The following is a 70,408-nucleotide window of genomic DNA, read 5'->3' as shown; positions in this document are numbered from 1 at the left end:
TTCACAACCCGCAACAAATTTTCACAATCATAAAAATAATATTTTTAAAATGAAAAAAAAATACAACGTAGTGAGAATTAGGAAAAAAAAACTACCTGGCTGGGAGCCCCCATCCTCAACTTTGGATGATGAGGAAGTGTGAACAGAAGGCTCCAAATCGCAGCGGTGCCGGTGAGGCCGCCGTGCACTGAGCGACTGAACCGACACTGATGACGTCGATGATACAGGCACCTGGGATGCCGTAGCAGTAGCCTCAGTAAGGGGTGTAGGCTCCCCAATCAATGGAGCACTCACGGATGGAGCAGTAAATGCTGATAATGCGGGAGGCGCATTGGTCACACTCTTACGACGAGTGATCAACTGCGACATCTATACATTTTTTGAAGAAAGCATTCAACTCAACATCATTTCAAAGACAAACTTATCAGTAAGAAATTTAACAAAAGAATGGAAAACAAAAGGCGAAAGCATAAATCTTTTCTCGCTAAAAAGAAGGTAAAAGGCTTAAAAGCATGCCACACAAAATGCTGAAAGAATACCTTTTCAGCTTTTATAATATTTGCTTAATGGAATATAGGATTTCAAGGTTCAACCACCAAGTTCTTGATGAGAAATACGTAACAAAAAGAAATTGTGCAAAGGTCTAATTAAACCAATGTCATAACAATGGAACGAAAAGTTTCACATGCCGAAACTGAAACACACACTACACTGCCACAGCCTATGAGGCAATTACTTAAAAGGTTTTGCTAATGATATGATGATCCCAACTATTATTGTTTCTTGCAACAAAGTGACAAACTTTTCAGGAACAAGAAAAAAAGCTACTAGATTAGGGAGTCTGGTAGTTTCTTAAACAAAGGAGTTGTTAGATTTCCAAAATGTTAATTAGCTTTCTTAATGTTATGGACTAAGCTTAATTAGTACTTTAGTTTGATTATCTGGAAGTTGATGTTGAAATTATAAAATATGGATGTCAAAACTAGTAATACAGTTGTTTATTTGGACATCATCGATTAGAATATTGGTTTTTTGTATGTAATTGGATCCATTAGCGATAATGACGACCCATTGCATCCACTGATGACGATCCATTGCATCCACTAATATATTGATTACTAAAATGTCACTAATTTAGTGACGCAATACCAGACGTTTATTTTTTTTTTCTTCCAATTGGACATGAGATTGAGAAACTACGGCAAATACTCAGACGGTAGTTGTTATAATGCCAATTATCTAAAGTTAGTCAATTCTACTTCACATGGCATTGGACAATAACTCAATTTTTTCCGACTAATGACAAGTTCGCTTCTAAATGCAATTGGTTTTCTCAAATCATCTTAAACCCAAATGCTCAATGGCTATACAATCACAAATTATGATTCAAAATAATTGAAATTGTGCTAAATGGCTATACAATGGCTGTATAAGACAATAAGGTCTTAATCACATTGATCTAGTACAATCGAAAAGGCCTCCGTGCATGTTTTTCCAGATATACCCAGGTTACAGAAATACCTTGTTCAGCTGGTAATGAACTTTGATTCCCTGTAGTATCCTTTTGGAGATGTTCCACCATACCCAGGTCACCGATAAGATTCCCAGAGGGAACACACTCTTTCCAACCCCAAGTGTAAACTTCACCAATCTCTGTAGAATGTAGGTTGACCAATAATCCCAATTAGTTCACATTCTGGTCCTGTAGAAATTCATTACAAATAAATTGTTTATGTATGAAAAAGAACAAAATTGCATCCCTTACTCTGAAAAGAGCCCTGCATTTCCTATGGATTTTCTCCATAACTACAACCACAAAAGCTCGAAAGCAAGCACTGGAAAACACAAAAAATGAACAACACGATTTCTTCTCAAAGCATCTCACTGTCTAAGACCAAAAACAACACCTGGAATACATATTTCCTACAGAACTCCATGCGAAGGGAAATCCTAACAATACAATGCCCAAGGCTTGAAGAAAAGAATGCCAAATAAAAAGCTAAAAACATGGAAAGTAAATTAATGAAATTGCATCTCTTTTGAAGAAAATAGCCTTGCATTTCCTATGGATTTTCTACATAACTACAACCACAAAAGCTCGAAAGCAAGCACTGGAAAACACAAAAAATGAACAGCACGATTTCTTCTCAAAGCACCTCGCTGTCTGAGACCAAAAACAACACCTGGAATACATATTTCCTACAGAACTCCATGCGAAGGGAAATCCTAACAATATAACTACCAAATGCCCAAGGCTTGAAGAAAAGAATGCCAAATAAAAAGCTAAAAATATGGAAATGTTCATTCACTCTCAAAATCACTTAACGAACAATTAAACCAAAGTACTAAGATTGTAAAACAAAGTTAAAGGAACAAGCTTGAGCTACAGAAGAAACATGAAGCCCGTGTTTATTCATCCAGAAAGCACAGGAAAAACAAATTAAAAACACCAAATTTCCACTTTTAAATCTTCTTTTTTTTCCTATGATGTCAAATAACAACAATGATTCAAATAACAATAATCATTACTAAAAAATTCGATTCAAATAACAATAAACATTTGAGCACAAATTCAATTCAATAGGGCAGGGGACTGAACAGGGGTGTGCGGGTGGTGGTAAATGGGGACAAGTCGTTCCCCCCTTAAATAAATTTGTTTTTCAATCACAAAACGAAACAACTCTGGGCTCTCTAGTTTTCAAAGTACTCAGAAATCAACATGCAATTTCACCCTAATCCCTAAATAACAAAAACCCATCGAAAATCACAAACCCTTACATTGATTTTGGGACTTGATTCCCGTCGGCTTCGAGATTCGTGTGGCTACCCGTTGTTTAGAACGAGAAGGAAGAGAGAAGTCTATGGGAAAGAGAGAGGGAAGACAAGTCTGGGTTCAAGATTTGGGGATCAAGGTTGCGAAGAGGAGAGATGAGCAAGAGGGAAGAGATAGAGGAGACGCAGGACTTTTCTCCTGCAATTTGATTTGCAATTTGAGCGAGAAGAAAAGAGGTCTGCAATTTAAGCAAGAGGAAAAGAGGTCTGCAATTTGAGGAAAAGAGGTCTACGGAAAGAAAAACCGAGAGGAAAAGAGGATAGGGTATATGGTTGCGAAACTTGGAAAAATTGAAAAAAAGCGCCTATTTTTCGCTATGGACCGCCAATATTATCAATTGGCGTCACGTAGGTATACAATTTGACGTCGCGCTTTTTTTTTTTTTTTTTTTAAATTATTAAAAAAATTACCAAAAATGTGACTTTACTCCTTTCAAGTTCAATTTTTATTTCACATAAACCCCACAATAATATATTATTCTAAAAAAAACCCATAATAATTTTTTTTACTTATATATCATTCAATTTCTTAAGTGTTATAAGTACAAAATAAATAAATTAAAATTTACTTAGTAAATACATATACCATTGCACTTGATGGGAAACACATTGTACGAAACTAGTTTCAACGATCCAACAGTCAAACTTGTTTGTATATGCTTCGAGATCGCATACGCCAAAAATAGAAAAAAAAAACATTTAGAGGTCAAGTAACGCGACAAAACTTTTCGACGGTTATAAATGAAAAATAACGATTTAACGGTAGTTTTAACTCCGATTTGGAATGATTTTTTACAGCTACACTCCTTGACCCTATATGAATACAATGAACTAATTCGATCGTCATTTTAAAGTATTTACACAAGTGGATACCACAAAATCTTATGTTATACTTAATGAAAGTATTAATAAACTCTAAGTGTTAGTAAATCTACCATTTTGATGGGAAACACATTGTACGAAACTAGTTTCAACGATCCAACCGTCAAACTTGTTTGTATATGCTTCGAGATCGCATACGCCAAAAATAGCAAAAAAAAAAAACATTTAGAGATCAAGTAACGCGACAAAACTTTTCGACGGTTATAAATGAAAAATAACGATTTAATGGTAGTTTTAACTCCGATTTTGATACTTTTTTACAGCTACACTCCTTGACCCTATATGAATACAATGAACTAATTCGATCGTCATTTTAAAGTATTTACACAAGTGGATACCACAAAATCTTATGTTATACTTAATGAAAGTATTAATAAACTCTAAGTGTTAGTAAATCTACCATTTTGATGGGAAACACATTGTACGAAACTAGTTTCAACGATCCAACCGTCAAACTTGTTTGTATATGCTTCGAGATCGCATACGCCAAAAATAGAAAAAAAAAAACATTTAGAGGTCAAGTAACGCGACAAAACTTTTCGACGGTTATAAATGAAAAATAACGATTTAACGGTAGTTTTAACTCCGATTTGGAATGATTTTTTACAGCTACACTCCTTGACCCTATATGAATACAATGAACTAATTCGATCGTCATTTTAAAGTATTTACACAAGTGGATACCACAAAATCTTATGTTATACTTAATGAAAGTATTAATAAACTCTAAGTGTTAGTAAATCTACCATTTTGATGGGAAACACATTGTACGAAACTAGTTTCAACAATCCAACCGTCAAACTTGTTTGTATATGCTTCGAGATCGCATACGCCAAAAATAGCAAAAACAAAAAACATTTAGAGATCAAGTAACGCGACAAAACTTTTCGACGGTTATAAATGAAAAATAACGATTTAATGGTAGTTTTAACTCCGATTTTGATACTTTTTTACAGCTACACTCCTTGACCCTATATGAATACAATGAACTAATTCGATCGTCATTTTAAAGTATTTACACAAGTGGATACCACAAAATCTTATGTTATACTTAATGAAAGTATTAATAAACTCTAAGTGTTAGTAAATCTACCATTTTGATGGGAAACACATTGTACGAAACTAGTTTCAACGATCCAACCGTCAAACTTGTTTGTATATGCTTCGAGATCGCATACGCCAAAAATAGAAAAAAAAAAAACATTTAGAGATCAAGTAACGCGACAAAACTTTTCGACGGTTATAAATGAAAAATAACGATTTAACGGTAGTTTTAACTCCGATTTTGATGATTTTTTACAGCTACACTCCTTGACTCTATATGAATACAATGAACTAATTCGATCGTCATTTTAAAGTATTTATATTGAGAACACTTTGCGTGACGCACATGACGTCACGCAAAGACAATTTGCGTGACACACGTCTCTCGACGTCGCGCAAAGATACTTTGCGTGACGCATTCAGACGTCGCGCAAAGACACTTGGCGTGACCTATGGAACTTCTTCGTCGCGCAAACGCTTTTTTTTTTTTTTTTTGAGAAAAATATTTTTGGTTTATGTTTTAATACATATTGTAATTAAATTCTAAAAAATAAATAATAAAGCAAGAAAAAGTATTTAATTATAAACTATATGAATGTACGTGCAAAATGTCTGAAAAAAAAGAGAAAAAACTCAAACATCCTTTGCATGACGCATTGGCTCACTCTGGCGTTGCGCAAAGTTATATTTAAAAAAACTCAAAAGGTCGAACCAAAACTCAAAAGAAAACAATAGCCAAGTTGAATTGGTCAACAACAAAGCACTCCTACTTCAACTACTTGGTGACTAAATATGATAAATGGAAAGTAATTGAATCCTGAAATCCATAAAATCTCCAAAATCCACTAAAAAATTAACGAAAAAAAAATCAAGAATATAATGTCTAATTGAAACACAATTTGTTCAAAGTTCAACCACTTCATATCATATATTAATAAACTAGATCATACACTTCAAAGTTAAACATGATTGTAATTACTTTAGTATAAAGAAGGAGGCGAAATTGCACTGTAAAATTGATGATTTTACCTTGTTAGCTTGTGTGTGGGACCCACAAATCCAATGAAATGGTGACACGTGGATTACACAAAATAAGGTTTTTATCACAAATGGTTCCTAACATTGATCCAACTCCTCACTTTGGTCTCAGAGTATCAAAAATCGATAAATTTGGTTTCTAACTTTCAATACTGCACATCAATTAACCCTTCTGTTAAAGTTTCGTCAATATCTTTTGTCACACTAATTCAATCATATGGTGTTACATGGATTAACTATAAAAAACTATTTTTTAAGTTATAAAACTAAAACTAAAAGTGAAATAAGAAACTAAAAACCAAAACTAAGAGAAAGAAAAGTCATCGTCATCTTCATCAGGGTATGCTCAAAAAGAAAAGGAAGGCACCATGACACCATGAAAGATTTGGTCTCCTGAACTCACTCCTCATTCTCTCTAGTTGGTTATAATCTTATCAAATTCGAATTGAATTTGAATTTGATTTTATCGAATTTCGATTGAATTTTTTCTTGATTAGGGTTGTGGGATGTAAGGACAATGTCAGCGCAGAATACTCGTCTGTTGGTTCACTCTTAAAAAAAAAGTTTCTTATAGTTAATCCATGTGGAGCCATATGATTGGATTTGTGGAACCACATCAACACATAAATGAGAAATATTAACGGAAGGGCTAAATTGATGTGTGATAGTGATAGTTAGAGACCAAATTTATCGATTTTTGAAACTCATGGACCAAAATGAGGAGTTGGATCAATGTCAGTGACCATTTACGATAAAAACTCTTATTTGTGTAAATCCACGTGTCACCATTTATTTGGATTTATGGGTCTCACATACAAACTAATATAATAGTTGACGAAATCTTTATGGAATGACCAAATTGACGTAGGATAGTGAATGTCAGGGACGACATTGATTGATTTTGAAAATGAGATACCAAAATGATGAGTTTGATCAATCTTAGGGACTATTTATGATAAAAATCCTAGAATAAAAACTAAATCAATTTTAATAGTTAATGTAACTATGAGGCCCAATATAATAATAAAATTAATATTTGATGTATGTATTGAAAAAGAAGATTTGATATTTGTATTCAATTGGCTACATTAGCCATCAGATAAAATTTTGATATATTATATTTGACATCTCTTTTAAAGATGCTCTAAGACCGAATCTCTCTCCTTGTTAGAATAACATATGGGCCATGTCAAGTTTCCTTTTGGTTTAGGCCTCCAGCTACTCATTCAACCATTGTAGTCCGTCATAATAATTTAGCACTATCATTATTGAGTGTTGAACAACTCAAATTTAATTCTCACTTTTATAAGATGAACATAAATATCAGGAGACAGTAGTATTACTAGTGGCAAGGATCTTGCGGACTTTGAATTCCCCGTTGATTCCTATGGGATATGATGCAACAAATGTGGGCACTACTTGGTACAAAAGATGAAGCCGTTGTGCTTAAGAGAGAGTAACTTCAAATGTTTCGTTTTGCCGTGGAGAAACGAGCAGAAAATATGAAGTCGAAGAGAAGTTTAAAGCAGTAATAAAATCTTTACGAAGTTTGGATTAAGTACACAGAATACAGGACCAAATAAATACATTGTTTCTTATACAAATTTGTCGCACTCTTAGACCCTAAGCAATGTTAATTAGAAACTAATTAATTATCAAAAAAGGAAAAACCACATCAGAAATGCCAGCAGCTTCTTCAACCCACGCAAGGTTCAGAGCCAGTTTACCCTCGGCCGACCACTCGAAAGCCACTTCAGCACCATTCAAATAACATTTCTTTGGAGACTCACTTGAGTAGGCCAAGAAATTGCCTCCACCTTTGACCTTCACCATGGCACTAACCTCAGCCGCACTACTCTTGTACTCCAACTCTTGGAGGGCACCTCCACTGTTGAACATGTTTGTAAGTCCAATTGGTGCAAATTTGATGTTGTGTCCGAGCTTTTTAATTGGCACGAAGCTGAAAAGCTCGAACGAAGATGGCTGGATAATAACTTGAATTGCATCACATTTCAGGGTCATTAGGCGGAGTTCATCAGCCTGGTTGAGATAGACTACGTACTCTTCAGCCTTGCCCATATGTGTTGCTTCTATCTTTTGGTCCCATTCAATTTCGGAAACATGCAGTGAACAAGATTTCGGGTTATAGCACTCTGAGTATCCTCTGATCCTTTGCTCTTTGGGGTCCCAACCAGCCCCTTGGCAGTTGAAAGCTCTAATCACACCACCATACTGTGTAACAATAACAAATTTAGTAGATACGTTTAGCGTCTAAATTGTTACAAACTACAAAAGCACTTGAGACTAAGGAACATATGCATACCTTGTTGAAGTTCCAAATTTTAAGAACAGTTTTGTTGTCAAATAAAGGGTTTTTGAAGAGGCAGTCCCTAGTGGGGAGGGCAAAATGCTGGCACTTGGGAATGGTACCATCCGGGTAAACAAGCTTCTTAATGAGATCAAAATCATGGCCAGAGACTGAGTCACTTACATACACCAGACCTCCACAGATAACTCTAGATCCTGCATGAAATTTGGCACACAGATGGTCTGATTGGAACATATCCCAATCGGGATGTATGATCTGACCCATCCACATGCTGTTGTAGGCACAATGGATCATATGAACACCTTGTAACCAATAAACTCCCATCGGATCTCCGTTTGGATCCTGGAACCAAAAATCATCACCTGCAACACAAGCATAACATCCAAAGGAAAACAAATCATGTAGCACATGAATTCGTAGATTGGGTGGCACAGAGAGATAACTACGGAAAAGATACAAGATAATTCTTACCTGCAGAGAAGATGATTAGGTTGCCCTTCAATTCTACAGCACCAATCAAAATATTCAACAAATTACCAACTGAAAAACATAAAAGAAAAAAAATCAACCACCAAAATTTCACATCACTTGATTGGGATTCATTGCAACCAATCAAGACCCAACATAAATCACAGAGTAATGCCAATGGGAACAAAATTTAAAAAGGGAAAAGCTTTAGCTGGAACGGGGGAACAGAAATATAACATGTCCACTTAAATGATAGTGTTATCAATTACATCATTTATGATCATAACAAACAAACCTTTAGGAGGAGAGTGTGGAAAGTCCCTGGACAATAACAACTTCATGCGGAAAACACCATTCTCATAAGGAGTGCCAGCTGCAAGGCCAAGATCGTAGCTCAGTAAATATCTCAAAAATATTCAAACAATAGGAGCGAAAGACTAAATTACAGCTTATGCCAAAAAATAAACATGCCTGGCCCTTCAATATCAGCATATACGATTGAAAATCATCATCGTTAATCCTAACTTGAATGCCTTCAGTTCCAAGAAGCACAAAAGCTAGATCAGAACGAATCAACTGATGTGACACAAAAGGAAGACAGAAGAAAAGTGCCAATGACGAAAAACAGTGAATATGCCCAGTTCAATTGCACTATGGTTGGATTTTGAATCGCTCCCACATTGAAGCGCATGCATTGCCACATCCCTCAACACAATATTGTACCTTTCGCGATAATACTATACTACTGAATTTCTACTTTGATCTTCTAGAGTGAACCTAAAACGCAAACATGGATGATAAGTTATGAACATTTTGTTGCCATGGAACACCGTCATAACCCAATTTCATTTTGTTTTCATTTTTACTCTTTATGATGTATGATATTGCAAATTCAATCAAAATAGTTAAACGAAAGTAGATAATGAGCGTGAAAATTCCTGTTCTACATTTCAAGCGAATCAAGTGCCATAACAACGTATATACATATAAACAAGATATAAGCATAAACATAACGTAAAGATTATAAGACTCACATCAGCTTGCCAGGGGTTCCACCGAGACCCCTGTGATTGTATAAGACCTATCCTCAGGATGAGAAAGTGCTACCTTCACCCCCTTTAAGGCCTTTTTAACTTGTAAGTAACCGAATGCCAATCAGTTTCCAGGACAAATATCTTTAAAAGTAACCATTTGTGAACAAACATAAGTAAATACATAGAACTCTGAATAATTTAGCCTATGTGGACATATACACCTGATCCAAATGAAGTGAATCCAAAATGAACAGGTCAATTCATAATAAAAGCAAATGATTACATGCTAAAACAAAATGCAGCTTCAAAACCGAATAAGCATGAATACTAGCATATTTGCATAAATAGAACCTATAACAAGTGTAAATAACTTCTACTTCGTTGTTCAGACTGGTAAAAAATAATTACAAACTATCAACATTGTATTTTATTTATATAGCTTAACTTTTAGATAAGTTGCCTATCAAAACTGCATGAAACAAATCGAAGTAAAAATGGAGAATACCTTCAAACGATCACGATCAGATTCTTCCCGTGCCTTTTTTTAGTTTGACTTTGCCTCTCCTCAATCTCCTGGTTTTTCCTTTACAAGTTTATATTAATCCTCATCTGAACTACAATAATAACTCTCGTTATCCTCACTACTATCATTTTCGGATTTCCATTCATCCTCATCTTCATTTGCCTCTTCCGGTGCATTGTATCGTGGTAGATCACCAAGGTCAATTGAAATTGACTCTATTGGTATTTCGAATTCGGGAACTCCAGCTACTTCAAACGGTTCTTGGACAACATTAGTATCTCAGAGTGTTTCTTCACCAATTTTTATCAAACATGATAACTGTTGGTCAGCGATGTTGTCGTCGTTGTTATCTTGATTTAGTTCCGGAATATCATATAGCCCTCTTCGATCAATCTTCTGAACAACTTTCCAACCATTGCCAGCTTTAGGGTCGTCTAGTAAGAATATTTGTTTTGCCATAGTTGCCAAAATGTATGGGTCTTCATCGTACCAACGTCTGGTAGTGTTTACTGATAGTAAACCATGGTCTCGCTTAACACTCGTTCGGTTATGTGGGTTTGTATCAAACCAAAGACACTTAAACAGTATCACTTGACACCTGTCTTTGTAAAGCAATTGTACTACACTAGTTAGTTTACCATAAAAATCAATGTCTTCACTGTCGCCCGCACCCGGGACGTGGACACCACTATTTTGAGTAGACGACTTGTCATCACGTGTTGCCCCCAAGAACTTGATCCCGTTGACATGACAACCTGAGAACAATTCAACGTGAAGCGGTCCTCTTGCCAAGTTATATAATTCTTCATCGTAAGAGGGTGAATTCAATTCCTTCAATTTGTTCATCTAATATAACATATACAAAAAGTTAACCTGTTAGTGTAACCAAATTTGAAGACGGGCATGAACAAGTTGGAAAATATGCTGAATTCAAAACACATGCAACTTACATGTTCGTGAAACCACGAAGGAAACAAGGCATATAAATGTGAAGGATGTTCCCGCTTCATCAACCGTTCATGCTCTTCAAGGTATGGCAAAACCTCATCACAATTGTTGAGTATGAACCAATGCGCTACCTCCATGTCTTTTTTGGTAAACGATTCGCCTTTTACAGGATCGCCGAATGGTCGCGCAATTTGGGCAAAAACATATAGTTTCTCTTTTCTGACACCACCGTCATTATTGCGTTGAGGACGATTGAAAGCTGTCTCAACATCTTGAAGATACATTGCACAAAAAGTAAGTGACTCATATGCGACCCATGCCTCCACAAGTGATCCTTCGGGCTTTGCCCTATTTCGGACACACTTTTTCAACTCACCAAGATATCTACACAAATAAAAGGTATGCTACAAATTATTCAAAGCGATTGTTGATCATTAATCTGTTATATATATATATATATATATATATATATATATATACGCTTAATTAAGTACCTTTCTATTGGATACATCCATCGGCAATTGACTAGTCCAGCAAGCAATGCCTCATCTGGCAAGTGAATCATCACGTGAATCATACTTGTAAAGAAAGCTGGAGGAAATATCTGTTCGAACTTCCATAAGACGTTCACAATGTCGTCCTGCAATTGTTTAACATCCGACTTCCGCAAACACCTTGCAGTCAATTGTGAAAAAAATCTAGACAACAACACGATTGGTTTCACCATATCAAGAGGCAATAAGTGTCGAATACCAACCGGTAGAAGGCGTTGGAGTATCACATGACAATCATGACTCTTCATGTTTGAAAATTTACACCCTCTCACATTCACGCAACGCGAGATATTGGAAGCATACCCATCTGGAAACTTTACAGAAGAAATAAAGTTGAAAAACTTTTTTTTCCCATTCGGATTAACTGTAAAAAAAGGATGGCCTTTCTTCAAAGCACCACCAACTTTCTTCATCCACAAGGATGGCCTAATGCCCATTCGTTCCAAATCAAGGCGAGCTTCGACCGTGTCTTTCGTTTTTCCTTCAATGTCTAGAATTGTCCCGACCAAAGTATCAAACACATTTTTCTCAATATGCATAACATCAAGGTTGTGTCTCAATTTTAACTTTGACCAGTATGGGAGCTCAAATAACATACTCTTGTGTGTCCAGTTCAGATCTGTAGTTGGTCTGGGCTTACTGACCCCTTTGCCAAAATGACCAAATTCCAAACGGTTTAATTGATCCAAAATCTCATCTCCAGACCATTCTCTTGGTCTTGGTCGAGTCTCTTTTGTGCCGTGGAAGGCTTTATCGTTCTGACGCCACTCGTTGTCCTAAGGGAGCCATCTACGATGACCAAGATAACAAACTTTTCTCGCATGCCAAGACGATGTTACGTTCTCCTTGCATATTGGACATGCCAAATAACCCTTAGTCATCCACCCAGAAACCATTGCATACGCGGGAAAATCGTTTACTGTCCATATCACTGCTGCTCTCATGGTGAACATTTGCCCAGTATACTTATCATATGTACGAACACCGTTTTCCCATAAATCTTTTAGCTCATCTACCAACGGCCGCAAATAAACATCAATGGACTTTCCTGGATCTTCAGTAATTAATAGAGTCAACATCATGTATTCTTTTTTCATGCATTTCCAAGGCAGCAGATTATAAGGAAACACGACGACCGGCCAAGTGCTGTGGATTTGGTTTAGAACCCCAAACGGATTAAATTCGTCGGTGGCAAGTCCCAATCTGACGTTTCGCGGGTCAGCTGCAAAATCAGGGTACATTCGATCGAATTCTTTCCATGCTTCTCCATCTGCAGGATGCCTCATAACATCGTCATTTACTCGTCCTTCTTTATGCCATCTCATATCGGTAGCGGTGTGCATCGACATGTACAATCGTTGCAACCTAGGCTTCAATGGAAGATAACGCATTACTTTTTGTGGAATCTTGGTCTTTCTATTTTGTGATGTCATTTTAAACCTTGGCTCATTGCATACAGGGCATTTATCCAACTGTATGTTCTCCTTATAGAACAATATACAATTATTTACACATACATGAATTTTTTCATACCCCAATCCAAGACCCTTCAACACTTTTTGGGCACTTTTATGATCTTCAGGTAAACAATTGTCCTTTGGAAGCATCCTCTTGATAACTCCTAAAAAGTAATCAAAACACTTGTTTGACAAACGAAACTTGATCTTGCCATGCATCAACTCCACAATTGTTGTGAGCATCAAAAAGTTTTCACACCCCGGATATAATTCTTGCTTGGCATTTTTCAATAGTTTTTCATAGGTTTTGAATGCCTCACTATCCATGGTTAGACGATCGTCATCTCCCCCTTCCTGATTGGTGTTGGTTGTAACATATGGATAAACATCATTTAGAATATCCATAACTTGTTCATTAGGATCCACATTACATTCAACAGTCTCCACTCGTGTCATGTATGAAGACGAAGCTTGGTCTAATCGTTCTCCATGATGATACCAAGTAGTATAGGTCTCCATCATCCCATTTCTTACTAAATGAAATCGAACATTTTCGAATGTTTCCCTCATTGAGTTGTTACACTTCCTACAGGGACATCGAATATGAGTTGAACCTCGGTTGTGTCTAGTTGCGAATTGAATGAAATCATTTATTCCATCCACGTACTCGATGGCGCATCTATTATGATTCTGTATCCACTGTTTGTCCATTTTGCCTGCAATCCCAATAAAAGTACAACAACTTCAACTATTGTCTTCTCACCTTATTCCTCCGGTAAGGGCCTATCCCATTCAAAAATACACAGTTATGTGCCGTAATTTACGATTCCAATGGATTAAATTTCGCCATGGGCAAATTTCAACAGCATCTCCTTACAATTCTTCAAGTGCACGCAGTAGATACATAATATCCACTATCTACTCGAAGAACATCAGGAAATGTTACCAAAATTTCCACTATCGAAACCTAATCTATGAACCGTAAACTACAACACATAACTATGCATTCCCAAACTGTCCAAAAAATGGGACAATTCAATAATTAAATGGACCGCAGGTATGCTTTTGCATCCATGCACAAAATCCAACTAACTCTCAAACGGGAAACTAAGCTTTTCTTGAAAAAAAAAGTGTACGAAGTTAAGTTGTATTAACTTCGTAAACACAAAACAATTTTGTAATTGATGTACAAAAATATGTGCATACAAATAAATTAAATCACAATAATTAGTGAAACTAAATAAAATAGATACAAAATATTAATCCTTGTAAACTATAATGTTGATGGCCTTAGTTTTTATTTGTTTATACTAATTATATCATAGAATATACATATTCTAGTTAGTTACACTCGAGTAATTTTGGTGGTGAGCTAAATGTACTGTTAGAATATGAACACAAGTGTAAGCGTATTTTGGCTAGATATTGGTTTTAAAAAATCTTATTGAAAGATGTTTTGGTTGTCTTCAAGTTTACAAAGGATTGAGACTAAAAATGAATCCTAAATTACTTACTTGTATTAAAATTGGAAGATGATATTGAGTTTCTACAAGGATTTAATAAGAGAATCATAGCCATTGTTTATCTACATAAGTATGGCATATACTCCCAAAAATCAACCCGCTCATTATTGAACTAAAACCTATTGTCTTAGCATTGAGAATTTAATAGTGATGATAAGATTAGCTTTGAAGATCATGGCTTTTGTAGGTTTTCTATATAATTCTTAGTTGCAGCACATTGCATTTACCCTCAATTCAACCGTATAGCACAAATTAAGGAAATTTCAAGGGGAAACCAACATTTCTTACAATTTCTTCTATGTAAATATATAAGTTAACCTCGATAAAGTATTCAAATGAAGCCCAAACAAGTCTTCAACAATATATCTACAATCTCACTCCTTTTAATAGGTAAAATTAATAAAGATTACTTCAAAATTCAATCTCACAAAACTCCACCATTACCAAAAAAGGGCATAGCAAGTAAGCAAAGGTACATATACAAAAATCCCATATGCAATATGAAAAAAATACCTTCAAATTCGTTCTTCAATGATAATTGTATACAAAAATCCTGTACAAAACAAGTTTAGTAGTTTTAGTTTGAATTCTCAATTCAAAGTTACATATACAAAATCAAATTGCTTACCGGATACAAATAGATTAAGGAATGGAGAGAATTGGAGAACGTTTAGAAGAGAGATGGGGGAGGGAGGTAGCTGCTGCAACTAGATTGCAGTTTCTACCACCCAAACTAATTAAGTAAAGGAAAAAAAAGTCGTTGACTTTGCGTGACGCCAAATACGTCACGCAAAGATGTTTTGCGCGACATAAGTGCACGTGCGTCGCGCAAAGCTATTTTGCGCGACTCATGTATCCCTGCGTCACGCAAAGTCAACAAAAAAAGCGGTAAAACTTTCTTGGTTTAGCGCCAAAATCTTGCGTGACAGTAAACAAAAAACGTCGCGCAAAGGCCATTTGCGCAACGTTTTTTGTTTACTGTCACGCAAACATACTTTGCGCGACGCATTTAGCTGCGTCGCGCAAGTTTTCGTCGCGCAAACATGTTTTTGTACTAGTATAGGAACCTCAACTTTTTCATGATATCAGAGCAGGTTGTCCCATTAAAACTAATTATATGTATATGTTGTGCATTAGTCAAAAACTAAGTAATAAATGATGAACAAATGAATACTTTGATTGATGTGTTCTTTTGTAGACTATTGCTAAAACGACTTGACAATGTATTCCGGGAGGAAACTGGAAAATATGAAACTGAATTAAGGCAATGAAAGTTCGTCCTGCGCATGCATGTATCCAGAAATCATTAACAAAACTGGGGATTGAGAATTTGAGAGTTTACCTTCATCTAGGTTCTGAGCTCTTACTTGCATGATCATATGAAGACGAGTACTACGACGGCTCTTGATCGTAGATGGCTGTACAAGATTACACGGCTCTTACTTGCATGCTGCTTCTATTTATCTATCATCTCATGATGTGTTATATAATTACAAATAAATATTAAAAGAAAAACAACAAAGGAATATAAGAAAGAAAAAAGGCTCCTGATCTCCCCTTTCACTATTCGGAGATTAATCACCCTTTATTCTCTTTCTTTGGAGATCGATCTCTGAAGAATTTTGTGATTTAGGAGATGCGTTTTCACTCTTCGGATTTTGATTTCCCTTTTCTCTCTCTCTTCGAGATCGATCACCGAAGAGTCCTGTGATTTAGGATATATATGATATAACTCGATTAGGCTGTTCTAAATATCCAATGACAATGTGAATTAATTAAGTATACGTAGAGCGGCATCATTGACAAATTTGTAAGGAATATTTGTGTTTTTTTTTTTTTTTAAATTTTTTATAGAAAGGGAATATTGTTTAATCATGCTTGTATTATTATTTGAATATGTGAATTAATTAACACATGTTTTTTTTCTTTATAGATAGAGAATATTGTGAATTAAGTAACACATGTTTTTTGTTTTTAAATTCCAGCACTAGAGTCTAGCGAGATTTCTTTTTTTAAGTGTGATGTTTTATATTCAACTCTTGAGAATTGCGACCTTGATACGAAGATGGATATTTTACATCTATCCATCTGAGAGTTTTCTGGTCAACCAAAAATGTAAAATAAACATTTCACAACATTTACATCTTCCCTTAGATATGCTCTAAAGAATATTTTTCCTTATGGTTTGCTTGTTAGACTATGAAATTAATAAGGCATCAAATTATTTTCAAAGGGAAAAATAGGGCATCAAATTAATCAACATACATTGAGAAATAATAATTTGCGACTTGTCTGGGGGATGCTTCAAGAGTCAAGACTGGTAGCCAGCTCTTCATTCGTGGTCCATGAAGGTTATATGAACCATACTAACATGGAGTTGGGTACAGTACGTGGTCCAGAAAAACAGAAAATGCTGCATGCAGCGGCAGATAATATCATTAATAAACTTTACTGGCCGTATAAAGTTTGATGATATTTATTCTCAAAATTAAATCCCACATTTTGTATAGGTCATCAAGGGTCCGTATGAATCCTGCATTAGTTTTGGTCTCAAGGATTAGATTGATATGTATAAGTCCCTGATTTAAAGGTATGCTGAGGAGAGAAATATAAAAAATATGTCCATTCAGAAGGTGGAAGATGAATTACTGATGAAGGAAACACATTCATTTCAATCAAAAGAAATACGTTGAATATTTGTTACTTTATTCATCTTCCAGAGTTTACAATATATAGACACATATGCCTTATTCTACTACGAAAGTAATTACAAAAGATAAGGAACTAAATACAAAGGAATACAATCAATTACATATCTTAATCCTACCAAATACAGGACTCCTAGAATAATTACAATTTAAGACCCACTTCAACACTCCTCAAGTTGGTACATAGATATTATACATGCCCAATTTGGCGAGTGAATCAGCCAGTTACTCCCTTGAATTCACAAACGATATAGACACAATCTTCCTTTCGAGATTCTCCTTGACAAAGTGTTTGTCAACCTCCACATGCTCTGTTCAATCATGTTGTACCAGATTATCTGCTATTTTCCATGTAGACTTGTCGCCATAATATAATTTCATAGTTTCTTTTGGTTTGAAACCTAGATATCTTAACAGTTTACATGACCAGAGAAGCTCACATATTCCTTGTGCCATACCCCTATACTCAGCCTTGGTAGAAGACCTTGACACTATTTTCTGTTTCTTACTAAGCCACGTAACCAAGTTATCTCCAACAAACGTAAAATACCCAGATTTAGAATGCTAGTTGATAGGAGCATATTCATGCGACTTAAATGGCTTGTTCTCGTGCATTTACGTTATGTTTCTTTAGTTATTTTAGTACTTTAAGCTATTTTCGTGTGTTTATAGGTCCAAAGGGCTAAAGGAGCAAAAAGATGCATTTTGGAGATTTTTGGAGCACTTTTGGGCTAAGGATGGATAGCTTATGCTTGGAGCCAAAGTGTTGGACGAAATTGAAGACCTAATTGAAGACCAAAGTGTTGGAACCTTGTTCTCTTTAGTTTTAGGACATTTAAAACCTTTCCTAATCCCAATCATGCCATGCATAACACACATCCATTCTAACACATTGTCATTGCACATGCATTTCCTTCATTAGTTAATTCACATGCTCCATACTTATCATCACCACTCATTACTTATCACATATCATCACCACTTATCACTTATCATTCACCACTTATCATATCATACATTCATTTATCACTTATCATAATCATTCACTTATCACTTAACATATCATACACTTATCACTTATCACTCATAATCACCTACAACATCCACCTACTTCACCTACAACATCCACCTACTCACCTACAACATCCACCTACTTCACCTACAACATCCACCTACTCACCTACAACATCCACCTACTTCACCTACAACATCCACCTACTTCACCTACAAATGACATAGCCATATGTTCCCTCCACTACTCCTATAAATACCCTTGCATTCATTCATTCAATTCACATCTCATTTTTCATACACAACACACCACAAACACTTCCATTCCTTCCCTAGCCGTGAGTTTCTTTCCATTTTCTATCTTTCCTCATCCATTTTCCAAACCACTCCTCATCCATTTCCATAATCCCCCAAACCTCACCTTAGACCTTGTGCTACAACAACGAGGAAGAAAAGAGTGCCTAAACGTTCATACAATTCAAGTTTGAGTTGTTGGAATGTTTAGGTGTTTCTTTGATTTCAATGTTTAATTTCAATTCTCTTTGTTTTGTAATCATGAGGAACTAAACCCCCCTTTAGCTAGGGGGTGATTCGAAATATATGTTTATACTTGCAATATAATTTGATTACTTCTAATTGCGTTTCATAAGTTGTGGATTCAATTTGTTTAACCGTTTGATTGATAACTTATTTATGTATGTTTATTGAGAATGCGCGCTTAATTTTCATGCATAAATATGACGCTAGAATATAAGTGAGTTTCACCTAATAGTTACGAACTTATATTCACAAGTAGTGGAGGTTGCTTATAAACAATCGCGTTAAATGAATTCTTGGCACTAGTTTCATGCGTATTCCATAGTAACGAATGCCTCGTCAACACTTATAGTTTTCATGATGCTTAATGATCTTTGATTGTATCTTTATTGTGCTTTTCACGTAAAGGACTTTTGGAGAATGTTGTGAATTGCGTTGCGCTAACCCATCCAATTCATTAACTTAAGGAAAACTTGACGGTTAATTTAAGCGGACCTAATTGACCCAGGGCGTTGAGAATTAATGATTTGTTGAAACGCAATTGGAAATCTTTTTATTATGCAAGTGTAACATGTGTGGAGATGAACCCCTTGGCTAGCATCCATTCATTCTATTTTCATCATATTCATATTTACATTCTGCTTTAATTACAATTTGTTCATTTAGTTTAATTTCGTTCAAAACTCAATCCCCCTTTACTTTCTTATTCTTTAGTGCTTAGAATCTGTTTAGTTTATGTTTTAAAGCATTTTGAGTTTTTGGTTTGTCTTAGTGTTTTAAACTTTAGTTTTGCATTCTTTGAGTCTAGGATAGCGTTTTATATTGTTTTTACGTTTTTGTGTCAGTTTCCAAGAGATTTGCAAACCCTCCTAATCCCCGGTCCAGAACGATCCCTACTTGCATACTTACTACAATTGACAAAAAGAGGGTTTAATTTGTGTGCGTATAAATCACGCATCAAATTTTGGCGCCGTTGCCGGGGATTAGCAACTTTGCTAATCTCTTGGATTGTTTTATTTTCGTTTGTGTATATATATATTTTTAGTTTTATTTTAGACGCAAGACATGGCACTTGATAGTGTTTCTCTTTTGTCACAGCTTATGGAAGAGTACCAAACGCAAAGAGTTGGTACATTTGATCATAATCAATCAAGGAACGACGTGTTTTCCAATACTTACAATTCCGATTGGAGTGATCATTCAAACTCTATATGGTGGGAACCTCAACATATTCAACAAGAAGGATATTGGCAGCCTTATGAGGAGTTCTATTCAACGTCTATGCATCCACCACAACCTCATATTCAATATGCCCAACCAAACTCAAGTTCGTCAATAGATTATAATCAAAAGCTTGATGAATTAATTTGTTTGGTGCAGGGCTCACAAAACCAAGTCGAGGAAACTCAACAAGGAGAATATTGGCAACCATATGAGGAGTTCTATTCAAGACCTATGCACCCACCACAACCTCATATTCAATATGCCCAACCAAATTTAAGTTCGTCAATAGATTATAATCAAAAGCTTGATGAATTAATTTGTTTGGTGCAGGGCTTACAAAATCAAGACAATGAGGCTCAACAAGAAGGATATTGGCAGCCGTATGAGGAGTTCTATTCAACGCCTATGCAGCCACCACAACCTGCCCAAAGTAATATAGCGGAGTTCGAAGGACAATTTTGCGACCAAGGCGAACTCCCTAGTTCAACCATTGCAAATCAGAAGGGAGAATTTGAAACCACCAATGCTATCATGTTGAGAAGTGACAAGGAGGTTGGAACGGACCCTCAACCATCAAAATCAAATCACAAGGAAGAGGAATACACCCAACCCACGGAAAGGGTGGAAACACCTTTACCGGAGGCACCTATTGCTCCTATGCCATCTAATACAGGTATGGTTGTTCCAAATTTCATTATTTTTAATCCCGTTCCAACAAGTATCCCTATTCCTTGCAGATTCATGACTTCCAAGGAAGAAGAAGGTGAGAAAGACATCTTGGAAGTCCTCCCAAAGGTGACAAGTAAGGAATGTCATGAATTCATCAAAGAGGACATTCTTGAAACCAAAAAATCCAAAGAAGTTAAATTTGATGACATTGGACAAGTCATAACCATCATTTGCAATCTGGCCAAGTCCAATATCCCTGAAACTTTCAAAGGAGTGGTGTTTGTCATTGAGTTCTTGTCGGACAAAACAAGTAAGTCATATTTTCCAAATTCCATTACATTTTATACTAACTTGCTGTTTTTTATGAATCAGGCACCTACACTAGAATTCAAACCAATGCCGGTTCACTTCAAGTATCACCTTCCATTCAAGGACAAATTCCATGCCGTTTGATTTGATTTTAAAAAAAAAAAAAAAAAAAAAAAAAGATACTAAACATGGAGAAAGATGGTGTCTTCACAAAGGTTGTTTACGTGAAGCCCCACTACGAGGCGTCGGAGCGGAAGGCATAGGAGCGGAAGGCATAGAAGCGGAAGGCATAGGAGCGGAAGGCATAGAAGCGGAAGGCGTCGGAGCGGAAGGCATCGGAGCTAGAGCATTCCAAGCCTCAATACTTGGCCAAGCGCTGGATGACCCAGGAAAAATATGCCTCTGGAAGTAAGCCGCAAGCCTTTGACGGTCACTTTGACGGTCACTTTGCATACGACCATTGGATTCTTGCAGCTCATCAAGCTTCCTCTTCATGCCCGTCGAATAGTTGTTTGCAAGCACATGCAAACTTCTATTCTCGTACTTAAGCAGTTTGATCTCCTGCTTGAGACTTTCCACCTCTGCCATCAATGATTCCACCTGACGGGAGCGGGCAAGCAGGCGTTGGCCCATGTTGGACACAGAACTCGCACACTGAACACTAAGTGCGAGGGACTCTTGAACGGCCAACTCATCGGACCGTCCTGACAGCAGCCTACTATCTTTTGGTGTGAGGAGGTTCCTAGCTACTATTGTAGCTGTTGTGGCGTCCTGCATCACAGAGTCTTCACCTGAAAGAGGACCGTTAGAAGAAAAAAAAGAAGGGCGCCATACATTACCTTGACGGGGCGCAACCGGATCGCTGCTGAGACTCAAATCTAAGCTAAGGTTCGATGAGTTTGCCATTTTTTTCAAAAGTGTTCAAAGAGAATGGGTGGATGGAGTTAAATTTCGAAGGGCCGGAGACGATGTTCAAGAATGGGAATTCTTCAGAGTGTGTTTTTTGTGGTGATCGATAGCTCAATAAAAAAGCCAAGGCGACGCGTCCACCAATTCAAAAAGCCGGAATTTCCGGCGTAATTTAGGCGACGCTTTCTCAGCTTTTCAGAAGACGTGTTCAACTTTGTCAAAAGAGTTCTTCTTTTCAGACAACACGTGGAGGCCATCATCGCAACTACACATCTTTAGCCGACAAGCGCAAAGTTCGGCGACGCTTTCTCAGCTTTTCAGAAGACGCGTGCAGCTTTGTCAAAAGGAGCCGCATCTGCACTACCACGTGTCGTCCAGAAAGCGAAGGGGCGTCGTTCAGAAATCGAAGGGGCGCCTGCTCAGAAATCGAAGAGGCGTGTTCAGAGATCGAAGAGGCGCCATTATTTCAAAAAGCCGGATTTGCGGAATCAAAACGTTTGTCGACAAAGGTAAAAAGTACCACCACTTGATATTATCTCTATATATGTCGACCTTCGTCTTTTATGGCAGGGCAAACCTGAAGAAAATGCCCAACTCTCCCTCACCTCTGAGGGCGCACTCCCAGCAAAGCCTTTCGAATTACTCAATTTTTTCTTCTTCCCCAAAGATGATACCAGATGTCTGGAGTACATATGACCCAGGAGGAAACAGCACAACAAATACATGTGCTGATTCATTCACCGCTTCTTCAAAAGCAAAGGTATCTCATATCATCAAGGTCAAAAGCAAAAGTATCTCATATCATGCTTTTTCCCTGTCTTTTTCTTTGTCCTTGTTCTTACTCGCATGGCAAGGTAAAAGAAGCAATCAGTCGGCACTTGGAACCAGTCTTCCGATCTGGAGCCAACTGCCTGGAATCTATTCCTGATTGCTTACCTAGCGTTGCTCTCGAGTAGTCATCTTCAACGGTTGATACACTTCCAGAGAAGGGACCACTCCTGCAAAGATTGAACAAAGAAACAGATAAAAGGGGAAAGCTCAGACCTCCGGGGGAGACCAAAAGAATCCTGCTGCCCAGTTCAAGAGTAGCACAAAGGAAAATCAACGATGGGAGGAACCCCTGTGGAATCAACAACATCAAGCCTCAATGAAATCAACAAGGAGAAGATGGAATTTACATTCCACAACCAGATTTGCGTCTCTAAACTCTTCTCTTTGTTATTTACATTCTGCCATGTTTAGTATGTTTAGTTGCTGTTTTTATATTTACTTTTGTTTGGTGTGATTTTAAGCTTAAAACATTGAGGACAATGTTTGATTTAAGTGTGGGGGGGGTAACTAATGTTGTTGATACAAATTCGTGAGATTTTATCACCCATAACTTCAAATGTTGTTCCTTACTGTTTTAAGGCGTTTTTAAGTTGTTTTAGAGTATTTTAGTATGTTTTGTTTTTATAACTCCGAAAATACCATAAAAATTTGAAAAAAAAATTGTTTTGAAAAGCCTAAAAAGAGTGTTTTGAGTCGTTTTTGTGTGTTTGTGTCTTAGGATACCTTCCAACACAATGACAAGGATTTGGTTTATAATTGCATGACGGTTAGAAAGAGTTATAAACATAGAGAAAAGTATGATTTACTCTTGGTATATGCTTGGTTATGGTTATAATGTATGACTTCACATGCAATCATAAAAGAAGAAAAAAATTCGTTTTTGTAACATGCTTGAAGGAAGGAACTCAAACAAACGCTACAACCCTGAGAGACTTGAGCCTATAACGTTCTTTGGAGAGTTTAATCTGTGATTTCTTGTTTTCTAAAGTCGTTGCATGATCTCATTATTCTTTGCTTGGTTACTACTTAGAAGGCGTTTCATCATATAGTTCCAAATGCTAGAACTCATGCCCATTTCATTCAAAGCATGTTATTGATTTGCATAACACATATTCAAGAAGAAGTTGTGTAGTGACCACCACCATAGCCAAATAGCCTTACTTCCCATACTTCGTATATGTTGTAAGTTTTAACCCCGTTGAGCCTTGTTTAGCCTTTATTCTTTGTTTACCCACATTTTCCTCACCTAGCCTAGTTTAGGACAATCCCCACCCTTGTTCTTAAAAGATAGTGAGCATGACTTAATTGAATTCCTTTTGAGTTACATTATGAAAGAAAATAAGTGTGGGGGAGAGAATGTTTAAGTGTTGATGTTTTGAGATTCAAAAGAAAAAAAAAAAAAAAAAAAAAAAAAAAAAAAAAAGAGAAAAGAAAAAAATGAAAGAATAAGTGATTGAAGAAAGGTTCCAAAACACCAATTCTGGGTGTAAATTGTCTAAACTCTCCCTTTTTGTTCAAAAGTTGAGTTTTCATTCAAAAGTGAATTCTAAGTTGATTCAAATGCTTTGCTCACTATTTCTTTAAAAACCTTTGTTTTCCATATCCCTTCTTTGTTATCCACATACCCCAAGCCCCGTTACAACCCTTGACTTCTATCTTGAGTGTTGTGTATTTCAATTTGTGGAGTTTGAACTTGGTATGGGCTTATGGTGTCACTGGTTCTCGCGTCTAAGTAGTAGCATTCCATTCATGAGATCATATCTAAACATGCTTATTAACTCCAGAAAATGCTTTCCTTATTATAACATATGTGAGTGTTCGTCTACATGTTTACATCACATATACCTAGTGTAGGGTGTGTAGTCAGAAAATCTGTGTGAAAAACGAGAGTACATCTAGTAAGAAATTGAGGGAATTCTCTAAGGCATGTTACTACATTCAAAACATGGTTTTAAATGCTTAATTGTGAACTAGTATGTGGTGACTATGAGTAAGAATGTACTTAAGTGTAAAGATGGCTCAAATCTGTGAGAATAATGATTTTTAATTTGTCATGTGCATTGGAAGTCCCTGATACGATTGTTGGAAGGTGTAGGTTGTGTTTTATTCGTTTTGTCTAGTTTCGTGTTCTTTTGTTGTTTTGTTTTGCTCGAGGACTAGCAAAAGATAAGTGTGGGGGTATTTGATAGGAGCATATTCATGCGACTTAAATGGCTTGTTCTCGTGCATTTACGTTATGTTTCTTTAGTTATTTTAGTACTTTAAGCTATTTTCGTGTGTTTATAGGTCCAAAGGGCTAAAGGAGCAAAAAGATGCATTTTGGAGATTTTTGGAGCACTTTTGGGCTAAGGATGGATAGCTTATGCTTGGAGCCAAAGTGTTGGACGAAATTGAAGACCTAATTGAAGACCAAAGTGTTGGAACCTTGTTCTCTTTAGTTTTAGGACATTTAAAACCTTTCCTAATCCCAATCATGCCATGCATAACACACATCCATTCTAACACATTGTCATTGCACATGCATTTCCTTCATTAGTTAATTCACATGCTCCATACTTATCATCACCACTCATTACTTATCACATATCATCACCACTTATCACTTATCATTCACCACTTATCATATCATACATTCATTTATCACTTATCATAATCATTCACTTATCACTTAACATATCATACACTTATCACTTATCACTCATAATCACCTACAACATCCACCTACTTCACCTACAACATCCACCTACTCACCTACAACATCCACCTACTTCACCTACAACATCCACCTACTCACCTACAACATCCACCTACTTCACCTACAACATCCACCTACTTCACCTACAAATGACATAGCCATATGTTCCCTCCACTACTCCTATAAATACCCTTGCATTCATTCATTCAATTCACATCTCATTTTTCATACACAACACACCACAAACACTTCCATTCCTTCCCTAGCCGTGAGTTTCTTTCCATTTTCTATCTTTCCTCATCCATTTTCCAAACCACTCCTCATCCATTTCCATAATCCCCCAAACCTCACCTTAGACCTTGTGCTACAACAACGAGGAAGAAAAGAGTGCCTAAACGTTCATACAATTCAAGTTTGAGTTGTTGGAATGTTTAGGTGTTTCTTTGATTTCAAAGTTTAAATTTAATTCTCTTTGTTTTGTACGTATAAGAGTGGAAGAGAAGAGTGCCTAAACGTTCATACAATTCACGTTTGAGTTGTTGGAATGTTTAGGGGTTTCTTTGATTTCAAACTTATGAGGAACTAAACCCCCTTTAGCTAGGGGGTGATTCGAAACTATGTTTATATTTGCAATATGAATTGATTACTTTTGGTTGGAATTTCATAAGTTGTGGATTCAATTCGTTTAACTGTTTGATTGATAACGTATTTATGTATGTTCATTGAGATTGCAAGCTTAATTTTCATGCATGAATATGACGCTTATAAACAATCGCGTTAAACGAATTCTTGGCATAAGTTTCATGCGTATTCCATAGTAACGAATGCCTCGTCAATGTTTATGATTTCCGTTGGACTTAATGATCTTTGTTGAATGTCTCTATCATGCGTATTCCATAGTTAGGGACTTTGATTAAGAATAATTTGGTTGTAATGCGTATTCCATTCAATCCAATGAATCTAGGGAAATCTGAGAGTTAATTTAAGCGAACCTAATTAACTTGGAGCATTGAGTTTCATAATTTATCGAAAGACCAACCGAAAATCAATCTTGTATTGCAAGTGTAACATGTGTGGAAAAGAACCCCTTGGCTATTCCATCATCCATATTTTCATCACATTCATATTTACGTTTATTCGTTTTACAATTTGCTTAGTTTATTAACTTGTTTTGTTATTTCAATTTTCGTCAAATCAAACTTCCCCCCCCCCCCTTATTTTGTTAAGTCTTAATCATTTGATTTGTCTTATTTTATGTTTTTAAAGTATTTGGAGTCTTTTGAACTTGTTTTGAGTCTTTTAAGTTTGTCTTAGTGTTTTAAAAGTTAGTTTTATTTATTTAAGTCAAGTGTTTAGCATCCCTAGTTAATCCCCGGTTAGAACGATCCCTACTTACATCATTACTACAATTGTCACAAATAGGGTTTAATTTGTATGCGTATAAGTCTCGCATCACTAGTCAGTAACATTGCCAGCCAAACTGCATCTATTAATCCCTCAACTTTTAGGTGTTCATTTCTTACATACAGTATTCCCTTACCTGGTGCAAACTTTAGATATGCCAAAATTCCCATTACAGCAGCCTTATGATCTTCACTGGGTGACTGCATAAACTAACTCGCAACATTTACAGCAGTCAATTTGCCATGCATACGCTTAAGAGACAAGGTATGATCTAAAAGACTATGGTGATACCCATAGTTCTTCATTGCTTGAGTAAACCAATCAAGCCAAGCATAGGGTGATTGCTTATGTAAAAAGACTTACGCAATATGCACACCTCAGTATTACCACTCGCATCATAACCTGGTGAAAAGACCATGTACACTTCCTCTTCCAAGCTCCCACGAAGGAACGCAATCTTCACATCAAACTGTTTAAGAGGCCAATCCATATTTGCAGCTAAGGAAATCAAAACATGTATTGTATTAATCTTTGCTAAAACAAAAAAAAAAAAAAAAAAAAAAAAAAAAAACCTTTTCTTAGTAATCTCCACCATATGTTTAAGTGTACCTCTTAGCCACCAACCTAACTTTGTACCTATCAACTGACCCATCAGCCTTGTAATTGATCCATATTTGTAGCTAAGGAAATCAAAGCACGTACTGTATTCATCTTTGCTACCGAAAAAAAAAAGTTTCTTGGTAATCTCCACCATATGTTTGAGCGTACCTCTTAGCCACCAACCTAGCTTTGATATGCCTCGATCCCGTTGTCTTTTCGGACAACGGGATGGCCACATACTGGCCGACACCCGAGGGTGACGCAAGCCATTTTTATGAATGCATATGCTGAGAACATGGAAAACATTCATATAAATTTTACGTATAGCAATGCAATATAGTAATCCAGTACAAACCTTAATAAAATATAATATCCAACTGCTAACAATGTAAAAGTGATAATGCATGACATGTTCATAGCATACAACTAATTAGAAGTACAAGCAGAAGGAATAAAAGAAACTGTTATTACAAGAGATGTCCTACGTAAAAAGGAGGACACAAATTCACTGATATGGGAATGCCTCGTAGCTCGAGTCGTATGCCTAAGGGGTCACAAAAAAAAACATGAGTGGACCAATTTTATATATAAGTAATACTAAAACAATTATTCTTCAACGTACTAACCCCCAGTTTAGAAAACCCATATAACATAATAAGTAATAGGTTTTCCGAAAACCCTAGCATGCCATAAAAACCTTCGTAAAACATATATCATATATAGTGTGCTTAGTAGTGGTATCACAATCGCCCAAAGGCACTACATCACCCGACCAAAGCCATATATAAATATCTCCGAAGACACTACATCGCCCAAACAAAGCCATATATAAATATCATTCGCCTGTAGGCACTACATCGCCCGATCGAAGCCATATATAAGTATCATTCGCCTATAGGCACATAGTATGAATAACCACTAAGTAAGCACAGAAAATCATGAACATAATCTTTTCAAAATATATCTTATCGAAACTCAATAGCTCAAACATCATAGCATACATCATAAGCATAAATATCTCAGTAAGCATAAATTTGGTAAACCATGATATTTCGTAAAGCATAAATCCGATTTACTCATAAACGTTTCATAATACGCAATCATAAAATCATGTTTTTCATGTATGCATTTCTGGTAATTAAATCATGCATTTTGGAAAGGGTCCACTCACAGATACTCCGTCCCCGAAGAGCCATTCGAATTGGGGAGGACGGAAACGCCACTAACAAACGTACCTAAGCACATAAAGGGACCAATTAATAAAACTCTACTAAAACGATTAAATTTGGGAAAATGGACGTCGTAAATGGATTCAAGACGTTGAAAAACCTCAGGAAGGACCTTGGGTTCCTCTATACGCCGAGATTGGTCATTGGAAAAGTTACCGCCATGGACAGCGATGGAGTACAGTACCTCTGGTGGAGGCGCATGTTTCCACGCTTTGGCCATGGTAGGCGCCCACACGCAACCTATGGAAAAATTGGAAATTGGGTCCAAGTCGGGTCAGATCTGGTTTTGGGTTACTCAGTTGGACTGGGTTATTAGGTTGGGCCTAGTTTGTTGGATTGGGTCGGGTTTTGGGCTGGATCCAGTTTTAGGGTTGTAAGTTGGGTCAACCCGGTTTCAGGCCATGGGTCGATTAAAATCTGGGCAGGGGTTCTAGAGCTCCATTCGAGCTCATTTCTTCACCATTTTCGACTTTCTAGCTATAGAAATGAAGCTTATGATGAAAGGTAAAGGTTCGTACCAATTTGGAGACGTGTCGTGGTCAGAGTTGATTGGAAAATGGCCTATAAGGCTCGGGTTCTTGCCAAAGCTTCCCACGAGCTGTTTCTGCGTCCAACAAGTGTATACAGATTAAAACATGCCTTGATCTAACCTTAAAACATAACCCAAAGGTTTCAAGGAACTTACTCACGTCGGAAAAGTCACAAAATCCGTCAAAGTTCGTAGGGGGAGACGATAGACGGTGCCTCTCTCATTGTCAAAGCACCATGATTTTTGGCACGAGGTTTTGAGGTCACGACATTCAGGTTTTAGACATTGTTGCTGTGTAAGTAAAGCTCAGAGAGAAAGAGAAGGGTCGTAGGGAAGAGGGGATCGGGAAAGCTAAGGGAAAGAGGGAGAGAGAGCTGAGAGATATTTTAAAATAAAAGGGGGGACTCACGGATAGGGAGGGGGAAAAAAGGACAAGAATCCCAAGTCGGTCCCATTGGCTCACAATTTAAGATCACTAAAATCTTCGTTATAACTCCAAATTCAAATCTGTTTGTGCCCACGTGTTCGTGGTGATGAGTACGATAAAAATAAACTAAAAAAGGTAATCATATGTGTTTCGACGAGACGGTCAACAAAAGTCAACATTCATGCTTCAAGGGCAATTTGGTTATTTCATACGTTCAATACAATAAAATAGTACAAATTTAGGATGGGGCATCACAAGCTTTGTACGTATCAACTAGTCCATCAGCCTTGTAATTGACTGTAAACACCGAACGACAACCAACAAGTTTCTTCCCGTGAGATAACGGTACTATCTCCCAGGTTTTATATTTTTTTTGTAACTCAGACATTTCTTCATCCATAGCTTGTATTCACTTAGGGTCCAATTTAGCTTCTTCCACCCTAAGTTGGAATCTTGATATACTCCATATGATTTACCAATGCTTTTCATATAGGTGAAATGCATTCACAAGATACATAATTTGCAATTGGATATCTCATATTTTCTTCTTAAGAGAACCTATCAGGTGGCCCACTTCAATTCTGCCTCAGAGGCAAATTATATGTACTCACAACAATATTAGGATTAGTTGAATTATCAATTAAAATGCTCACCTATGAGATATTCAGTGAAGATGGAAAAAGCCCTAAAGGATCAAAGAGAAAGGGTCTAAAATGGAAGACGAATTAATAGAGTCGTGCCATACTAGATCAAACATTTACTGTTGTTAAAAAACGTTGGGTTGTTCGATAAAAGCATGCTGAAATGGACTAGTATGTTTGGTAAAAGCCTGCGGAACTGGGCTCCTTATTTGGTAGAGGCCTGCTAAAAAGAGCTAGATTCTTCGATAAGGTCAACCAAACTGAGCTAGGATGTTCAGTAGGGTTATGCCGACCAAGGTTAGGATGTTCGGTAGGGTCCTATCAAACAAGGCTGGAGTCTTCGATAGTGTCATGCCGAACTATGTTCAGAATTTCGGTAAGGACCTACCCAACTGGGTCATGCTGGCCTATTGGAATGATATTAGCAGTGAACTGTTTGTGTAGTTGGACTATTACATTCTCTCTTTCTCCCCATGAAGTATAATCTAACCAACGTAGACCATCCAAACCATCATTCCCCTACTAGTTATCAAAGTTAGATAGAGAAGAAGCATAAAACCATACGGACTCGAAAAATGTAACATCCATTATGACATACATGGTAGGGTAATAACACTTGAATTTCTGCTGAGTTGCGAAACCAAAAAACACACCAAAGTGCACACAAATCAAGTTTGCTACAATGAAATTTTTGAATGTGAATAATAAACCACACCACCAATGATCCGAGGTGACAATTTTTTTTTTTTTAACCACTAGAGCATGTTAAGTGAGCTCCTAAAGTGGCATTCAAAAATTCAAGACCCGAGAGGGCAAGTTCATAACATAGACCACATATACAACTGTTTTAAGCCAGAAGCATTTGGGAGTAGATTGATGTGATAAATAATTAAGAGGGCAAGTTCATAACATAGACCACATATACAACTGTTTTAAGCCAGAAGCATTTGGGAGTAGATTGATGTGATAAATAATAGCACTCAAATTAAACCCTCTTTTTGACAATTGTAGTATAGATATAAGTAGGGATCATTCTAGGCCGGGGATTAGGAGGGATTGCTAATCTAATGAAAACTGACTCAAAGATACAAAAATATGCTTAAAAACACTTAAACAAACTCAAAGACTCTTAACTAAACTTACATGACTCAAAACAAACTTAAAAGACTCAATACAATGCAAAACAATAAAAAATACTCAATTTAGAATCTAGGACTTAATTTGGACGAAAATAGAATTGGTTTTGACCCAAAAGACTCAAAAACACACTTTAGGACATATTTGAAACAAGTAAGTAAAGGGGATTGGGTTTTGGACGAATTTAAGAGAAAAACAAGTAACTAAAAGACTTAGAAGAGATTTGGACGAATTTGGGAAAACCAATGGATGATTAGATAGCTAGAGGATACTTTTTCACACATGATATATTCAAACACAAATTGATTTCCAGTTGCTTTTCCGATAAACCATGAACCTCAACACCCCAGATTAACCGTGACATCACTAATTAACCCTCAGATTTTCCTTAAGTTATTGGATTGGATGACATCATACGACAACCCAAAGCATTCTTTAAAAGTTCCCTACATGACATCATAATAGAGATACAATCAAAGATCATTATGTTCAATGAAAATCATAAGTATTGACAAAGCACTTGTAACTATGACATCATGATACTCATGTTAGGAATTTACTTAACATGATTGTGAAAACAACCTTAACTACTTGTGAATATAAGTTTGTGACGATTATGTGAAACTCCCTTATATTCTAGCACCAAATTCAAGCATGCAAATTAAGTAGGCCTCCCTAATCAACATACAAGAATAAGTTATCCATCAAATGGTTAAATAAATTGCATTCACAATTTATGAAATCACAACTGCACTTAATCAATTCATATCATAAATATAATCATGGTTTCAAAGCCTCCCCTAGCTAAAATGAGTTTAGCCTCTCATGTTCACAACAAAACAAAGGAAAATTGAATTAAACATTGCAAACAAAAGATAGATTACACCTAAAAATGTTCCAACACTCCAACTTGAATGCACAAACGTCCAAGGCTTCTTCTTCTTCTCTTCTTCCTTGCAAGGATGCAGCACAAGAGTTCTAGGGTGATTTTGGATGAATTTCTAGGTTGTGAATGGATTTAGGTTGGCAAGGTGGTGAGGCAAAGGTTGGGAATGGTGAATGGGTGTTTGGGTGAAGGTATGAAAGTGTATGAATGGTGGAAGAAGGATTGAAAGATGCGGCAGAGATTAGGAGAAAGGATGAAGGATGGCAGATTGTGCGGGTGAATGATTAGGGTTGAATAAGGGGTGCGGCTTTGGTATTTATTTTAGAGAAAGAATCCTAAGGTTTATTACATAGTTTAGGAAAATATTGGACCCCCAAATCCCTAAGGAAAAGGAGATAAAATCAGAAAATCCAAGGGAAAAAGGAAGGAAACTTGCGGCATAAATGGTATGAAAAGGGATGTGGTTTAAGTCTGAAATTAGGCAAGGATTTTGGATGAAAAATGTATGTAAGGTGTGGCATTAACTAAGGTGAAATAGTTATGTGATTTTGTGACATAGAATAGGAAACAAGGACCTCCCTTGCACGGCAAGGAAGGGAAAGTCTATGGGGTGCACGACAAGGATTGCTAAGTTGCAAGGAAGGCTTGGTTTGTGTCCTAAAATACATAAGAGTCTTCAATGTTGCTGAAACATGAGGTCTTTTAGGATTAGGAAAGGTTAAACCAAAATAAGAAACCTTGGCTTAACTTTCCTACTTCAAATAGAAAACCTTCTTTGACTAGGATTCCTCTTGAGATTAGGAATCCTCACACCTTTAGGTCTTCAATTTCATCCATTCTTTTTGCTCCAAACATATGCTATCCATTCCAAGTCCAATTTTGCTCCAAAATGCACCTTTTTGCTTCCTTAGCCATATGAACCTAAAAACAGACGAAAATAGCTTAAACTACTAAAATAACTATGAACTAACAACATAAATGTACGAAAACAAGCTAACTAAGTCGCCTAAATATGCTCCTATCATAGATGCACCAACAATCAAAGCATGGGCTGTCGCTAGAATATGACGATTCTTCCTTTCCACCACCCCATTTTGTTATGGGTTATGAGGACAAATAGTTTCATGAACAATCCCATGATCTTGTAAGAACCAAGATAACTCATAATTTATGTACTCCACCACAAAACTTTAATATTAGAGGAATACATCGCTTTAACCATTTGATGAAACGGATGAAACACATCTCAAACATCACTTCTATTTTTCAATACGTACAACCATGTCATGCAGGTGTAATCATCCATGAAAATAAGGAACCACTTAATTCCAGAAGTATTCCTAATAAGAAAATGCCCCACATATCATAGTATACTAGCACATACAGAAAAAACCTGTTATTCATACTTGAAGAGAATGAAGCACGATAACTTTTGACTTAAATACATACTTCACACTTTAATTCGGAGTCCTTAATACCACTAAACAAAATAGGTAACATATGCTTCAAATAAACAAAAGATGCTTGCTCCAAATGATGATGCAATAACCATAAATTCTGTAGATTACTATCACGCAACACACAAAACAAATTAGCTCTTCCAAGAACCACGTCATCCACATTATGTAGCTCATTTCTCTTAGTGTCACGTCAATGATCTCCTTTGTCCAAATATGTTGAAGCAAGAAAAATAAAGAATATAAATACAACACAATCCAATTATTCAGGGACTTTTGGTACAGACAATAAGTGATGGGACAATGATTGCTCCAATAAATAATTTTGTAAGGAAAGAGAGAGTATAAGACGTACTATTACCACTCCAACAACAGGAGCAATAGTACCATTGGTAGTTGCCACACACTTTCTATGAGAACGTGTCATAGGTTGAAAAAAAGTTGTTATCATACGTCCTATGATTTGTTGCACCAGAATCTAAAATCCAACATGTTTTCGCCATTGTAACAACACACAAGATAGTAGGGCACAACAACAGTAAAAAATACGAAGTTAGGCTTGATTATAGCCACAGTAGTGCAAAGATTTTGTTTAGGGTTTGGATCGAAAACAAGCTCTCATACCAAGAAGAAATATATTGAATATTTGTTACTTTATTCATCCTCTAGAGTTTACAATATATAGTTACACATGCTCTATTCTACAAGGTAAGTAATTACAAAAGATAAAGAAACTAAACACAAAAGATTACGTCAATTACAAATCATAATCCTTCCAAACCAAATATAGGACTCCTAGAATATTTATAATTTAATAGTCAAGTCAACACAATCCTCCTCAAAATGGTAGGGTTAGAAGAGACAAGTTTTATTCCTGTCTAATCTCTTCTAATCATGGCTTAATCAGGTGATTAATCAGTGGTTAATGATGACTAGGTTGTGCATAGTAACCTGGTGTTTGCAAACGGAGAAGAATAATGCACACTTGTATAGGCACCTTCATCCTCTCATGAAAGCACGGTTCCTTCGCCATGACGCTGACAGGCAAAGATCTCAAGCACATTTTCAAAAGTCCTACCTCCAGTTGATAATGACAAATGAAGTCCCTGCTCACCTCTTTTTTGAAGTTGTTAAGAAAGAGAATTGAAGCAACTAGATTTTCGGATTCATATTGTTTAGGTTTTGATGAATTGGGAATTGGGTTGTGAAAATTAAAAAAGATGATCCTACTTGATTGCCTTGTTTGATCTCCGCACCCATGCCTGGAATGAAGTCCACGCCCTTCGCTTACCTAGGGCCGTCTTGATTTCCTCCACCAACTGCCTTGTACTCACCAGAATCTGCAACGACCCTCTCGGTCCCTACTTCAACCTGTGGAAAATCAAGGAGGGCACCATGGAGTTCAGCGAGATTGAGGATGCCTTTGTATTATGTTTTTGGCCCACTTGTAAATTGTAAACTATCTTAGCTTGTTGGGATTTTGCTTGTAGGGCCTTTGTGTTAAATTTTTTGTACAGGTTTTATAAATAAATGGAACCGAATCCAAACCGGACCTATAAGGAACCAGATCCCTTCTGGATCCAATAAAACTGAGTCTACTGAGTAAGGGATTCGGACCGTTGAAATTTGATCCAACGGCTCAAACATGGGGCCCTCAAAAAGTTATAATAATTGTAACCGTTGGATCAAGTTTCAACTGCCCGGATCCCTTAGTCAGCAAACTTAGTATATTTGGGTCTAGAGGGGATCCTCTTCCAACCTATAAAACCAAACCAAAGTCAAACCGAACTATAAAAAAACCTAAAGAAAACCGATTAGAATAGTAATTTCAGTTCGATTTTCGATTTTAACAAAAGCTGAACCTATTGAAATTGAACCCACCCCTATTGAGAATTGACTAATATTTAAATAAAAAAATAGCAAACATGGTGTGCATTGAACGCCTTAAATAGCAAGAATATTAGCCTTTGTACGACGCACTGTTTAGTGAAAATGCACTTCATTTATGGTGTGCCAATGCATGCCATAAACAAGATAGACTTTTTACGGCAAAGGCTTTTATGACACGCTCTTGGGTGCTGTAAATGGTTATTACGGCATGCATTGTGCATCATAAAAACTAATTTTGGCATCGTGTAATACACTAAAACGGTAAAACCTGCATATGGTCATAATGTTGGGACTAAGCTGATTTTATAAGCTTATTACTTAATAGAGCTATAATTAAAATATATTAATTTTTTACTCAGTTATCTTTAATGAAAGTTGTATGGATACAAAATTGCATCTGCATTGGTAGTGAATCATGTAATTTTCAAGATGTAACATTGGAAAAAAAAAAAAGACACCTAATTTTAAAAAGCTAGTGCATGTGTGTATGAAGTGCTCTCTTTGATACTTCCGCTTTCTAAGTTGATGTGTGGCGTTGCAATGTCCAAAAGATGAGATATGAGTTTGTTAGGTGACCAAAAATTGATGTAGTAAAATGTAATTTACCCTTTTTTTATCCAAACACAAACGTATTTCATCCATACATATAGCATTACCATTGATTCAAATGAACCAAGATTGATACCAGGACAAGGCAGAATGTAGCAGTAAAACAGGTAAAACCAAGAGTCACGCCCACCAAACGTATGAGCTCAAAGAACGTCGATACCTCTTTTGCTCTTCTGAGTTTGCAATTATATCCTGGTAAATAATTCCAACCATTTTGTTGCCTTTTGCCACAATATTTCTCAAGTCTCCCCCTCATCTTAAGGACTTCCATCTTCTCTCTTAACACACTCAAATTTGCATCCACAATATTCCTTGATCCACCTACAGATAATACAAAGAATCAAACATGACATGCAAGTTAACTTTTTTGAATATATAATTGGAAGCTAGTTATTAATATATCACTATAATATGTTTATTTTTGTGGCCTATATTGGCATAGAGAGAAAATATAGAGAGATATGTGTTTGTAAGGTTGTGTAGAGGAATGTGTGTTATGCCCTTACGCAGTGCCTTTATTTATAGTAATAAGAGAGAGAGAGAGAGAAGAAATCCTTCTCCTCCAAGGATTACAAGTCCATATAGGAAAGAATAACTAGAATCAAATCTAATTTAGGATTTACACACACTTAAACTAGAAGTTTATAACACTCCCCCTTGAGTGTGTAAATACTCAAGTAGATTCGGCATCATGTAGAGGTTGAGGAAGTCAACTCATCGACACTGATTCTGGGAACACAGTATTCTCAATAAGGTAGGAACTTGCATAAGGAAGTAAGTCTCACAAAAAGCCCTATGGCTATGGTAAAAACCTATGGCTATCGTAAAAACCCGAGAGAGACAAAACCCATAGTCTAAGGAAAAATGCGTGAGAAATGCAGAGTCAAATGAAACATCTACAGGACGTCATCAGGGATATGATCAACCCAAGGTGGGTGCCTCGTCAAAACCCAGTTGGGTAACAAAAATCCAGTGGGAAAATTGCTCCTAATCGTAGGAAAAAAATAGTACATTAAGATCAAGAAAGTATACTTCATGATACTTTCCTGAGTTTGACACAATTCCAAAGAGAACTAGCAATTTTACAACTCATAAAGTATACGCATACCAATTCCTTGAACAAGCTTTTGAAACGTTGCCTTTGGTAGTGATTTGGTGAAGAGGTCGGCCAAATTGTCTTGTGAACGGATTTGCGTGACTTCAATCTTCTGATGCTATTGTTGTTGATGTGAGAAAAAGAACTTCAGTGCAATATGCTTGGTGTTTTCTCATTTGATGTAACCCATCTTAGGTTGTTCGATGCATGCTGCGTTATCTTCATAAATCGTCATCGGGACACCAACAATGGGATAAAGATCGCATGAGCTTTGAATATGGCCAACAATTGTTCTCAACCAAAAGCATTCCCGAGTTGCTTCGTGTAAGGCAAGAATTTCAGCATGGTTACATGAAGTGGTAACTAAGGCCTGTTTAGTTGACCTCCAAGAGATTGCGGTGCCTCTTACGGTAAAGACATAACCCGTTTGAGAGCGCGCCTTGTGCGGATTTGATAAGTATCATGCGTCAGCATAACCAACAAGGCGAGAATCGACTCGAGATAAGGGTTGCGGCATCACTCGAGGACTCATATAGATAGAACAAGCCCAAATTCGTAATAACCTTAAGGTAGCGAAAAATGTATTTAACACCAATCCAGTGTTTGTGTGTTGGTGTATTATTGTATCTTGCCAAAAGATTAACAGTGAATGAGATGTCAAGTCTAGTGCATTGAGCTAACTACAATAAAGCGTCTATCGCACTTAGATAAGGAACTTTAGGCTCCAAAATCTCTTTATCATCCTCCTTCAGACAGAAGGGATCTCGTTTGCATCTAGCGATCAAACGACCATAGGAGTACTCGAAGATTTCGCTTTATCCTTATTAAAACAGCGCAACACCTTCTGGGTGTAGTTCGTTTAATGTACTAAGATTCCATCCGAACGGTGCTCTATATCGAGACCGAGATAGTATCAAGTCTTTCCTAGATCTTTCATCTCAAATTCCGACTTCAGGTGCGCGATAGTTCGCACGAGCTCTTTAGGAGTTCCGATGAGATTCATGTCATCAACATATATTACAACAATCACAAAATCGGAATATGACTTTTTAATGAACACATAAGGGCATAGTTCATTGTTTAAATATCCTTGACTATTCAAATACTCACTCAGACGGTTATACCACATTTTTTCAGATTGTTTCAAACCGTAAGTGAACGCCTCAGCTGAATTGAGAGCGTGTTCCAAGTTTGGAAATATTTGATCCAGTCATTGTTAAGTCCTTGGGGAACTTTCATATAAATTTTATGTATCAAGATCTCCATAGAGATACGCAATTACTACGTCCATCAGCTGCATAATAAGTTTTTCAGAAACTACCAAACTTATAAGGGGTGAATAAGTTTGGTCATAGTCAATCCCAGGGCATTATGAGAAGCCTTGCGTAACAAGACGAGCTTTGTAAGGCACAATTTCGTTCTTCTCATTACGTTTCCGAACGAAAACCCACTTGTAGCTAATGGGCTTCACATGTGGAAGAGTGGGAGCTACAGGTCCAAACATCTTATGTTTTGCAAGTGAATCGAGTTCGACTTGGATTGCTTGTTTCCAATTTGACCAATCGGTTCTACGTCAACATTCATCAAAGGAATGAGGTTCAATGTCATCGCTCAACATGATCTCAGTAGCTACTGCATATGCTAATGCATCGTCAACGATTATCTCATTTCTACACCAAACATCATCTAAGCTAGCATAATAGACCGAAATCTCACGATTCTCAGGAGGTAGATTTGTCTCTTCAAGGACGCTTCCGTAATCTAGAATTTCCTTATGAGTTGGATAGAATGAGTAAGTGACAATTGGATTCATGGTAGGTTCTTCAAGTGCTTGTGTAGTGGGTTTCCTTTTCTGGTGGTGTGAATCCTTTGAACCAAGAGGTCTGCCACGTTTTTGTGTAGGGGCAGATGATTGGCTAGCCGCTAATGTACATGGATCGCCAAATATTGTGTAGTGGGTTTCCTTTTCTTTTATACTCATTGTATATTTTCTAAAAATCAATTAAAATCTTCTAGTATTATGCATTTTCCAACTCCAAAAAATCTAATTAATATCTTACAATAGAATTCTAACATAAATCTATCTACAAAACATTCTACCCTAACTCAAGTAACAAATATAAGAATGTATGTTATACCTATAAGCGGGATATGAAACCTAACTAAAAAGTAGAAAAAACATAATATACCTACAAGTAGACACAATAATCTATGACAAGTTGATTATAAAAAAGAATCTATAGGTAGATAAATACAATTAACCTATGATACACTTTGATTATAAAAATTAAAAATAAAATCCATAAATGGGGTTTAAACAAGAGGAAGAACAAGAAATAACAAAAAAATAAATAAATAACCAAAGAGATAATTAGGAGGAAATTAGATTTTTATAATAAATCTTATCATTGAAGAGATAATTATTGATAATTAAATAATTAAATTTAAGGATTTAGACTTATTTTAATAAACTGATATCAAGTTTCCCTAATAATAAATTATAAACAAAGGAATACTTTGATTGATGTGTTCTTGTCTAGACTATAGCTAAAACTACTTGAAGCATTTATATTTCAGAAGCAAACTGGAAATATGAAACTAAATTAAGGCAATGAAAGTCTATCCTGCGCATGCATGCCTCCCGAAATCATTAACAAAACTGGGGACTGAGAATTTGAGAGTTACCTTCTTCATCTAAGCTCTGAGCTCTTACTTGCATGATCCTACGAAGACGAGTACTACAACGGATCTTTATGGTAGATGGCTGTACAAGGTTACACAGAGAAGGTAGGGAAGAAGAAGCCTTCGCCATGCTGCTTCTGTTTATCTACATCTCATGATCGTGCGTGATTGGGGAATTTAATCCAATTCTTTCGAACTTTCACTTTTTCGGAATGAAATTTTTATACAAACAACTATTAAATGAACAACATAAAAAGGAGAGTGCACGTGGTCCATGAAGGTTTTGTGAACCAACAGAAAAAGAACAACAAATATTAGTGATATCATGCTAGCCAGAATTGATAAAGTAGTAAATCATACTAACATGGAGTTGGGTACGTGGTCCATTAAAATAGATAAATGTACATATCACCACTAAACTTTATTAGCCGTGTAAAGTTTGATGACATTTCTCAAAATGGGATCCCACATTTTGAAGGTCGGGAAGTAGTTTGGTCTGTATGATTAGATTGATATGTACAGGTCTCTAATTTAAAAGTATGCTGAGGAGAGAAATGTAAAAATTATGTCTAACTAGAAGGTGGAACATCTTTGATAAAAGAGAGAGTGTGGAAGATTGATTACTTAAGAAGGAACAGGCTCTTTAACACAACTGCAGTTTCTTGCAGAGATAATGTTGCCCCATTTTTATTATTTTCGTCAACACATGCTCCCCTTAAAGTACATATCACATCTTATGGTATCTCTAACCATCCAAGATCATCATTAGTGTTCTTCCCCTGGTGATCTGAAGGTAATGGGATTGGAGAATAAAAATACTCTGATTCAGAGAAAGTAACATCCATGGTCACATATATATGTCGAGTTTCAAGATGATAGCACTTATAACCTTTCTATTGGGAGGCAAAACCAACAAGGACACATCAACCGGCACATGGATCCATTTTACTATGATGAATCTTGTGAATATGAACATACGCTACACATCCAAACACACGAGGAGTAAGGGTATTGATAGATACTATGGGAACATGTTTCGTCAATACTTGAAGAGGTGTACAAAATTTCACAACCCGAGATGGCATACAATTAATCACAGACACAGCATAGGTAAGGACTTCAGGCCAAAATCGTTTAGGCACGGACGCACCAATAAGCAAGGCACGAGCAGTTTCCAAGATATGACGATTCTTTCTCTTGACAACCCCATTTTGTTATGGAGTATGGGGACAAGTAGTTCCTTGATCCCAAAGAAAAACAGACAATTCGTAACTAATATATTCACCTCCATTATCATAGTGGAGAACTTTAATAACAGAAGAATATTATGTTGCAATCATCTGAGAGAAGGACCGAAACACCATACTAACATCACTTTTATACTTCATCACAAATATCCAAGTCATATAGGTGCAATCATCAAAGTAACAAACCATTTAAATCCAGAAAGAGTACTAACAGGAGAGGGACCCCAGACATCAGAGTGCATAAGATCAAACATAAACAATCTTTTATTCATACTAGGAGAAAACGAAGCGAGATTGCTCTTTGCGAGAATACATACTTCACAATGTAAGTCTGATTCTTTTATTTCATGAAATAAACTAGGCAACATACCCCTTAAATAAACAAACAAAGCATGTCCTAACCGACGATGCAATAACCAAACTTCTTGCAAATTATTGGGACGAGATGCTCAAACTACATTAGCTCTGCCAGCAACGACGTCATCCACATAATATAACCTCTCTCTCTTAGTGTCATGCCTAATTATCTCTTGGTCTAAATATCCTGAAGTAAACAAAAGAGTGGATACATAAGTACAACACAATGTAATTGCTCAGTAGCTGGCCCTAATAACCGGTGTAGTGGTGTCATTCGCCATTACTACACACTTTCGATAAGTCATTGTCATACAAGTAAACAAATTTTTATCAAAGGTCATATGGTCTGTTTCACCTTAGTCCAGAATCGAACATGTATTATGTTCAGTATTGGAGGCTAAAAGAACACACCCCATAATACTCGTATTGGACAGTGATTCACTAGGATTAGTCCTAGTCAACAAGCTTTGGCATAGATCTCCAGGGGTAGGCACAGCCTCCTTGGTACTAGGTGCGGCAGCGGCAATGGATGCACGGCTCCCACTTGCTCCATTAGCAGCTCACTCCTTTGCACATAACTTGTTCTTTAATTCAAGGAACCATTCAGGGACTCCATGCTTTTGAAAACAAGTATCCTCAGTATGAAAGGTTTGACCACAAAAGGTACACTTTAAATCATCTTTATTTTCCAGAGTAAAAGGACCGGAAGTTGTAGATGAAGGTAAGACATACGGTCAGCCAGCAAAGAGTGGTTGTGGCATCATGGCTACGGACGGTATCGAGATTCCTCCTTGGATGCCGACACTAGTTCTTTCCATCATGGTAGCATGACGTTGGGCTTCATGCCTAACAACAGAAAATACCCCATCAACAGATGGTAGGGGTTGAGTTCTTAAAATATCACCACGTACCTTATCAAATACGTCATCAAGTCCTGCCAGAAAGGCATAAACCCAGTCTAATTGGATCTCCTCTCAAAGCGTTTTCAAGTCAATAACACACCATATCTTAATCAGTCTTCTTTGATCAAGTTATTGCCATACTGCTTTAAGATCGACATAGTACACGCCAATAGGACACCCTTCCTGACAAAGTCGAAACAACTTTACCTTCAACTCATAAATCTGAAAAATATCATAACCATCATAATATGTCTGAGCAACTTCTTCCTATACTTCTTTAACGGTACGAAGATTGATGAAAAAACCCATGATGGTAGGATCCATGGAATTAATCAACCACCCTTTCACAATTGCACTCCCAATTTCTCAAGTTTCATACTCGGCACTTTCTTCCTTGGGTTCCTTGATACTCCCTTTCACGAACGCTTTCTTACCACACCTAGTGATATGCATCTCCAACACTTTGGACCCAAGAGGATAATTTGATCCATTGAGTTTTACGGTATTCGGTATGTTTGAAGCATTATTCTGTATCACTTCAAGGCTCACAACTAAATTGTTGGTGGTTGTACGTGAACCACCCTCCAACTTCAGCCGTGAGTTTTCTTCAATAGTAGCCATCGCGACAGCACACACAAGTAGTAAAAAACACAACTGCAATCTCAACTTGCTACAGGGATGCAGCAAAAAACACAAGACTTGCTGATTTTTGCATGACAGCAGTAGCACAGTGGGAATTTTTTTCCTAGGGTTACAACTCGGCTCGGATGCCAAATAGAAATATACCACTTAATTTTCATGTATTCCATAATTCTGAATATAAGTACAGACAATCCTTATTCCATAAGGAAACAATAAAGGACACAAATATATCCTTCCTAAAACATGATTCTAATATTTACACAATATTTACATTCATTTTCTCCTAAATATTGACTCACGCCAATAGAACCCACTTCACATTGAACTTCAATGATCCGAATTGTCTATTTTGTAAGCTTCGGTTCATAGATCATCCTTGCAAAAATTCAACTCAATCTGGAACCATTTGACCATTTAATTATCACGATGAAATTTCAATGTTTATTAGAAAATAATGTTTGTCAATTTCTTTGAACTCAAATATTTCCGATTTGGTTAATATTTTGCAAGGATAATCTATGAGATACAACTTAAAAAATAGATAGTTTGGATCATTGAAGTTCAATATGATTTGGGCCCCACAACTAATCCTCATTTTTTGAAAAGGAAAAAAAAAAAAATTGGGATCCATTCCCTTAAAGGCAGGCTCTCTATGAAGGAAACTCATCAATTTCAATCCTTCTCAAGATGGTCGGATTAGAAGGGATGAGTTTTCTTCCAATCTAATCCCCTCAAAATGAAAAAAGTCATGAAAACTCACCTCTTCTAATCCTACCATCTTGAAAATGATTGAAATTTATAAGTTTTCTTCGTAGAAAGGGGATTGTAGTATTACAATCCCACAATGCCCTCCAAACATTTATGTTATTGTTAGCCCTCTTCTCTTCTCTGAGTACTCTTTTCACTTTTTTTCTCTAAGCACAACGCTCACCTGGCTAGCACAAGCACCACAATAATGAAAACCATAATCCACCCACGCCACATTTTAAAGCCAATTTCAATAGGCCCAATGTAAATATTACAATAGGCACAATACAATTGAGAGTAGGCGGAGTTTCTATTTGATTCACGATCCTTCAACAGAATCAACGGCTGCCGTCGATTAATAAGAATCCAACGCACCTAAGAACACAAACAAAATTGGATACCACCAAACTAAAACTGGTCAATGCAACACGTGATAATTCCTCTCGGTCGCCCTCAACCGTATATATATAACACACAAACCACAAGAGATAACAAAAGCCCACCTCTTCTGAGCCACACTGCCTCTGCGTTGAAACCCTAATTCCCCAAATCTTCTACCTCGCAAACCTCTTCGTTTTCTCCACTCAGAAAGCATCGATCTCGATTGGATTTCAGGTACGAGCATTCATCTTCGATTGTATTTTTCGTTTGATTTTTAATATTTTTTTTATATATTTTATTTACGATTCCAAGTGTATTGCATCTTATTTATTTTCGATTGTTCATATATTTAAGAAATCTCAGTTATTTGTGTTTTAGGGTTAGTGGAAAGATATTGGATTGATTGATATTTTTGTATTGGATTATGGATATTTACTTCAAAGTTGATTATATAAACCGTAAGCTCCCAAGCAGTGGGAGGAGCCCAGGGCTCTGACCGCGTGCCTGTTGAAGAATGAGCCGGCGACTCATAGGCAGTGGCTTGGTTAAGGGAACCCACCGGAGTCTTCATAGGGCAATTGTCACTGCTTATGGATCCGAACCTGGGTGATCTATCCATGACCAGGATGAAGCTTGGGTGAAACTAAGTGGAGGTCCGAACCGTCTGATGATACTTACCCGATGATACTTTTGGGTGTTCGTATAAAGTTTGTTGCTTTGAAGTATACGTATAGAGTACTGTCTCTTGTATATGATTCGTATAATCGTGCGCCAATCCGATTGTAGGTCTTTCAACATGTGAGAATTGCTCTAAGAGTGCATTACTTAGTGTAGCTATACCCAACTAAAGTGCTATTTTTTATATCTTCTGCAAACAGTGAGTTGACAATCAAAGTGATTGAGAAACTTTGGTGGATTTATCAATATTAATTTCAAATTTTCGTATAAAGTTTGTTACTTTGAAGTAGATGCATAAAGTATATTCTCTTACATATTTGAACAACTCTCAACGTGTGAAAGTTGCAAGAGCGCATTACTCTGCATAGTTATTTGGTTATACCAAACCGATGAACATTTTTATATATTTTTGTGAACAGTGAGTTGACAATTGGAGTGATTGACAAAGTTTGGTGAACTGAATGGTTTATTTTATTCTTTGTAATTGTTTATGATCTCTATTGGCATAAATCATCAAGTCATGTTGTTTGAGATGTGGAAAATTATGTGACATGCTGACAATGACACTCTTAAATCTTTAGCATTTTAATTTTCAGTATTCTTGATTCAGGAACACTGCACATTATCTGCTACTTTCAGATTTTCAAGGAAGTTCAACGGTGAAGCTTCTTTTATGTCCGAGAAGGCCATTTTCCATTTGGGATCAATTGGGTTGCTTGGAGAGTACTGTCCTTGGTCAAGGAAGAAGAACAGACCCTTGTTAAAAGAAAATAGCTGTATGCATCAGTTGCCATATCAGGAATATTCTGAGTTTCATGGTTGCTACTGGGTGCAGCCTTCCATAACTGCAGAACATCAATCTTCTCTCGAGTTAGGGGACGATATCGCAGCTGTGTACACTTTGACTTCCGGCATTTCCTTCTCAAGATACCTTTGATATTTGCTTTCTGATTTCTTTGTTCAAGACAAGATGGCTTTACTGAACATTGGTGCTGGGAACAGCGACGATGCCTTCTACAGGTATAAGATGCCCAGGATGGTTACCAAAATTGAGGGCCGTGGAAATGGCATCAAGACAAATATAGTCAACATGGTGGACATCGCAAAGGCGTTGGCAAGGCCCCCTGCATACACTACGAAGTATTTTGGTTGTGAACTTGGAGCCCAATCCAAATTTGATGAGAAAACTGGGACTTCTATTGTTAATGGGTCCCATGACACTGCTAAGCTAGCTGGCCTTCTTGAAAATTTTATTAAGAAATACGTCCAGTGTTATGGATGTGGCAATCCAGAAACTGAGATATTGATTACAAAGACTCAAATGATTCAACTGAAATGTGCTGCGTGTGGTTTTGTGTCTGATGTCGACATGAGAGACAAGCTCACTACCTTCATTATTAAGAACCCACCCGAGCAGAAAAAGGGATCCAAAGATAAGAAAGCAATGAGGAGGGCTGAAAAGGAACGGTTGAAAGAAGGTGAAGCTGCGGATGAGGAGCTGAAGAAACAAAAGAAAGAGGCGAAGAAGAAGGGCACTTCCTCCTCTGCTAAGGAGGGCCCTGTGAAAGCCAGCTCTTCGAAAAAGAAAACAAGTGGATCTGATGAGGACCGCACATCACCTACTCACAGCCAGGTTGATGAGGAGGAGGCCAATGATGTTGGTGATGATGACGATGATGTTCAGTGGCAAACTGATACATCACTAGAGGCAGCTCGTCAACGGATTCAAGAACAATTGAGTGCTGCGACAGCTGATATGGTAATGCTTTCAACCAATGAACCAGAGATGCCCAAGGAAGCAACAAAGGCTGTGGAGAATGGAAACTCCACTGCTCGAGTAACACTTACTGATGAGTTGAAAAAGAATCTAGATAAAGGTATCTCAGCCAAACAGTTACAATCCCTTCTGCCGTCACTTTCTGGGTCTGCTAAGGAAAAGATGACTGCTCTTTTTGAAGCGCTATTTGGGGGCATAGAGAAAGGGTTTGCAAAGGAGGTGTCGAAGAAGATAAAGTACCTTGCTGTAGCTGCTGCACAGGATGAGGGATCTCAGTTGCTCGTGCTTCAAGCAATTGAAGGCTTCTGTGGGAAGTCAAGCTCAAGTGCATTGAAGGAGGTTGCCCTGGTTTTAAAAGCTCTCTACGATGCTGATATCTTGGAGGAAGAAACTATAGTGCAGTGGTATCAAGATGGACTGAAGGGAGCCAGCAAGGGCTCTCAGATTTGGAAGAACACTAAACCCTTCATTGACTGGCTCCAGAGCGCTGAGTCTGAAACTGAGGAGGAATAAGGTTTTTTACTTTTTATTTATTTTCATCATCGCATGTGTTGTTTGTTCGTTGTTTGGTTTGCTGCCGTTGCCAACATCATGCCATCCGCAGAAGGGAATAAACGGGTTTTCTGAGGCCTCTCGCGTAGTCCACTAGTGTCAAGATTTTCTACTTTGTCCTGCATTACCTAGAAATGTCTGTATCTGTGTGTTATCTGGGATTGGTTTTAGCATCTGGATGTTGAGTATTATTTTCGGCATATTTTTGCCCCTGGATAGTTTCAAAATTTTAAAGGATATTGTTTGTTTTACTATCTAAATTTCCATTTACTGATGAGATGATTGTGCCTTGCGATCCTTAATTGATCTGATGTGATGTGCTGCTGCGTATGTTGTTATTTCCAGGATGTTTCATTAACTTCAATCCCTCATCCGAGCCGGCTATTCTATACCTATGCTTCGGTTGTTCTTACAACATTTTCACCTTTAAGGGACAAAGATGCGTGCAGTAAAAAGCTATTGGCTATCTCTAGTCACGGGCTATGGGCTACTTGTAGCTCTCGAGCTGACTATATTTAGCCACTGTGCAGACGCGGACACGGATTGAGAGACACGGCAACGCTGTAAATCTTATAAATAAATAGAAAAAATAAGAACACAGACAGATAGAACGTTACGATTAAAATATAATAATTTATAACAAATATTACTTATACTTCGAATTCATAATATAACAAAGAATTCGTGCTTATCAAATTCTTTTGCCGTTCATAATAATTAAATCACAAATATAATAATTAATATAACACAAGATTCAAGTCTCAATGATCTTCAAGTCTCTATTTCTTCCTGAACTCCATTGTCGTCATCAGTCAAGATCACGGCCTCTAATTGGAGAGAAAGAAGACTGAAGATGAGGTTGGCAAACTTTTAGGTTTTAGAAGTTTCAATATTTACAAAATTGCCGCAAAATGTGTTCTATATTTACAAAGCAGTAGCTGTGTCTTAACTGTGTTTAAACCATTTTCGAGGCATATCTGAGATGTATCAGCGTGTTCGAATGCCCAACACTTTGACACTCCGAGATTTCAGAATGCCCGTGGAACATAGCATTGATCCCTCCAACAAGTTTTTTGTATACCCCGCTTTTGTTTCATAGCCTTTTCTCTCTAAACGCAATAAAGTATTAGTGTGCAGCTTGTATCGTTGGAGATTGAAAAAATATAGTCGAGACTACGCATTAAAATACAATATTCTAGAGAGTTAAATTATTAGTTTTTTTTCTTTTTTTTTTTTTTTAAAGGAATGGAGGGTTAAAATATAAGAAAAACTAATGAAAATGATTTGAAAATTTAGTTTTAATCAAAATGACAACAAGGTGTTGTAAGTGAATAGTACTAGAAGTGATTTTTTGAAGTAAAAATGTCATTTTCGTTAAAAGTGAAGAGTACCGGAAATGTTTCATTAAAACTCCCTAAAATATAACCCACCACTTTTGTCTCTCCACTACTAGAGATGGCCTTTTATATGAGCATTGGCATAAGAAACAACAAAAACCATAAATAAACTGACACAAACAGCCAAACCACAGTCAGCCAAGTTGGCTAGAACAATATTCTCTATACCCAAGTTTAAATCTTCAACTCTGTAGTATAAGTTAAATTTAAATATTCCAATGCTAATGGGGTTTGGATTGGCCTTTGGTCGGCCAATTTCCAAATCATTTGGTTTCATTTCATTGCATAGAACAGCATTCGCCTCCACAAGCTTATGAGAAAATAGCAATTTACACCTTTTTTTGGGGTAATTTGTATATTAACAGTGAAAGCAGGTGAGAGAAGGATGAGGTAGAAACTGAGTTGCATGAAGCATGTTTTGTTGCTTGCACTGCCAAGTGCAAACTGCTCTTCTTCATAGGAATCATTGATTCATGTTCTGGGTCCCCTTTTTGGATACGGAAATACATCGAATTACAGTATTAACATTTACATGTGCATTTAAAGTATAGGTTCCTAGTTTTCGTATGAAAGTACTTGAAAATAAAAAGGCTCATACCCAATGCTGTCATATACACAGGTTTCCGAATCACGGCAAGGAAAGGGTTTGCGTATGCTTCTAGCACATTGTCCTGAACTGACGATGTAAGAACATTGCCTTCGGCCACAACTTTCATCTGCATTACAAACAACTGGAGATCTTGGTTCTCGAGCCCTTTTTCGGGATGTTGCAGCAATAGTAAATGATTCTCCGGCCAAGACTAGTGGCTGAATCAGTTATCGAATTTGAATAAAACGTGATGGATATGCAAAGTCATTCTCTTCGTCTGATGTGGCAAGGGAAATCTGAGGATCCTAATGCATAGACACATGAAACAGAACAAGTTCTACTGTTTCAGTAAGAGCAAAAGCAAGGCATTCGCAGCTCAACTATGTACCTAATACATGGTCAATGAATTTCTTATATGCCTGACCTGTTGATGCCGCCGACGTTGGATAACAGTGAATACTTTAACCATGATATAGATTGGAAAAAGAATTCCAATCGTTCTCAACACCATTAACTACAGCATAATGAAAATATTAGTACGTTCTTTTTACATTTGCCTGAAGAGCATTTCATCCTTTAAATAAAAAATGGGGTTAGCAAAACTCACTGTGAATAACGTCAATGAGTACTCTCCTGCTCCACTTATTAAGATTGGAAGAGTATGGCGTAAAACCAGAAGAACCATGAACTGAAAACAAACAAAAAATGCTGTAAAATATGACTCAAGTAGTAAAGTCCACAAGACCAATTAATTCTTGCTAGACAGAATTGACATATTCAAAAACATGTGTATTCAATTTCATTTATAACTTTAAAACAGAATAATTTCCCCATAGGTTGAAAAAATTCAACAATTAAACCACTTCATCATGTGAACATCTGCATGTTACTAGGTTTTGTAGTTCTTGCTTTTCTTACGTCGCCCCTTCTTCCAGTTCTTTCTCTGCCATTATGGCATTTTTTTTCTTGTTAAAACTCTTGCTTAATGGCTATTCACAAGTCTCCACTTGTTGTGTGTGTGTGTGTGTGTGTGTGTGTGTGTGTGAGAGAGAGAGAGAGAGTACGATGATAGCAACTATACGACAGCATATCAAGCTTCTTGAAGAAGGAGCTGAGTATTCATCAGCAAAGTCCGTATTCAGGTATCCGTTATCAGTAGTAACCATTGCTATAAATCCAGGATTGTGCAGGTCCCTTCTGGAAATCTCCCAGTTCCCCCTAACATGGTAACACCAAATTGAGTATATAATGTTTTTGGTTCTGAAAAGTGAAATTAGATCTTTTGTTGAAAACAGAAAACCATGAGAATATGGATAGGTAGATAGTACCGGAAGTTCATTGGGATACCACTATAATGATATAGAGGAGGCGGTGCTGTATAATCTGGCTTGAATTGCTGCAATTTCACATTCAACAGGGAAAATGAAAATTCTTAATTCTCCCAAATTAATAATGATCATAAAACACAACTAAAGTTAGAAACATGTTCTGTAAAGGAATGGCATACCTGGTGGCAAATTTCACAAATTGTATCACCCTTCTCGTTGCACCACTTCTGAACACATTTGCGGTGAGCGTACTACAAATATGTGAAGATTAAATAAATAAATAACTCCATTCTAAAGCCAGTGGAATTACTTGACATGGACAGAAAGCAGGGGACAGAGAAAGGGAAAGCCAAAGACAATGGCTGTTGTTGTTGTCGTCTTATTTTGCAAAAGAAGCAACATTTTACTGCAGAAGACAATAAAAATACACAAAGTGCACAAGAAGTAAACAAAAACTCAAAATCAAACAATGAAACAAACAGAAAACCCAACAAGCTAAGATATCTCGAAGAGCTAACTAATAGCAGCTTTCCAATCAAGCCAAATATACGAAAGGGACAAATTTTAAAATCTGACAACACCGAAGCCCATAGTGAAGACCAGAAACAAACTTTCTCCCACAAATCCCCACCGCTGCTACCTACACAATCCTCAAAGGTATGATCCTGTTCCTTCTGTCCAGGTTACTCATTACACAGCCAAAACTATACATCCCCCTTAAGTCTTAGCGTTCTTCCCCTTCCCTGATAACTTATGCTCCTCTGACAAAGACAATAGTTGTTTTTGCCATATGATACGTAATTGTACCATATGGAATGAATAAATAAGCTACTAAGACAACTTGACATGATCATCGGTAACAAAGTCAGGGACTGATGGCCACAATTAGGAGTCTAGATTTGGTCTACAGTCTTTACTTACGCAAAAAACTTGCAACCTTCTGTGATCTGGAGTAAACATATTATTGAGAAATGTATCCAACGGTTTTAAGATTCTAACTATACTACAACATCCATAAGGAATGATATAGCCAATTGTTCCATTCAACTCATAGAAACATCACTTTCTCAAAAATTTCCATTTCCCATTTTCTGTGTTCCCAACTTCTAATTTTGTAACATTAACCATAATTTAAGACAGGTATTTGTAGTGAGGGAACTGTAATTCTGAAGTAGGAGCACAACTAATGAATTTTGGCATACAACATCGACATCATCAATAAAGCAGGACATAGGTATTTCAGTTTTGAAGCATTGGATGCAATAGAAAGGAATATTTATGAGTTTGATTGAACTGAAAACATAAGACTACAGTCATTCCCAAACGAAACTTACAGACGCACTGAAAAAGATGACACAAGACTGAAACTTTGAACATCAAATAGCAGAAGTTTCAAAGAGAAAAGACAATGCACAAACTAAAGTGCAGCGTACCTTCAAGCTGCCACAGCAAGAACATGGTGCTTCCATGTTTGAATCATCGTCCTCATCGTGGCAAATCCTACACTGTACAAATTTACTAGGAGATGACAGGGTATTCATATCTATTTGATGGGAAGATTCCATGATATCTTGGATTGTTGTGGGTGTTGGGTGCTGCAACTGATATGTGCTCTCTATAACAGCTTCGAGGGTAGATTCAGTGATCAACCGATCCACGAACAACACAAAATGATCCCCCATCCTTTAAATGATAAAAAAGAAAAGTTCAGTTAAAAATCTTCTACGCAGCCTAACTTGGATTTCAAATTTAATCTCCACCGAATAATAGCAACTAAAATACACCATAACATTGCATAATTTCAAAATGACAACCACTCAAAAGATCCATTAACGAAGTATATGAATCAAACATTGTCAAAAAATGGTGAAATTGAAAAGCCAAATGTTCTGTTCTAATTGACAGCACAAATTAGGACATCAAGGGTCACCAAAACAATCAACCTTAAAGTTCATACAATTAGGTCATTTAATAAATTAATCTACAAGGGTCACCAAAACAATCAACCTTAAAATTGTCAAGGTACAACAACTAAGAACCAACAAAGGTTTGTGAACATCACCTGTACCTCAGTCAAACGGATGTACGCATCACAATAAAAATGAACCCTATTCATCAAAAGAAAAGATGTGAGACATATATAATTGTGGGACAATAATGAAACCCTAACAATCTTCTAAATTCTCGAAAGAAGGCAAATTTCTTACATTACAAAGTAAAACAAGATCTAACAGAAAAACCCAAATTCCTATTTTCCTCCATTTCACTCAATTTTTCTCACGAATGAAAGGGATGTTCTGGAAACATTGAGCAGCAATTAACTTAGTACAATGAAATCTAAATATCAATGCAACAGATATTATCCATACATTTTCAAAACAAATAAAAGTGGTGAGAAGAAGAATCCCAAAAAAGGAGGCGTGGGCAAAAGAACAAGCACTCAAGCTGCATCAAGATCAATAAAGGATCATCAGGCAGGAGAGGGAAAAAAAAGGTAAATAGGGGAGAAAAAGTTAAGCAAAAAAACACAAAAGGGGGAAAATATCAAAAGTGAATGTACCTTTTTGTGAAAAATTAGAAGCAGAAAATGCAACTCTAGCAACTTTTACAGAATATTAGTTAAAAACAAAGAATTAACAGCATTGAAATGGCACAAAGAAAACCCAAATTTGAAAATGCAAAGCTAAAATCATCCAATGAAAAAAGATTAGTTCTTTTGATAATATGGAAAACAAAAAAGAACCCAGAATCCAAAAACTCCAAAGAATTGCCCCAAATCAAAATACGCCAGAAATGCCAATGAGAGAGAGAGAGAGAGAGAATGACGCTGCCCAGATGAATTAATGAAGCTGATGAATGGAAAGTGGGAAAGATTAAATCATAGAGAGAGAGGGAGACTTACAGGAATGGGAATGGGATTCTCTGCAATGGAAGAAAGGAAGAAAGCAGCAATCTTTTTGCTTGAAACGACGGAAGCAAGAGATGGAGTGTTGTCGTTGCACACACTATTACTACAAATTTACAGAAACAATGGAGTGCTGTGAATTCATAATATTAACAGAAAAGAAAACCCATCAGAAAGAAAGCAACCATTTTTACAGTTTGGGTGGGAGAGAAGGAGGAGGAGAAAAGAGAGGAAGCATTTTATCGAGGGAAAGGTGAAAAGGGTAAGGGGGATTCTAACCGCAAATAACCCACGTCGCCCAACCAATCGACATCCTCTTTCCTTGTTTCGCCGCTTTCCCCGTTTTTCTTTTTACTCTTTTGACATTCAATTTCCCTCCATATTTTTACGCCGCTTTGCTCGATTTACCGTGACTTCGGTTGGGTCAAGTCAAGTGGGAGTAGGAATTATCTAGTACGCGTTTTATTGTTACTCTGATGTTTTGTTCTAATCAAATAATAGAGGTCTTAAATTCAATGCAAGGCTAGGATCTGCTAATTTATTGTAAGGTTTATGGCTGGTTTAGTATTGTTGTGCTTTGAAAAAAAATTATTTTTATTGTGCTGTGAGAATAAGCAGCTGTGAAATAAAGCAGCAAAGTGTTTGGTAAACTTTTTTGTAAAAATGCTTTTAAAAATAAAAAAACATTATTATAGTGTTTAATAAACTTTTATGTAAAACAGATGTGAAAAAAAACCTGTTTTTCAAAGCTGGGTTTTGCAGCTTCTTGTTTTTGGCTTTTTTCCACCCAAAACTGTGAAAAAAAAAGCTGAAGTTGAATGTTTACCAAACACAAAAACAGCTCTCAGCTTTTTTTTATACCAGCTTTTTTCATAATCACCTCAGTATCAAACCAGGCTTTAATCCATTCTTTCATCCTTTTAGTGTAGATAATATAGAAAAAATAATAGCAAATCTTAGATTCGATTTATGGCACTAGTAAACCACACGATAGTAGCCCTGAAATGCCCCAAAAAAATAAACTACCGTGAAGAAATCACCAACTAGTTTCCAGTCCCCTTTTTATCGTCTAATTAATAATAAAGTTAAATACGAATAATTACTGATTTACTAATTAGTTATATATCAAAGGGTCAATTACTAATGTTGTGCAGATGAAGATTTCTACCAATAAGGGGATTCAAGGGAATAATCAACGGTACTTACACGTTGGGCCAATCCTAATTGATAAAAAATAAATAAATAAATAAATAAAAAGAAGGAAGAAGGTTTCATGTCATGTCGAATCTTTTATATCTGCAATACTTAGTTTCCTCATTAAATATTTAAACTCAGCATATCCAATTTCATAAGACCCTAATAACTTTACACATTCAATCTTTCATAAATAATATTCAAACTCAATTAGATACAAAACACCAAAAAAAATTGAGATTGGTTTCGAAAATTGAGATCCCCTTCTTTTTTAGAGCGTGAACCATTTTATCCTATGAAATTTTTTGACGCCGGTGAAAACTTCGAAGTGTCCCTCTCTCTTTTTCATTCGTGAAAAGGAAAAAAACAAAAACTCAGGAGAGGATGGGAGTGAATGATCGAGAGAGACAAAGAGAGGAAGGGGATGTGAAGGAGAGAGACAGTAGGGGAAGAAGAAATAAGGTTTCACACGAGAAATTTTTTTTAAATTTGATCATTTTGCATATTTATTGTGTTTCCGTGTAACAAAGATTATTTAAATTGATAACTTAATCTATTGTAAAATTAACCTGAAGGATCATGTAAAAAAGATCTCACAGATCCTCAAAATAAAGAAGGACCGTAGGAGAGAAGCTCAACTCTGGTGGGCACTATAAATAATAAAAACTCAGGGTTATTATAGAAAAGTCCAATTGAAGAAATAAATATACAAAATCCCTATCAGTCAAATTGTATATTTACAGTTACAAAGCTAATTGCTATAACCATATCAACCAAAATGATGAACGGTAGACAGAGCCCCATTAGCCACCTCCATGAACCGTAGCAAGATCATGGCCGTCGATGCCGGGACGCTGACGGCGACGAGAAGTAGCACGGAAAGGGCTACACTAGGCCTGGTGTTCATGAGACACGACTGAAGACAACCCACCATGTTACAAACATAGTCATCATAACTTGCGTAACACTGCTTCTCCCAATGCATCCATTCCTGGGGAGGCTCGTAGTTCCTCTCCACCATTTTCATCTCGTGAATGCGTTTTCTCAGAACGATCAAGCTCTCATCGACCACGGATCGCGATGGCCCTTCGCGGTTGTCCCTCGCAGCTGCTACAACGACAAGCCCGGTAGTGCCGGTACTAGCACTTGATGATCTCCTTGGCATTGTTCTCCTGTGCAGTAATCCAGTTCTTGTGCACTGAGATTTGCCTGCAGGCAAAAATGGCAAGCGAAGAAGTGAGGAGGAACGTAGACAAGTTGCTTCCATGTCCGAGTGAAAGAAAATGAAATTAAAATTGGATGCGAATGCGATGAACCAATTCGATGTTGAGAATTGACTATTGGTCCTGTCTGTATTTATAGGTGCAAACTTAGGGAATGGTTTGAGCTCGAAACGTAGTACATGGGAAGTTGACACGTGTTTTTTTCCGCGTTTTTCAATTTTGGATCAGAAATTATGGCACCACGTGTCGATACATGGACAGTTCCTTGTGAATTGGGAAGGGAAGCCGACCACATGATGGGTCGGCACTTAAATATACTTGTTTTTGGGTTGACGGAGCTTAAGATTAATTCATACGAATTGAAGTTTGAAGCGTACGTACATTCCAAGATTTGCAAGCATTATAATATATAGGCCGTATTGTATCATTTATGGGAGCCATGTGTATTCCTATAAAAATAATATATTTGATATTTGGAGATGAGGATTTGAGCATAGTACTGGATAAATTCTCTTAAGCACTCAAGTTTACGAGTTACCACATTTGGTAACTAATGTTCCATACAACAAAAATAGGTGCCATTCTAAAAAAATATGGGATGAGACGAGAAATTTGAAGTGTCAAGCATGTGTGAATAGAAACAACCTAAGATTAAAGCCATGTGGTTAGTGCATATGATGACAGAAGGAACGTACGATAATGAATTAGGATTACAATAAATTTATAACTATAACATAACAAAAGAGAAAAGTCTGTGACTACTTGTACCCACTAGTAAATAGTTTACAGTTCCATGTGGAAAGAAAAAAGTAAGCGATTTCCACGCACTTTTTCATCCATCCACAATTTACGTCCTTTAGATTGTACAAAGCAAAGAAAAATCAAGAAACAGTTTTAAACATAGGTGTGCAGAAGGAGAAGCAAGGTATGCAAAAATCATTTACCAAGAGGAGTAATGAGAAATTTGAATTCAATTTGTATTGTATATAATTTGGGCAGCATGACCAATTATCCCAAGGAATACATATCATATCAGGGGGCGAACCTTAGCACAACGAAAATGTTGCTCCTTAATGACCAAAAGGTCACAAGTTCGAGTCATGGAAACAACCTCTTTGCAAAGCAAGGGTAAGGCCATACGAAGGACATTCCTCCCCCGACCCTCGCAAAGCGGGGTGCCTTGTTGGCTTAGGGTCGCCCTTTAATACATATCATATCAGTGTATGCTATCACTTCATTGCCATTTATAAACAATTCCAACATTTCATTACTTTGTACACAATTGATCACAATATTGAAGAACGATTAGAGTTTTGGCCTAGAAACAATTCGAATCTTCAATCTGATATGGTTGAATATAAAGAAGAAAAAAGAATATGAAATACACCATTTTTTCAGTATAAAAATGATGAAGAGAATTCATACTAGCAAACAATCGAATATCCAGGTGACGTTGATCATGTGATGTTGCAGAGGACAGAAAAACATCAGTCATCGTAGGACGAGTGAGGAGCAGCAGTGCATCCAGGGTCAAAGGGATCTTCAGACCCACAGCAATGCCAGTATTGAACAACTTTGCCAGAGTCAGGAGTATTCATGGTCCCCCCAGTGTGTACACTCTCAAACTTCCTCTTCGTTTCGCCTGTTTGATTGCAGATGTTACAAGTATGACCCGAATTGAAGTTGCGTTAAAACCAAAGTATGTTACACAAAATCGAAGAAGTGATGACGATAAAATGAAACTAAATTTACAAACTTTACCAATCATTCTCACCCAAAACAGGACATTATTACTGTCAAGGTATTTATTTAGTGAACAAATTGAACACCATCGCGATTTGTTCAAATTTGACCTGGCACTCTTTGTATTAACTTGAACGTGAACAACCCTATGCAATTTCATTAAGTACTCGTGGAAAACCTAGGATGTCTTAAAATGCACATGGGCTTGATCCCATAGCTCTTTCCCTGAACAATTGCAATAACTTAAATACTAAAGCAAACTAACAACTAGGAAGCTAAAAACGACTCCAAACTTAGCCTTTCACAATGGACTAGTAATTACATCTTTTGGCATCAACGCAGTATAAAGTAAGTTGTCTATCCTGTTTAAATTACGGTTCTTTAGTTGCAACTGATATACGATTGCACAGAGTAAATTCTGAACAAGAGGAATGCTAACGGACTTGCTGCCTCCTCAGGGTTTTGGATCAAGAATTAAGCTTGACCCACTTTACAGGAAGTCCACCCAGGGACTCTCTTTTGAGCAAGTGCTGTAAGCATTTCTCTTTGAGCAATATGCAGACAGTACTGAAACCTCTTCAGTTCTGTCGGAATCTGAAGTTCAAGCCAACAACCAAAACCTAACTTGAATTGCTTTTGATATGAACTCATATTGTACTCTCATGAACAATCTTTTAGAGGTGGAAGAACTACCGATTCATGGAAAAGATAAAAAAGAATACATCAACAGAGCCTAAAGCACTTTAATTTGCTAAACTCTTCAGTCAGTCACATTGAGCAACATCTTAAGTACAGACAAGACATTGAGATTCTTTGTTCGTGCATTCAACCGCCTTTTGCTAACCAACTTTAACTCAACCATTATCTCATACTTGTGGGTTCAGCAGAACCTATTCGTAAATGTTTCAGAGTCTTGTATTCTCTTCCAACTATCCATTTCCACCCACACAAAGACGCGACGCCTTCTTGCAAATAGATCATGCTTAAGAATTTCCAATGGCTCGAAACATTTATGAATAGATGCCATTTCGTATCCATCTTATAGCAAAACGAACGAAAAAAGGACTCTGATTATTAAGCCCAATAGCCGGGCAGGTTAACTTATTGAGGAAGATCCATTATAAATTGCTTATGACTGCAAATTCAGTAATGCATTCATCAACAGTTTCATACCTCACAAAACTGCCCAGCTGCTAATGCATAATCACAAATTCAACAAGGAATTCACAACAAGTTCGATTCGAAAGCTGGTATGGTTTCAAAATAAAACTACAATCTGTGTGTAAATAAATTTAATTCAACAAGAAGATACAAAAATCCAGCTTAGATTCGTAATATCCCTCGTAAATTGTGATAAAATCCAAGTAAAATTATTTAGGAAAGAAGATAATGGGAGAAATAAGCAGGTACCTCCGAAATGAGCGGTGTGAAAGCGGCAAGCCCGGGGGTTATTGAGGGAGGGGTCGAACTGGGTTTTGCAATTCTTGCAGGTCCTGAAGGTTATTTGGTTGCTGGGTTCTGCCGCAGAGCATCGAAAGGCGGCGAATTTCAATGTGGGTTTCGGCTTCCGATGAAGAGGAAGCAAATAACCCGGTGACTGAGGAAAACCATAACCCAAACCCAGCAGAGCCATCACAAAGCTCACAACCCACAAAACAAAACTAGCTGGTGTCTCGACTTCAAGAATCGTTAATAAACGGTCCGGGGTAGAACCGGGCATTTCATCCGTGTGAATGACAATTCTTACTGTTAAATTCGATAACAATGGATAATAGTCTGAATTGAATAGATTTGGGTATGAACTTTCGGGCATATTCTGTATAGGAGAAAATCGTGAAGACTTTACATTTTTTATTACACCTCACATACTTAATAGACTTTACATTTACCTTTTAAATTAAAAATTTTCTTAACACATCTCACGTATTTTCCAATACTACCCTCACACCTCACATCTCATACACCCCACACCTCATATCTCACACATCCCCACAATCATCAACTAATTAACTTCACATCAAACTCTTCATCTCTTTCAAATAAAAGAATAATCCACATTTTAAAGACAAGAAAGATGAATTAAATTGTGGTATAAAATCTCCATCTTGCCGTCTGATTTATAAACATCTGTCAAATTTTCTTGAACAATCATGTTGGATTTTAAGAAACCTGATGGACAAATGGTAGGAACTGTTCTTAAAAAGTCATGTCAGTTCCAACCAGCCAAAAAACATTGAATTTCTTATCATCAAATAGCCACAAGAATATTACATTTAATTACATCTTAAAATTTTACAACATTCTCCAGTTTGCTTCCTGTTTCTTGTATTCCAATTAGAGCAGTGCTTTGCAAAAAGTCAAATTTTTATTCCATTATTTAAATAATTTCTTGAATGTGAAAACCAAAGAATGAACGAGAAGCAAAACTCGATATTTTATTCCGTTCATCAAAATATATTTTTTCATCAACATGTTTGTTTTTTTAGGGTTTTGTTCTACAATGGAGAGTAAGAGTAGTTATGAGGCTCGAATAGTCATTTCATATTAGAGTTACAAATTGTTTAGTATTATATTTTTAAGTGGGATGTATTCAACAACATGTGGGGTGTTAATAAAAAAACCGTTATTCGTTTATGGTTTTAGATATAATTATAAGGTTCTTGATCTATATTCGTACCAGAATTCGACCAAACAATATATAATATAATTTATATAGAGTATAATAGTATTATATAAAGGAAAAGGATCCTAGCCAGATCCTTTTCCTAGGGATCCTGCGATTGTGACTGTTCATCGTACATCATGCGGTTAGTTTTCATTAAGTTCTATTTATATTTAATTTTAAATTTTAAATTTTGAAATGATTTCTGACCGCATAATGTACGATGAACGATTACATAATAGTATTATATAAAGGAAAAGGATCCTAGCCGGATCATTTTCCTAGGGATCCTGCGATTGTGACCGTTCATCGTACATCATGCGGTCAGTTTTCGTTAAGTTCTATTTATATTTAATTTTAAATTTTAAATTTTGAAATGATTTCTGACCGCATAATGTACGATGAACGATTACGATTACAGGATCCCTAAGATCCTTAAGGATCATTTTCCTTATATATAAATATATATATATATATATGTACATTAATTATTCACCAAACCATTATTTTAAGAATACAAAAGTTGCATTGCTTGAGTTGCATTTTGTGAGAAAGTTCAAAAGTTTTGAATCAAAATCAATGAAAATTCAATGGTGTTTATGGCAGATATCAAAGAGTAGCCAACGTCATCAATGTTTTATATTTAATGCTTTAATTTTAGGATAATGCTAGGAAGACCAAAAATTTTAAACTAAATTTGAAAACCAAATGATGTAATTGTTGATAATTGGATTATTATTTGAGTGTTGATTACTGTGCTCATTTCCTATTGGTTACCCATTTTCTAGTTTGCAAATTTGGTTTAAAATTTTGGTCTTCCTAACATTACTTTTAATTTTAATACTTGACAAGATTCGTTCGTTGAATCATTTTATACATCAAATGTTTAATGACGAATATACTATTTGTTTATAAGAAAATTGATATAACCGTTAACCGACGATAAATCTATTATCCGGTGAGTATGGCTATAGATAATTCCCGATGGTTAATTTACGATTATAAATATGGTTAATTTTCATAGTTACGGGAATGAGTATAATATTTCCGTCCCCAAACCAAACTGCTACCATTCCTATTCGACTCGCTTTCTTAAGACGATATTTTGCATTACTCAAATATGTTAGATAGAATTAGAAACTGGTTGGGGAAAAAGATTTTTGGAAATTTGTGGAAAAAGTTAAGAAAGTAGAAATTTTCATAGCTGAGTAGTTCATGAATCAACGCATTTTGTGAGATTGTTGAAAAATTATCAGATATAACATGGTTGGGTTCACCTGTGTGTGTGTTTTTTTTTTTTTTTTTTTTTTTTTTACAAGACGATAAAAATATTCTTACATGATCAAACGATTTAGTTTTGCATTATTCATCTATTTTCTTTGTTTAAATAAAATCAAATCGGCCATTATAGTCAGCCGAATTGATGTCCCCTTTTATTAGTACTTGCATGTGACATCCGAATCAATTTTGGTTCGGTCTCTTAACATCAACATTCACAAGAATTCAAAACCACAAACCGAACAATTACGATCCGATTTAGTTTTCGACTATTTAACTATTGTTAAAATCAAACAATTAACTGCGGTTTATTCAGTGAGCAACGTTGGGAGATCAATTATTTGGATCAGAATTTGTAGATCATATGAGATTATTGTTAATTATTAAAATATTAAATATAGATTCACATGCTTATTTTCTATTAATAATACGTTACATGATTCACAAATTTAGTTTATGTAGTATTAGACCATCTCCAACCAAAAGAGGGTCAGATGACTCGTTTTAGACCTATAGCCTCCTAAGAAATTAATATTTTGATGAACAGTGCATGATCATATTTCTTACCATCTCCAACCGAGGGGCTAGAAAATCATAGGCCAAACATAGTCCTATGACAAAAAATCATCTCTAACCGAGAGGACCAAAGAGTCATATGACCAAACATAATTTATTATTTAAATTTAAAAATTACAACGCTTAAATTTAAAAGCTACAATAACTTAAATTTTAAAAGCTACAACTTAAATTTAATAACTACAAACTTAAATTTAAAAACTACAAATTAAATTTAAAAACTACAACAACTTAAATTTAAAATCGATAATCATCATCATCATCATCTGCCATTGTAGGATGATAGTCGGAGGTAAACAACTGTCGTCAGGCCATAATTTCCCTTTTCTTGCTATCAAAATAGGCCTTACTCATTAGAGTGTAATCTAAAGTGTTACTTTGCATATTCCTATTGTACATGTCTTCTTGTATTTGTTTGGCCCGTTCTTCATGCCAACTGTTCATTTCTTCTACATCAATGATATTTTGATCCACCATTAATCGCAAAGAGACCGTCATTTCCTGTTGAAAGGCGATCTTTTACCTTACCCTTTGCCTTCAATTTTTCGGTTTCAGTTTACTGTTATTAATTTCAACCGGTTTCGGTTTGTTAACGTCACTATTCGACACACACTTAAACGGTCCAGGTTCGACCTGAAAATACAGGGATATAACCAGGAACAGCAGGTAAAAGACTAAACTGCCCTCTTTTCTTCTGTAGGTACTTGTCGTTTGCAATCCCTAGGGTTCTAGGGTTCCCAATTTCAACTTTCGATTTGGTACCAAAATTCAGTTTTCGATTTGAATACTAAAATTGCGTTGAAATTGAGCTTTGCAGAATGGCGACGAATCGGAAGAGCAACGAAGACGACGAGCCAAACGGTGCTCCGGAGACCGACCGGTGGTACAGCCTAACCCTAGGTTCTTCCTTCGTGGACCACCGTCCCTCCCCCAAGTTCTGCACCTTACGCTGTAAGTTTTAGTACCTCAGTAGTTTACTATACTTTCTGTTTGTTTCCCGAGAAAATTGAGTAAAATTAAAGCTTTGGGAGTATACTAGTCTTGTGTGAAACTAGTTTTTTTTATTTTTTTTTATTTTTTTATTTGAAGCGATATTACTATTCTAAGCTGAATTCAAAAGACGGTAACCACCAGGGCAATCTACCACATGAGAAACTAGTTTGTTTGTTTACACTTTTGCACCATTCAAAACTTGTGAAGTTAGAAACTTCTGTTATCAGTGTGTTGTTCGTAAATTTGAGAGTTTTTGCTACCAATTGGATCCATTTTGTCAAAAAATTTTCGAAGTTTGGTGATATATTTTTATTTTTCAGATGAATTTAAACCGGCTTCAATTGACAAGAACCAACCAGGGTTGTTACACAAGAGCAAGGACAATAGAGTTGCATTAGAATTTCACAACAACCAATACGGAAAACCAAAAGTGACTTTTGAAGGTGTGAGTGAGGATCACAAGAAAGACGAAGCCGTTTTGTTCTTTGATGGTGAGGGTTTTCGGTTGGAGAGGTTGCACCGAGCAGTGAAGCGGTTGAGGCATGTCAGGCTGCCTGGTGAATCTGCAGCTCCAGTGGCCGCAGTCACGAGTACATCAGTTTCAGCGGTGGAATCTTATTCTCCACCAACCGGTGGCAAAGGACCAAAGCTTCAGTCGTTGAACAAGGACATTCTTCCTAATATGCCACCGGTAAGCTTCTTTGATTTTATGGTCGTCATATCTGTTGAATGATAAGAAGGGTGAAGTGTGGTCCATCTCAAAAAGGGGTAATTGTATATGCACTTGCATACGCATTGCATATCTAGGTGGACTTTGCAGAAGAGTATTGCATCTTGTGACTCAAGCTATGTAATCTGAATTCTCCCACATTGGAGTTAGATTTCACAGATTGAGTACAATTAAAGTCGAGGAGTCAGCAATATTGGGGATTTAAACCAATTTCGTGGAACTTGCTTCATTTAATATATAAATTTGAACACCAAGACTGGAATACTGAATATGAGAAATCTTTCTATGCTGGAACATGTGGCTTGTGTGCTAGTTCTTTGTTGCTTGTACCGACCAGTTGCAATCACGTTCTGGTGAACGGTAGTGGCAACACTGTGAACAATCATACCCCTCACTTCTATCATTGTGCAAAAATCATGGCGTCAAATGCAATCTTGCTTCTTTATTAAATAAATATTTTTGTATTTTATTTGATTTCGTACGGGGTTGAAATCATCTTCAGGATGTGCTAATTGCTATTATGTTATCTAGAGAAGATATTTCCTTTCGAACTACTTAACTTATAACCAATACTGTTTAATGCTGCAATCTTTTCCCTTGTGTTAAATTGAATTTGTGAAAACTGGATTTGTGGAATAGCAAGGGCATCTTTTTTTAGTACAAATTTCTTTCAGGAATTCCAGTAATTAAGTGATGGTTGAAACTAATTGCTTAAAATTTAATTGTACAGGTGGAGATGAAAGAAATTGATATCAACAGCTCAGCGAGCTTAGGTATATGATCTTAAACCCTACTGTTACGATGTTGAGTTGTTTGATGGAAATTTCGTTCTCTCCCATTATAGATACAATTGTGTAATGTTTGAGCTTCAGGACTACATTTCTTCATGTTCCAATTGATCATAATGTCTTAGTGATACTAGTTTTTCACAAAATAAAATGATAAATTAAGTAACAGGTCTATGATGATCATCAACTCTTTTATAACAATGAATTTGTTCTTATATGCTTAAACCTTTGTTGTGCAAAAAAACCAGGCATTTTTCGTTGGTATTTTGATGTTCTAACATTTTTTCTGAATTTCATTTTCATGGCTAAACAATTGTAATTACATTATGTTCCTTAGTAATTGCAGCTATATTACCGCCTAGCTTTTGGTTTTTTATCATGGTATTGATACATTTTACAATCTTCTTTCCAGACCCAGGGCCAAAACCTGAAACCGGTGAGGATTTAGACTGTCCGCCTTCCTTACCAAATCCACCAACTGCATCTCCTGATGCACAAAGAAGCGATGAAATGGAGGAAGAAGTGGATGTTGTCATTGATGATGATGACAATGAAGATGACGGTGATAATGATGATGATATATCTGAGAAGGGAAGATCTCCTGGAAAGGAATTTCACACCGGCATTGACATTAACTTACCTCATCCAGGAGATATGGATGATGAGATTGCTGATGCGGATATAAGTGATGATGTGATGTATAATGGCCCAAATGCTGCCAAAGCGCTCAGAGGTCAGGTTAATGCTGAGGTGGGAGAGAAGCACACTGATATGGATGATGAGGTTGTGGATGTTAGTGATGATGTGATGGATAACGGCCCAAATGCTGCAGAAGCCCTCAAAGCTCAGGTGAATGCCGAGGTGGGAGAGAAGCAGACTTATCTGGATGATGAGATTGTGGATGTAAGTGATGATGTGATGGATAATGGCCCAAATGCTGCTGAAGCCCTCAGAGCTCAGGTGAATGCCGAGGTGGGAGAGAAAGAGACGTCAAGCTCAAATGATACTAGTGGGAGTGAGAGTAGCAGTGGAAGCGGAAGCGGAAGTGGAAGCGAAAGTGAAAGCGAGAGTGAGAGTAGCAGCAGTGATAATGAAAGCAGTGAAGGTGGCGACTCAGTAAATTCTATCTAGGTAAATGAAAGAATACATTGCATAGAGGTTTCATAGCTAAGTAGTTAGTACATAACCTAGCCTAGCATTAATGCGATCATCCACAAACCAATGCTCCTCGGAAGTGCGGACCGCTAAACTCGAAAAAGTGATGTGAGGTGTAATTTAGTTGGCATGGTACTAGATCTTACAATTTGGTAGGAGATTAACCAAAATGTAGTAGGAAGTTATTATGTATAGTTGCACTACTATTTGTAAATTGTTATGTATACTGCACTATTTATGTATACTATTATGCAGGTGAAATTTATCTGTCCGACCTTTTAAATGTTTCTACTTCCTTTGGATTTGCTCAGGTCATATGAGCTGTGACAATTGTTTGCCTTCTGACTTGATTGAATTAAATTTAGAAGAATATATGCCATGGTTTAGTTGCTCACGAACTTATTGAAAATTTTGACAATTGATGCACGTACGGCCCATTCTTGAATGCTGATACAGGCAAAGCCCAATTCTTACTATTGAGAGCTCACAATGTATCAACGGTCATATTTTGCCCGCATGCACGCCCGATACTTGGCAAAAGTCGAGATTCTGTTACCCGGCGAAGTTGGAACAAGAACGCTGGTGAGCGAATTGGCAGAAGCACTCGGTGACTCAGCAAATTCACAAACCCAAACCTTAGAAAGCAAGCAGCCACGACCTCCGGTCTGCAAGTATCTCTGGTCCTCGCTGACTGAGCGAATTCATAAATAAGCGATGAATTCACATTGAATAACTGGAGCAGACATTCGGCAATAGGGATTTGGATAAACTTGGTGCATATTAAAAACGTCTTAGTTGCATTCAAACTATTTGCCCAATAACGGAACAGTTTTACACATTTTCCTTCATCTAATTTATGAGCACATAACAAAGTTAAACAGTAGGGCATCGGCAAAGATCGACTCCATGCTACAGAACTTAAATCGACTAGGATAAATCATGAACAAAATTAACACGATCATAGGTCAAACAATACATCAGTCGTGCAGTGTTCCCAGTATATCCTCATCCCGATATAGCTGGTACCTAAAACAGCAAAAAATAATAATTTAATGAGCATCTAATCGGACAAAGGAAGTGAATGTCGAAAGAAATAATGCAGAAGTAAATGTTCTCAAAACTGCATCTATTTCTCAATCCTGACTAATTTCACAAGTTCTTGTAACATATGTAACATGGCATGCATTCTCAAATGTTGTTCAGTGTCACGTACAGAAATCCAAAACTGGAAAATTTTCAGGCATCACGCTGAAAGCATTTAAAAGCCTATGCACAAAAACCTAACGACGAGATATACCAAATATACCTATGGAAAAGACATCCTGATAAAGGCCACGTGGGTACGACGGGGGCCTTACGCAAACTCACACTTGAGACTTGACAATTACTAACGTAACCTAAGGATAAGTTTAAGGGCCTTGCAGCAAATCTGATTAGCTAATTATTAAGAAAAAATTAGGAAAATTATAAGACTATAAGGTGATTATAACATTAGAGATATCATAATCACTAATTCGTCTGCACTAATCAAACTAAGCCAAGATTGGCTCTAACTTGCCTGAGAAGTACTAAACAAGCTGCCATGCCATACAACAATCTCGGCTCAAGTTACCTAAATTTCTCAGTTAAAAACTTAAATCCTTCTCTGGACTAGAATGAATCTGAGAATTATAAGGCAAAAACACATGCTAACTAAAGCACACCTCTGCTTTACAGCAAAGATGCCTACTTGAGTCAATTCGCCAAATTGTAATCCTAGTAATAAGACACATACAATGGATAAAAGCACACCTGTTTACAGAGAGTGATACAAATAAGACACATACATACAAACCAAATGGACAGTCGTTCGTGCAAGAGAAACAAGTAGCATTTCACTATGTATTGTATCCATATACCACGGAAAAATTCATAAAACATACATGCGCAAAATCATGAAATGGAAAGCATGCCAGCCTTATTATTCAGTAATACTTCAAGTCATTGCATCACGTACGGAAGGGAAATCATCAGCACAAAATCTAAGGTCTAGTTTTCTACACAATTCTTCCATATGAATATTTTTTATCTACATGATGTGAAGGCAATTTATAAAACAAAAGTCCCAGTGCTTAAGTAAGTGTTTCCAAATCAAGTTTCAGCTTCCATTGTATCTCTCGATTGAATTAAGGTCAGCAATGGAAAAGTAAATATGCCCCAAAAACTATTAGAATCATGACAGAAATCTTTCAGAAGTTTATACATAATTAAAGGCAGCTTAAAGTATTGCACATCTAAGAATACTAGCAATAAGGCCTTGTGAGATACGTACTCTTTGTCACCGAGCTTCACTTCAGTTCCTCCATACTCTGGCAGCAGAACAGTGTCTCCTTCCTTCACAGTGGCAGGGATGAACTGTCCCTCCTTATCGCGAGTGCCAGGACCCACAGCAACAACTTTTCCAGAGTTCAGCTAAAAGCGTAATGCACCAAGATTTCAATTTAGAAATTAATTTTTATCCAGACAGCAAAGCCTCACCTTCATGTTATAATGCATATCTTAACCACAAAGAGTTTCTGTAAAAGGGAAAAATTTAATTAAGCAAAGCCCCATTTGAACGAAAAATGAGGCGAATTAGATTTAAAACAAGACCCTTGTTTGCAAACATAGTAGTAAAACGGAAACCTGTTTGCACGTGCTTCTAAATTAACTAAAAGCGCTTCAAATTACCAAAGCTCTATTAATCATGTTTGGAAGAAGCACTTTCATTTTCATTCAATGTGCCTCTAATAGAAGCCCTTTTACTGGAAGTGCTTGTGAGTTATGAGCATAGGTGCTCTTTAAAGAAGCAGTTCCAACTGAGCCCTACATATATTCATCCTTGCTTTGATTTAGTGGTTCAAAAATGATAATACCTTTCCAATTTCTGATTCCAAAAAGTACCCAGATACAGAGAACACTCAAAATTCGTAGAGAGAGCGAAAAATCTAAAACCCGAATTATCAAACATTCCACAATTTCCACTACTAAAAATCCAATAACACCAAAACCCAGAAACCAAACCCTACTTACATTTAAACTATATTGCATTATCTCGAGTTTCTCAGGAAACAAACGCACAAATGAGAAAGTGGGGAGAGAGTATGGGTAAAATGATAAAAGTATATACCTTGGCGGACTTCTCCGGAAGTAAGATTCCGGTGGCGGTTTTCGACGGAGGGACGATTCTCTCAACAAGAACGCGATTCAAGAGTGGAACCAGACGCTTCGCCATCACAAAACTGGAAAGTAACGGCAACGCACGCGCAGAGAAAGAATCGTAAGCAGCTAAACCCCTTAACTCTTTCGTTTTTGTGTAGGGTTTAGGTTTTTAAAGGGTTCCACGCAAAAAAATTGAATAAATAAATAAATAAAAACTGGTATCAATACTCTCAAAATTTCATTTTGCATAACAAATTTTTTAAATATAGAAAGTTTAAAGTTTAAAGTTTTTTAAAAAAAAAAATTTGAAGTTTAAAATGAGAATTCTCAAAGAAAAAGAAATTATTAAAAGTTTAACTTAAATTCCATATAGGTCCATGTGGTTAAATAAAATCCCCTACATTTTTTTCAACTTGTTTAGACTAAACATTTGTTCCTTTAGACCTACTCTAACCGTAAAACACAAATTTTAGGTTTTAAACCTACCTCAACTTACTCCAACATTTGGGCCAAACATGAGTTTTAACCCAAAATTCATTTTTGTGATAAATTTAAGCCATAATTCCCCTGCGTTAGTGAGATGGCCCACCATATATGTGTACTTTTTTAAGTTTTATATTTATAAATTCATAGAATCCAACGTATAAAATCTTATATAATCAAATCCAATGGTAAAAAAAAAAAAAAAAGGATTTAACAGTCCAAATTTAATTCCAACGGCTAAAATAATTATAAAAAAAAAAAAATTCATGTGTTTCATATTCTATCATAGTGTTCCATCAATTTCATGGTGTCGGTTTAATTTTTTTTTTTTTTAATTTTATCTGAATCTAAATATTTTTAAGTAAAAATGTTCACAAAATTGAATTATAATAACCTACATAATTAAAAAAAATTATCATAAATTCATTTTTTTGGTAATCTCGGGCTAAAAATTTAACCTAGAAGGATTAGAGGAAAAAAAACTGTTTCTGGGTCAAAAATTTTAACCTAGGATTTGGAGATGATAAAGGCAATTTAAAAACAAGCATAGCCCAAAACTAAATACAATCGAAAAAACCTAGAAAGAGCAAGTCCACAATAACAAAAATTTTATATCTGGAAGATTGCATGTTCCACTCCACCAGTTGCATCGCCATCGACGATCCGCCGCCACCACTAAGAAGAAGAACCCATGAACAAACTAAATGAACGAAAAACAGGGGTGAGTGAGCCACCTACATAAAATGCGCTCCAATAATTATACCAAATAGTGCTAAAAGCACTTTAATA

At 36.6% G+C, this 70,408-nt stretch overlaps 8 protein-coding genes across 15 annotated transcripts; 2 read left to right on the top strand and 6 right to left on the bottom strand.

Moving 5' to 3' along the window:
- Positions 1-7,318: 7,318 nt before the first annotated feature.
- Positions 7,319-10,609, bottom strand: LOC125469247 (stachyose synthase-like). The gene is made up of 6 exons (XM_048566340.1): positions 10,462-10,609; positions 10,255-10,398; positions 8,889-8,914; positions 8,663-8,665; positions 8,120-8,596; positions 7,319-8,028 (listed from the first exon to the last, which is right to left on the bottom strand). Exons 1-6 carry the CDS (start codon positions 10,607-10,609, stop codon positions 7,441-7,443), a joined length of 1,386 nt encoding a protein of 461 aa, XP_048422297.1. The 3' UTR covers positions 7,319-7,440.
- A 25,698-nt stretch (positions 10,610-36,307) lies between these two features.
- On the bottom strand, positions 36,308-40,386 carry LOC125467828. The gene is made up of 2 exons (XM_018650846.2): positions 40,116-40,386; positions 36,308-36,655 (listed from the first exon to the last, which is right to left on the bottom strand). The coding sequence occupies exons 1-2, from the start codon at positions 40,240-40,242 to the stop codon at positions 36,378-36,380; spliced, it is 405 nt and encodes a 134-aa protein (XP_018506362.2). The 5' UTR covers positions 40,243-40,386; the 3' UTR covers positions 36,308-36,377.
- Positions 40,387-44,473: 4,087 nt separating this feature from the next.
- Positions 44,474-47,649, top strand: LOC103961036 (eukaryotic translation initiation factor 5). Of its 2 annotated transcripts, none has more exons than XM_009373547.3 (2): positions 44,474-44,622; positions 45,677-47,649. In XM_009373547.3, the coding sequence occupies exon 2, from the start codon at positions 46,037-46,039 to the stop codon at positions 47,354-47,356; it is 1,320 nt and encodes a 439-aa protein (XP_009371822.2). In that variant the 5' UTR covers positions 44,474-44,622; positions 45,677-46,036; the 3' UTR covers positions 47,357-47,649. The 2 variants fall into 2 exon arrangements, with proteins under 2 accessions (XP_009371822.2, XP_009371823.2); XM_009373548.3 differs by having other exon boundaries at positions 44,495-44,622; positions 45,706-47,649.
- Positions 47,650-49,194: 1,545 nt separating this feature from the next.
- LOC103961035 lies at positions 49,195-53,750 on the bottom strand. 7 transcript variants are annotated; one of them, XM_048566268.1, is made up of 10 exons: positions 53,270-53,541; positions 53,079-53,154; positions 52,778-52,817; positions 52,143-52,392; positions 50,889-50,960; positions 50,710-50,777; positions 50,446-50,599; positions 49,989-50,069; positions 49,806-49,895; positions 49,195-49,686 (listed from the first exon to the last, which is right to left on the bottom strand). In XM_048566268.1, the coding sequence occupies exons 4-10, from the start codon at positions 52,389-52,391 to the stop codon at positions 49,609-49,611; spliced, it is 792 nt and encodes a 263-aa protein (XP_048422225.1). In that variant the 5' UTR covers position 52,392; positions 52,778-52,817; positions 53,079-53,154; positions 53,270-53,541; the 3' UTR covers positions 49,195-49,608. The 7 variants fall into 7 exon arrangements, with proteins under 7 accessions (XP_048422225.1, XP_048422224.1, XP_009371816.2 ...); XM_048566267.1 differs by having other exon boundaries at positions 52,772-52,817; positions 53,270-53,540; XM_009373541.3 differs by lacking the exons at positions 53,079-53,154; positions 53,270-53,541 and adding an exon at positions 53,612-53,750 and having other exon boundaries at positions 52,772-52,817.
- A 1,763-nt stretch (positions 53,751-55,513) lies between these two features.
- On the bottom strand, positions 55,514-56,404 carry LOC103961058. The gene has a single exon (XM_009373564.2). The coding sequence runs from the start codon at positions 56,073-56,075 to the stop codon at positions 55,578-55,580; it is 498 nt and encodes a 165-aa protein (XP_009371839.2). The 5' UTR covers positions 56,076-56,404; the 3' UTR covers positions 55,514-55,577.
- An 843-nt stretch (positions 56,405-57,247) lies between these two features.
- LOC103961034 lies at positions 57,248-59,509 on the bottom strand. Its single transcript, XM_009373540.3, has 2 exons — positions 59,185-59,509; positions 57,248-57,673 (listed from the first exon to the last, which is right to left on the bottom strand). Exons 1-2 carry the CDS (start codon positions 59,492-59,494, stop codon positions 57,519-57,521), a joined length of 465 nt encoding a protein of 154 aa, XP_009371815.2. The 5' UTR covers positions 59,495-59,509; the 3' UTR covers positions 57,248-57,518.
- A 3,487-nt stretch (positions 59,510-62,996) lies between these two features.
- On the top strand, positions 62,997-66,084 carry LOC103961057 (ell-associated factor Eaf). The gene is made up of 4 exons (XM_048566468.1): positions 62,997-63,241; positions 63,604-63,974; positions 64,744-64,786; positions 65,214-66,084. Exons 1-4 carry the CDS (start codon positions 63,109-63,111, stop codon positions 65,930-65,932), a joined length of 1,266 nt encoding a protein of 421 aa, XP_048422425.1. The 5' UTR covers positions 62,997-63,108; the 3' UTR covers positions 65,933-66,084.
- Positions 66,085-66,734: 650 nt separating this feature from the next.
- On the bottom strand, positions 66,735-69,292 carry LOC103961033 (10 kDa chaperonin, mitochondrial). The gene is made up of 3 exons (XM_009373539.3): positions 69,105-69,292; positions 68,268-68,407; positions 66,735-66,982 (listed from the first exon to the last, which is right to left on the bottom strand). The coding sequence occupies exons 1-3, from the start codon at positions 69,207-69,209 to the stop codon at positions 66,934-66,936; spliced, it is 294 nt and encodes a 97-aa protein (XP_009371814.2). The 5' UTR covers positions 69,210-69,292; the 3' UTR covers positions 66,735-66,933.
- Between the last annotated feature and the right edge of the window lie 1,116 nt (positions 69,293-70,408).

The sequence above is a fragment of a genome, unplaced genomic scaffold (genome assembly GCF_019419815.1).
Source record: "Pyrus x bretschneideri cultivar Hongxiangsu unplaced genomic scaffold, Pyrus_bretschneideri_v1 Contig41, whole genome shotgun sequence".
Taxonomy (NCBI): Eukaryota; Viridiplantae; Streptophyta; class Magnoliopsida; order Rosales; family Rosaceae; genus Pyrus; species Pyrus x bretschneideri.
The sequence above is the reverse complement of the archived record's forward strand: the minus strand, read 5'-3'. Positions and strand labels throughout refer to the sequence as shown.

Coding starts and splice junctions, on each gene's coding strand:
- LOC125469247 (XM_048566340.1), bottom strand. CDS start 10,609: ATGGCAAAACAAATATTCTTACTAGACGACCCTAAAGCTGGCAATGGT. Junction 8,915..10,254: donor TAGTAGTGAGGATAACGAGA/GTTATTATTGTA, acceptor GTTATTGTCCAG/GGACTTTCCACACTCTCCTC. Junction 8,029..8,119: donor AAATTTGGAACTTCAACAAG/GTATGCATATGT, acceptor ATTGTTACACAG/TATGGTGGTGTGATTAGAGC.
- LOC125467828 (XM_018650846.2), bottom strand. CDS start 40,242: ATGGCGAAGGCTTCTTCTTCCCTACCTTCTCTGTGTAACCTTGTACAG. Junction 36,656..40,115: donor TCAGAGCTTAGATGAAGAAG/GTAACTCTCAAA, acceptor TATTATCTGTAG/GTGGATCAAGGAATATTGTG.
- LOC103961036 (XM_009373547.3), top strand. CDS start 46,037: ATGGCTTTACTGAACATTGGTGCTGGGAACAGCGACGATGCCTTCTAC.
- LOC103961035 (XM_009373541.3), bottom strand. CDS start 52,391: ATGGGGGATCATTTTGTGTTGTTCGTGGATCGGTTGATCACTGAATCT. Junction 49,896..49,988: donor ACTCATTGACGTTATTCACA/GTGAGTTTTGCT, acceptor ATTATGCTGTAG/TTAATGGTGTTGAGAACGAT. Junction 49,687..49,805: donor AACGTCGGCGGCATCAACAG/GTCAGGCATATA, acceptor TCTATGCATTAG/GATCCTCAGATTTCCCTTGC.
- LOC103961058 (XM_009373564.2), bottom strand. CDS start 56,075: ATGGAAGCAACTTGTCTACGTTCCTCCTCACTTCTTCGCTTGCCATTT.
- LOC103961034 (XM_009373540.3), bottom strand. CDS start 59,494: ATGCCCGGTTCTACCCCGGACCGTTTATTAACGATTCTTGAAGTCGAG. Junction 57,674..59,184: donor TCACACCGCTCATTTCGGAG/GTACCTGCTTAT, acceptor GCAATCAAACAG/GCGAAACGAAGAGGAAGTTT.
- LOC103961057 (XM_048566468.1), top strand. CDS start 63,109: ATGGCGACGAATCGGAAGAGCAACGAAGACGACGAGCCAAACGGTGCT. Junction 63,975..64,743: donor TTCTTCCTAATATGCCACCG/GTAAGCTTCTTT, acceptor TTAATTGTACAG/GTGGAGATGAAAGAAATTGA. Junction 64,787..65,213: donor CAACAGCTCAGCGAGCTTAG/GTATATGATCTT, acceptor TCTTCTTTCCAG/ACCCAGGGCCAAAACCTGAA.
- LOC103961033 (XM_009373539.3), bottom strand. CDS start 69,209: ATGGCGAAGCGTCTGGTTCCACTCTTGAATCGCGTTCTTGTTGAGAGA. Junction 68,408..69,104: donor TTCCGGAGAAGTCCGCCAAG/GTATATACTTTT, acceptor TTACGCTTTTAG/CTGAACTCTGGAAAAGTTGT. Junction 66,983..68,267: donor GTGAAGCTCGGTGACAAAGA/GTACGTATCTCA, acceptor TTGCTGTTTTAG/GTACCAGCTATATCGGGATG.